The sequence below is a fragment of the Mustela putorius genome, unplaced genomic scaffold (genome assembly GCF_011764305.1).
Source record: "Mustela putorius furo isolate JIRA1106 unplaced genomic scaffold, ASM1176430v1.1 tig00003869_pilon_pilon_pilon, whole genome shotgun sequence".
Taxonomy (NCBI): Eukaryota; Metazoa; Chordata; class Mammalia; order Carnivora; family Mustelidae; genus Mustela; species Mustela putorius.
The window spans coordinates 53,616-125,704 of NW_025422021.1; the positions used below are offsets into that span (position 1 = coordinate 53,616).

Consider the following 72,089-nt stretch of genomic DNA (forward strand, 5'->3'; position numbering starts at 1 on the left):
CTATTTATGGGTTCAGTGTCAGAACTGTGAATTACAGACACTTGGGAGAGAGGAACCATCCCTTAGATTCCTTCTACATATGCTTCAGTGTCCAGCACAGTGGTATTTGCATAATTGATATGTTAATTCAATAAACATTTACCAAGACTTCTTTACATCTTCCATTTTGGAATTATTGTGGAAAGCCAATTTTGAGATTTCCAGGCAGTGAGAATTTAACATATGAAAGGCACGTGCCATTACTGATCGTATTTCAAAAAGGTGGTATTAAAGTTAGAAGTGGCAATTGTTCTGTAACTGCTCACATATGTGAAGTGGAATCCAAGGGTAATAGGACTTAAAGGATTCAACTGAAGCAAAAATGGAAGGTATGAATAGGATTAGACTAGAAAAAAATTTTTTTTGGTAGATATTGCAGTGATAAAATAATTATCTTCATGAGGAAATACTGAGAAGGAGATAAAGTGACATCAAATAAATCTTCCAATATAATAGAGCATAATTCTAGTAAGTTTTTGGGGAAACTTTTTTTTTTAATTTGCTGACCTCTTTCAAACAATTAGAGTTTTTAATGCACTCTGAACTGTAACTAAACAACTACACGTTACTGACATGTTTGTTAAGATGCAAGGAAAATTCCAGATTCTTTTAGTCTGAACAACCAAGAAATGAAAAGAGCCCAGCCTTAGATTTATATACTTTTCTTATAAAAATAAGTTGTTATGCCAATATTTATCTGAAAATGGCAGCATTCAACAGCAAACTAATAAATGGAATAACCGCAGTGTCATTATGAGCTACAGTGAAACAAAACCGTAAAGTTACTTTTCCTATTTGAATAATAAATCAGACGAGTGAAAAAAACCTCAACTGTGGGGGGAGGGGAAGAGGCAAATGTAAATACAGGATCTATATCAAAACAAAGTCCAGAAGACAAAAACCATAAATATTAGAACAATACTTCAAAAGTCAATTACTATCACAGGGTAAAACTTCTAAGAAAGCAATTCAGAAGATAAATAAACACATATGTTTAAAATCCAGAACTCTAAATACCTGATATACTTGATATACTTGGGCCCACTACACAGCCCACTTACCAGCTCCAAATATTGTTTTCCTCAGGTATTTCTAGAGGCTGTAGAAATCTACTGGGTTCATTTATTGTTACAAAAACTTTTCTCAATTGTGAAAAATTAAAATCAGTTCTTCAAACTTTAGAAAGAAAATGAAAAGTCGCTTCACTATAAAACACCATGAAAACAGTATGTTTGCCACAGTGGGAGTGTGTTTTTTTTTTTTTTTTTAAAAGGAAACAGAATCTGTTTCATCCCATTTCAGAACAGGTGACAAAAACTAAGTTACAGCTCTTCAGGCCAGCCACAAAACTTTAAGAAATAGAGACCAGTTTCGTACAACTTAGACACATATGTACATAACTCAACAGGCTCCTGTTTGTGCCAGCCAGTCTTAACATCATTTCCAGGGGTCAGTAATCTCTGGCCCATGAACTGAATGTGGTTTGTGGTCTGTTTGTGTATGGCCCTGAGCTAAGAATGGTTTTTGCATTCTTTTAAAGGGCTATAAACAAAACAAAAACAGTATGTGACAACTGTATTATGGTTTACAAAGCCTAAAATCTTTACAATCTGGCCTTTTATAGAAAAAGTTTGCAGACCCTTCATTTATACCAGTGTTGTACAGAATTCAGACAGTGCAATTACAAGTCCAAGATAATGTTCATTTATTCCCACCAAGTAGTAACATCCTAAAAAGATGTCTTCTGATGTCATTTGTTAGAATTCCTTCTCTTTTTTCTTCATCTTTAACATCATTAAAGTTCATCCTATAATAATGTAAAAGTGATTGAAAGAAAAAGTATGAATTTATATTAAAATATTGATTAGTTTATAGTATTCTACCTTTTAAAAAATAACTAATGGATCACTGTATGAAATACACCTTGCCTAATTGTCACAATGGAAAAGGATATCTCTTAGTTCTTACCTGTCCATGCAGATACTACTAATTACACTTAAGTAATAATATTGGTATGTTTTTAAACTTAATTTCATTTATGATATTCTGGTTTACGTCTAATAACATTTTCTATTTCAAAGGTTTAACTTGAGATAAGAGTCATACTTTAAAACCTCTCGAGGAAGCTGACCTGGTAAAAACATCGGAAAATATTTTTGTAAAGAAGATAAAGATTTATAACTCCCCAAACAGGATGTAAGCCCTCTGTGTTGGAGTCTGCAGTTCTAATATGGCTCTCCAAGGCCAGAGGTCTCTAGCCCTCTCCAGAATCTGGGTTGTTCTTCTTTGTCCTTCTTTCTCCTTATAGGGAAAGAATACAAAACAACCTCATACATGATTTTATTAAATTCCACTCAGAAAGCACTCCATCACTCTTTGGCCTGTTTTTAAGTATGTCCTAGGATGACAATGATTTTAAAAAGGGAAAAAAGAACAGTTCTTTCACAGAATAGCAAAGGGCTTGCACTGCCTCTTGAGTAAGAAAAATTCAAGAAGGGGCCAAGACGAATATGGTTCCAATATATCCTGACTCTACCAGAGTAGATATTTTGCCTTATAAAATATTTTATGAGGCTCCAGTATATTTATTCTCAACAAGTCAATGCTTTATTTATAATTGAACAAAATTTAAATAAAGTAGTGAACGATGGCCAAAACTTGAGTTAAATGGTTTTATGTATCTAAATTTCTATGCTTATTAGTGCCTACAAGCTACATTCTGATTATCGTATTTTCCAAATTAAGAAATTTCAACTTTACTATTTTTTGAAGCTTCTACTCTACCTGTTTATTGATATAATGTACAGTAAGAATAGATAATGTTTGCCAAAGTCAGCTCTAGATTTAGTCCTTACCTTATCTCTCTTTCCATGATTTTGGAGATTTTTCAATTTTTCATATATGAAGGTAGCAATCTCTTTTGCATCTCTGGAATCTATTTGCTCTCCCCAAATATTTCTCTAAAATTAAAAACACTCCTGTTATAATCTTTAAGGTATCTATTCAAAACATGACATTTCCATTTAAGAAATTTGATTAAATATTCCTTAAAAGTTCTAAATATTTGAAACTCAAATTTCTTCAAGGAAATAATGCTGCAAAAGCAGTTAACTCATAATTTACTTAAATACAATACTGTTAGGGGAACATGAAAATAATTCATTGGAAAAAATGATATTGCTAACTCCAATTGCCTTAAAATAACTAAACTGTAAAGAAAAGACAGCCCTCACAGGATTCAAATCATTCCAATCTAATACGAATCATAGGCACAGTTAAAACCTTGGTCAACAACACTGGAAAGTACTGTATGTCTCCTGGTTCTCATTTGCTCAGAGCAGGACAGTGGCTGAAAATCAGGGAAGGGGGCAGGTCAATATATCAGGCTTGCTTTTCTTGGATCTGGTGTTATTTATTTCCTTCTTGGTGGGAACTCCACACTGTATGTTAGGATTTTGGTTTTTTTTTTGTGTTCCTGCCCACCTGATTCGTACTGCTATTTACCACAATCATTATTCTGCTTTGATTTTCAAATCTGGCCTGGACTTCCACCTCTGTCTTTTGGTTTTGGACAGGGGTATTTGGGGTCCTAATGTCTTCTGGGCTTCTCCTGCCACATGGTAACATCTTTTCAAACAGCTCTTTCTATGGCCTGATTAATTCTGTGACTGCTCATTATACTGATACTTCCCTAACACCATCTGAGTGAAGACCCCTATCTATGTCATAAATTTCTCAGCTGTTCTGAGAATCAAAGTCGAGTCAATGATTCCAAAGAAATGAAGATTCAGGTACTAGTATAAGCTCCTTTACTCTCACTGAGTTCTGCTTACCCCAGGCTGTTCTTAAGACAGAATTAACCTCTTTGCCAAATCAAAATCCTTCACTGAAAAATTTAGATGACAACACTAGACTTCTGAAATTCATCATCCAATTTCATTATTTAACTCCAAAATATAATTTCTAATAAATAAACATGAAATCTTAAGCTGATGAGCTTTCTCAAAAAGTATAAAAATATTTGAAATGACTTACTCCAAATGTTTTACCAGAAAACATGAATACATAGCAAATCCTTATTTAATTACATTGTCAAAAATGTCATGCTTTTACCCAGAAAGATAGCAAAAGTCATGAATACTTTCAGTTAGCAATTACATTGGTTGAAAGGTATATGCATTTATATAAATGACCATAGGGGTTATCACCTGAATTTTAAGACCCATCAGTAGATGTCTAGTTTTCTTTTTGAAGGGGAAAAAAAAAAACACATAGTGGCCCACAGAAGGGAGTTATAACCAAACCAAGGAACCATAAGTTTTATTTTATAGTCTAAATCACTAATTTATATTTCTCAAGATAAATGTTCTGGTACTAGTCTATTTAAAAAATATTATGAATTATGATAGTATTCTTTTAATTTTTTTTGTTTCCTGGGAAAAATAATAATAAAGGTAATATTTTTCTAAAAGTAGGAAATACAGAACTTCACAGAAAATAATTACCTTAAATCTCCACTCAGAAAACTACTACTAATATTCTAGTATGTTTCTTCAGTAGTTTCTGTAATCTAGGAGTACAAAAATTTTAAGGCAGTGGGTCATCTGAACTTTGAGACAGAAAAACCTTTTAAAATCACGTGATGCATATTTTACCGAAGCTTCTTTTCACATATACAAATGAAACAAATGACAAAGGGAGAAAAAGCTAATAAAAACATTCAGACTAATAACAAACCTTTCCAACTTGGTCTGCTAAAGGAGAGGCACATATACGAAGGCCTTGTACGTACCTTTGTTCTTTCGTAGGGAAAAAATTTAACAGTTGGATAGGCTCTGATGCCAGCTTTCTGGCATGTTTGGGCATAAGCCTGACAGTCTACTTTTCCAGCTTTCACTTTTCCTTTAACCATCTGAAAAGAGAGAAATATGGTTTGTCATTCTCTGTGGCATAAACTATTTTGGCAACCACAAAGCAAAATAATACAAATATTTTCAAATCTTTATCACTGTCAAGGCTTAAGCTTTCATCCTTTCCATCCTGGTAAGACCCTTCCAACTTTTTACTGGCTCTTTAAACACCTGTTTACCCAGAAACACCTCTCCAAGAGCAAATAAACTCTTTATCTTATCAAGAAAAGCTCCTTCCTGGTACCCACACCCTGTCCATCACACCACAAACACCTCAGATTCTGTCCTCATCCACCTTCTTCCTTTCTCTGGTCTCACATGCTGAGGGAGCACTCTTCCTTTTGTGGAAGGCTCACAACTCTACCTAAGCCTCCAGTCCCTCTGTATCAGGCCTCTGACTTGCTCTTCAGGGTATGGTCTTTTTCATATTGAGTAACCTTCTGCTATATTCAAGATACTGTTGCATTACAAAATAAGCTAAATACAAAGGGAGTAAAACATTCTGTTGAATTATTAAAGAAAAAGGAAGCATAAAAAAAGAAAAAGATCTAGTAAGTGGAAAATAACCTCTTATTTGAAGGACAATCCAATAACTAAACTAATCTTTTATGACTCCTGGAAATCCCTTTGCTGAAGAAATTTCCATAGCTTGGGATTTTCAGCTTTTGTTTTAGGCTGGTGAAACTGGAGCTTTCTCATTCTAGTGAGTGTTTCACAGCCCATGGGCAAACCTCCCTGAAGTCAGGAAGCTAACAATCTGGATAGGCTAATGAGAAGGCTAACAGAAACAATAAACATTCAGACTGTATTCAGTTTATGCATTCAGTTAAGTTTTATGAGCATTTACTGAGTTAGACAAGACTAGTAAAACTAGCCCTCAAGAAGCTCAGTCTTATGGAGGAGACAGGTAACTAAGTATTTAACATTCATTATGTAAGTACACCAAAGGAGTACAAGATATTAAAGTGAACTGACTGAAATGGGGACAGTGAATACAGAAGTGCCAACTGAAGCTGGGTTTTGTAGGATAAGGAGGAAGAGATCCACATGACCAAGATAAGGAAAAGGCATTTTAGAGATAGGGAACAGCATGTACTTGTTCAACAAACTTGGAGTACCTCGTTGTGGCTGAACTGTAAGGTTTGGGGTAGGGACAGAGAGAAAGCCAAAGAGATAGAAAGGGTCCCATCAGAGACGTGATGGTGCAACCTAGGATGCCAGGTCAGAAAACTGGTTCACAGAAAGCCTGAGAAGGGAGTATTTCAGAAAGATGATCAGGGCAGAACTGAAGAAGGCAGACTGGCAACATGAGAGTAGCTGAAAGGTACACGAGATGTCTCGATGAGATGATGAGGGCTTGAACAGAGAGGCTAGCAGAAGAGATGGAGAGGAGATGTCAAATTTGAAAGGCATTTAAAAGACAGAACTGATAGGATCTCTGATGGCCTGCCAAGCAGCAGAGTAAAGGAAAGAAATAGGGAACAAGCAAAACTGAGGTATCTGGCTATTAGGTAGACGATGTCCTCAATCAAGACAGAGGTGTTAGCTAAAAGCGTTAATAAGGAAGAAATCTGCAAAGATTATAGTCATAGAAATGAAATGGAATTGAAAAAAAATTCACAGGAAACTTAAGAGAATTAATATTTAAAATACTTATAGCTAATCATTTAATATAGCTACTTTTAAAATAACTGTTATTTTATCTAATTATTAAAACATGTATGTGACTACAAGTTATTTAAGTAGAAAGACAAGACTTACCCTAGCTAAGAGCTCAAACTCTGGAGCAAAATTCTGGCAAGGTCCACACCAAGGAGCATAGAAATCAACCACCCAGTGATTTTTCCCTTGTGTAACTTTTTCATTGAAAGTCTGAGGCGTCAGATCTATGGATGCTTGAGGTAAGAATCTGTGGCAAGGGATCAAATTATTTTTCATTATATGAAACCAAAGGAAACATCTAAAATATAATACTGTAAAAGTTTCTAAGTAAAAAAGGCCTTCCAAGTTATCTTGGTAAATTATAATTCCTTACGAAGTAATTTAAATTGCCACAGCCTTAAGCAACTCACAATAAATGTAACTACAGACATAAGAGGAAGGTAAATAGTACTGAATCTATTTTATATGATGATGCATATTTTGATTACTCACCCTAGACCCCAAATTCTCAGGGAATAAGCATCTCTATTCCATCCATTGTAACTACTGAAAGAAGAAAATTGAAAAAAAAGTTTTAAATGCTATATTTTATTATTGGATATGCTCAGAGAACCATCTCTCTGCAGCAACTGAGCAGTTTAACTTATTGACTAGATACCATTTCCCTTCTCAGATACACCTACCTATAAATGCTGCTTACATGGCTTTCCAAATAAATTTTTCTCTAGTCTAGGTGTTTTTTTGGTGCTCCAGACAGCCCCGAAGTCTAACTGCCTGCTGGACAGCTCCTATAGATGCATGGGAATGGTAACACTCCAAATGTCTAAGACTTCAGTTTAGAACCTTTATTCTGGTCATTATGTCTGTCAAATTCCTACCCACTTTTTAAGACCCATGTCAAAAGCCACCTCTTAAATGCAGCCTTTCATGATTTCCTCTCATAGCTGTGATCCTTCCCTCCTTTGCAATCCATGGTTCAGTTTTACTTTTTACATAATGTTCTTTATATTCTGCCTTACATTTGAGTTTTCTACCCCAAATGCCATGTGGTGTTACAGAAACAGGATGGGCATTGACACAGACTGGGCTGAATCTTCAACTATAAACCTTAGCAGCTGTGTGACTTGACAAAATTATTTAAGGTGTGTTAATCAGTTTACTTATCTGTAATAGGAGGAAAGGCAAGAATTCTTATTTCTCAGGGTCTACGGGAGGACTAGTGGGAATAACATGAACAAAAGGATCTAGTATAACACCTGAAACCAAAAACTAACTTACTAAATGTTAGTACTTCCTCCGTTTATCTTTTTCTATAATGGCGTGCCAGCTTCGTAAACACTGAGATCATTCAATTCTTTTTTCATCTTCAGAGGTTCTCATTAGCACATCATCTTAAAACATGGGAGGCTCCCAAAAAATATTTGTTGGGTTAACGTCTATTTAATTAAGATAATTTTTTTTTAAAGAAGCTTATTTATTTAAGTAATCTCTATACCCAACATGCAGCTGGAATGCATGACCATAAGATCAAGAGTCACATGTTCTTCTGACTGAACCAGCCAGGCACCCCTAAGATAACTTTAAAATTTTAACTGTTTAAAAAAATGTTATAATAAATGTCTTTACATTTTAGGCAACACTTACTGATACTGATAAGCTTTATTTGATTTTTGGGGGAAAAATCTTATCTCAGGGTATCTCCGAACATTTTCTTGGGCACAAAAAGAATGATACTGTTGGCAGTCTATACTGCCCACATTGATCAGTCCAGTTAATGTCTATAAAAGAGAAAGAGAGAAGATAAACAGATCAAAGTGATTAGAATAAAATTAGAATTAGAATAAAATATAACTTTATGTTTATAATAGAGAAATTAGCACTGTGAGATGATTATTATTTTTCAGTGACTAGAACACTTACAGTAATGAACTGAGAATGTAATGCTGTAGTTAGGACCCTACTACAATTATTGCAGATTAAACAACAGATTTCATTCATGTTCTATGTGGGGGGAAATTAGGTATTTATAAAATTAAGTGTTAGAAACAAGGAACTAATGAAGTTCCTTGCAATGGTATTTCAGTTCTTTTTCAAATAGAGACTTGCATTGCAACACATTGAAATCATGCCCAAATTTTAAAATTTTACTGAAAATCTTAAATGTGAAGATACTAGAAATCACTTTTACCTGTTTGGTTTGTTCACTTTTTCTTAGAAATATAAAATAGAGATTTCATCTTCCATTCTCTTATTTAGTAACTTTCTTCCAATCCTTCATAACACTATGTCTATTTGTATGGAAAATAAAGGGATTTGGGGGTTGACTTTGGCAAAAATTTGGCCAGATAAGTACCAAACAAGTGACACAGAAAAAAAAAAAAGGTATCTATACCATTCACCCAACCAGACAGAAAGAGAGTTGAAATCTAACTGGTATAATCAGAACTGTTCTAAGTGATAATCTAGATAGAGGTGGGTTCATCTCAGTTTCAAAACAGTTTTGTTAAATACACATTCATGCTATATGTTAAGATTTTTTAAGAAACTACTATACCCGGGCCATTCTTTTCCATTCTGGCATTAGGACTTGACAGGGATGACACCAAGGAGAATAGAAATCAACCATCCAGACTTCGTCCTGTTTTCTCTGTTTAACTAGTTCGTTGAAAGTGGTGGGTGTCAGGGTGATCACTGAAGGATTCATAAGATCCTAAAGAGAATATAACTTTCATTATAACAATATAAAAAAGTGTTCACATATTCTTGGCAAATTGTTGTCACTTAGAAAAGTTCCTGTTTCTGAATAATAAAAAGATACTTATGGATGTTTAAAAGATAATCGACAGTGAATTATTTTAAAAAGGAAGGAATTATTCCCAGTTCAGTTTAGACTTTGCCCATTAGCCTTCTTAATTCAAGGTTTATTATAATTTTTTCTTACTTCTATGTATCATTAAAATCATCTTAGTAGAGAACAGAGGCAACTTTACTTAAGGTGACATTAGATGGGACAAAAAGTTCTAAGAGGTGCCCAGATAGCTACACAGGCCAAATAGTCTTGTTCCAGAACCAATGATTGGTTTGGAAACGATCCTTTAATCATTAATGAAAAGCCCATTACTCTATTTTCCTGACAGTCTGATTGGAGATACTGCTCAACCTCCCTAAACGCTCACTTGCTCCAAATGCTGTCTTAATACAGCTTCAGTCTACCATGATAGGGTAATACTAACAAAAATGTTAGCTTCACAGGGGAAATAATAAAAAACAAAACAGCAAAAAACCAAAAACCAGTTAAAAATAATTTACCTCAGTAAATTACAATACTATAAATTAAAATACCTCTATGAATTCCAAGATCTGTTCAGCAGAGTGATGTCCTTCATATTCATGAACATTGGACTGGTTGAAAACCACTGTTGTTGGATAAGCCTGAATGTTATACTGTTAGGAATAAGAATACAAACTAAAGATTTTATGCATTTTACCTCTTGGTTGCAAATTTATAACCAAATTGCTTTTAAGTAGCAACAGTAACATTTTAAAAACCCATTGCTAAACTGCTGGTGACTGAAAAATTTTAGCCTGGCCAAATTTGGCAAAGAAATGGATTCACAGTTGCACTGATAAATGACCCTTTTTTATAGGTAGTCCATTAGCCATAAAATCCATGGGCAATGAAACATTGAGAAGTGCGCAAAGCCATAATATGGCTGATTATGAGTGTGGGCCCTTTTGACTCTCTTGAAGAAAGATGGATAATACATTCTTGGGACATGAGTCATAATTCCTTAAGTTAAAATATGGTTGTGTATGCATTATTCTTTCTTTATCCTTGCTACTTCGTTTCCTTTATTTTCTTCTACTACTAGACAAATTGGAGCATTATTGTGGTTTCAAAGACTCAAGTCAGAGATTAGCCTTCTCTTTACAGCATTATCCATCTTGCTTCAAGAGAGTCAAAAGGGCCCATGCTCCTAATTAGCCATATTATGGCTATGCTGTGTGAATTCTCTGTAGCTGATCTTTGCATCCTTAAAGTTGACAAGCACTCAGCAGCAAACTGGAATGTTTGATTAGGATTCAAAAAACTCAGTAGGTATGACTGTTTAGCATATGCTGGACATCTTTTTAGCACTGAAATATGCAGTTTCTCTTCTTAAAAGCTTTTATTTATCTGAGAGAGAATCTGAAGCAGATTCCATGCCAAGCACAGAGCCTGACATGGGACTCAATCCCATGATCACGAGATCACAACTTGCGCAGAAACCAAAACTCTTGAGGCTTAATTGACTGGGTCACCCTGGTGCCCCTTAAATAAGTAGTTTCTAATCTATTCTGTATAACAACTCTATTCAGAAGCTAAAATTACCACATCAACTTTACAGACGAGAAAACGGAGGTATTGAGAGGCTATGTGACTTGGTCAAGCTCCACCAATTAGTGAGTAATGACTCCTGGCCTCTATTCCAGGTGAAGCTGACACCACAGTTAAAATCTTATGTTTTACTCAATTATCTCAAGGATATTTAATAGTTTTGATAAAAAGTAGAAAAACTAGAAGAATTCAAATTAAGGTAATCATTATTTATCACATGGTTTGTATCTTGCTTAAGAACTTTTCTTTTTTTTTTTTTTTTTAAATTTTTTATTTTTTATAAACATATATTTTTATCCCCAGGGGTACAGGTCTGTGAATCACCAGGTTTACACACTTCACAGCACTCACCAAATCACATACCCTCCCCAATGTCCATAATCCCACCCCCTTCTCCCAAACCCCCTCCCCCCGGCAACCCTCACTTTGTTTTGTGAGATTAAGAGTCACTTATGGTTTGTCTCCCTCCCAATCCCATCTTGTTTCATTTATTCTTCTTCTACCCACTTAAGCCTCCATGTTGCATCACCACTTCCTCATATCAGGGAGATCATATGATAGTTGTCTTTCTCTGCTTGACTTATTTCGCTAAGCATGATACGCTCTAGTTCCATCCATGTTGTTGCAAATGGCAAGATTTCATTTCTTTTGATGGCTGCATAGTATTCCATTGTGTATATATACCACATCTTCTTGATCCATTCATCTATTGATGGACATCTAGGTTCTTTCCATAGTTTGGCTATTGTGGACATTGCTGCTATAAACATTCGGGTGCATGTGTCCCTTTGGATCACTACATTTGTATCTTTAGGGTAAATACCCAATAGTGCAATTGCTGGGTCATAGGGCAGTTCTATTTTCAACATTTTGAGGAACCTCCATGCTGTTTTCCAGAGTGGCTGCACCAGCTTGCATTCCCACCAACAGTGTAGGAGGGTTCCCCTTTCTCCGCATCCTCGCCAGCATCTGTCATTTCCTGACTTGTTGATTTTAGCCATTCTGACTGGTGTGAGGTGATATCTCATTGTGGTTTTGATTTGTATTTCCCTGATGCCGAGTGATATGGAGCACTTGTTCATGTGTCTGTTGGCCATCTGGATGTCTTCTTTGCAGAAATGTCTGTTCATGTCTTCTGCCCATTTCTTGATTGGATTATTTGTTCTTTGGGTGTTGAGTTTGCTAAGTTCTTTATAGATTCTGGACACTAGTCCTTTATCTGATATGTCGTTTGCAAATATCTTCTCCCATTCTGTCAGTTGTCTTTTGATTTTGTTAACTGTTTCCTTTGCTGTGCAAAAGCTTTTGATCTTGATGAAATCCCAGTAGTTCATTTTTTCCCTTGCTTCCCTTGCCTTTTGCGTTGTTCCTAGGAAGATGTTGCTGCGGCAGAGGTCGAAGAGGTTGCTGCCCGTGTTCTCCTCAAGGATTTTGATGGATTCCTTTCGTACATTGAGGTCCTTCATCCATTTTGAGTCTATTTTTGTGTGTGGTGTAAGGAAATGGTCCAATTTCATTTTTCTGCATGTGGCTGTCCAATTTTCCCAGCACCATTTATTGAAAAGGCTGTCTTTTTTCCATTGGACATTCTTTCCTGCTTTGTCGAAGCAGTCTCAGCTTGCTACTTCTCCGCCATCTTGACTCCTCCTGGGAGGAGCTCTTGCTTAAGAACTTTTCAATGTCACATATAAGATGTTCAAAACCAAAGATCTTACATTAGTTTTTAGTTAAATGAAATTTCAAACAGAATGAAGAGGGAAATCACCTGACAAATACCCAGATATCCCTTCTCAATATTTAAATTTAACTTCTTTGTCACCCTGGCAGATTGCTTAAATTCTGTTTTTTGATCACATTTCCTTTCTTCCCTGAAAGTAAGAGCAATCAATATCCTCAAATAAGTATATATCCAATCCACAAATGTTTTGATACTTTTGTGACATGCGTAAGTATCCCTGGGTAATATAGTGAAATGCTGAAGCATTAAAAATTTTTCTGTAATTCTATCATACTCTGTAAGGTATTCTGCAGCTTGCTTTTGTCATCTTACAATGCATTTTTGAGACTTACCCATGCTGGTAAAGATAGATTTAGTTTTAAATGCTCTATGGTATTCATTACATGACTGGATCATTTATCAATATACTTGCTATTACCAGATTTCAAAATTTTTGTTAATTTGTTTATAGATTAATTTGATGGATTGTTGTAATTTGTACTTTCTTGATGGTCAGTGAAGTGCAAGATTTTTTATGTTTGTTGGATTTTTCTAAAAAGTCTCAACTTTCTCATCTACTTAAACTCACTTGTAGTCAAATATTTTGGCAGTAAGGTTTTCTGTCAGTTACATGTGCTATAGTTTTTGGCAATAGTTTTATCATTTAATGTAGTCAAAATCATTCACATTTTTACCTTGTGTGTGTGGACTGAGAAATTTTTCCTCACACAGATGCCATAAAGATTTCACTCTACATTTACTTGTTTTTAAAACCTATCATTTTATTTTCCTTCCTTCTCCTCCATTTTTCTTTTTCTTTTCCAAGTTGCCTTTTATAGAATATTTAAAATACACATGCAGGCAGACAGCAATACATTTGCATATACTCTTGTAGCTATAATAATCTTCCACGCATGCGCACACTTACTTCATTTATACTCCCTCCCAACTCTATTCCTATACCAATATTATTTTATTTTATTTCTTAAAGATTTCACTTGCTTATTTATTTGACAGAGAGAGAGAGTGACAGACAGACAGTGAGAGGGGGAACATAAGCAGGGGGTGAGAGATGGAGAAGCAGGCTTCCCGCCGAGCAGGGAGCCTCATGTCAGGCTTGATCCCAGGACCCTGGGATCAATGACCTGAGCCGAAGGCAGACGTTTAACAACTGAACCACCCCAGCACCCCCACTGATATTATTTTAAAGCAAATTCCAGATGATTTATAGTTTCATCCATATTTCAGTATATTTAAAATATAAGAACTTTCCTTCAAGTGTATATACACACTTACATAAAATATAAGGACTTTCCTCCAAGTGTAACTACACTGTCATTTTTAGACCTAAAAATGAACAATTCCTGTTAATTTTCAGATACCCTGTCAGTGCTCAAATTTCCCTAACTACCGGTTGCTCATTTTTTTGCAGTTGGTTTGGCATCCAAAGGAGACCAAAACATTGCATTTGAGTGATATGTCTTTTGAATTTCTTTCATCTCTTTTCCCACCTTTCAGTGTATCTGACCAATAAATTAGGTATTTGTCCTGTAAGATCCTCTACATGCTGGCACTTACAGATTTCATGCCCATGGTTTCATTTAATGTTCCTCTAACTGATTCCCTACACACGGAGAGATCTCAAAGTGTGATTTGATTTAGGTCTCAGAGACTTGTTCCAAGAATATTTTATACATGGCATATACTTTCATGACAAGATATATAGTTTCTAGGTATTCCTGGAACTGAAAAATGAACATTAATTAACCTAAGAAAATATTTTATTATAAACAAAGGTTCAAAAATCTTGTTCATTTTTAAAATTTCCATCTACTAAGAAAACAATTATGAGGAAAACCTGAGAATCAAACTACAGACTGCCAAAAGGCAATATTGCATCAAAAATTATAAAGATTTTAAATAATAGAAAAATCATATATTTTATCACATAAACTAAATATTTTCCTATGTTTGATAAATAAGACCATATCCACATTCAACTCTTTATGTTGTCTATTCATGTTTTAATCCAATCATAATTTTATATCATTTTTTGAAATATTTATTACTCCTCTAAATATAGATGCACATTTTAAGTTACACTGAAAAAGGTCTCTATTTCAAAACTATTTTACAATAGTGTTAATTAGAACAAGTATTTTATACGTACCATGTTACAGAGTCCCTCATGAACTGTACAATCTAGTGTACCAAACTTAAGCTGACCGTAAAGATGCTTTGATGCTTTTCGTAACTCTGGCAATAAAGCTCGACATGGTGGACACCACTATGAAAGAAAAAATATAAGCATAGAGTTACAGGGAACAAAAAAGCCACATTTCTGCAACAAGCAATATATACTAAGTAAGACAAACCATACTTAGTGGCAAACTTTTGTGTGCCTGCCTGTGTATTTAATTCTTGGAGGGGCAAGTGCATCCCTGCCCCCTTGGAAGCAGTATCTGATAGGAGCCAAAGTGAGTAACACAATTTTGGTATTCATGGCTCAAGACTATCTAGAAAAAGTCTTTTTGCTATGATAAGAGAAAATCTGACAACACTGAAACTGACAGATAAAAATTACTTACTGGGGCAAAAAAATCAACGAGCCACGGTTCCTTGTCATTGGCAGGAAAATTTTGAGGTCCAAGTGTGGTAACATGAGAATTAACACTTTCTTTGGCAAAGGCAAGTATATCATATAGAATCTTCTTTCCTTTGAAATTGAATAAAAGAAAAATTAAAATCCACATTCTTCCTTTCTACCCATATAAACATTTCAAAGTTTTTATACTTAATATATTAAAGAAATGAAGATAAACTTATTGAACCCACTGATTTTGGTGAGGGTCTAGTGTTCTTTATACTATACGTAAACAGGTTTGCTCTGCCAGGAGTACCTTTCTTATATGCTTCTGTTTCTTGGAGGACCTATCTTTTCAATATTTCTTTATCCTCAGAGGCAGAGTAACCACTTCTTGCAGTATTTGTGTTCTTTATGCTTACCTGAACTATTACTGTGGCCCAACTACTAAATCTGCTTCTTCAAACTCAACTTCCCTTATGAATTCAAAACCTGTATTACCAACTACCCAGTGAAAGTATTCACATGGATGTCATACAAACATTTCAAATATATTAAAACTGAAATTGAGTTATTTTCCCCAGGACTTGCTCCTTTTCTCACCTTCCCTATCTTGGCAATGACATAATTATCCACTAGGTGGATGAACAGAGTGAGAACTAAAAAAGAAATAAATAAAATATATAAAAAATGAGTCAGAGGCCAAAGAATACAGTAACTGACACTAAAAACACATGGGAGGGAATCAACAGATTAGAAACAGCATAATGGACCAGGAATCTGGAAGACAGAGTTGAGAAAATCCCCCAGGCTGAAAAGCAAAAAGAAAAGAATAAAAAACAAGTACAGGTTAGGTTAACGGACCTCTAGGACAGCATCAAGCATACTAATCTTGACATTATAGAGGTTTCAGAAAGAGAAGAAAGAGACTAAAAGGCAGAAAACTTACTTGAGGAAATCAGAGCTGGAAAACTTCCCTACCAGGGGAAGGAAGCAGATACACAGATTTAGGAAGCACAGAGAAAACCAAACAAGAAGAATTCAAGTAAATTCAAACCCAGACACATTTTTAAAATGTCAAAACTACAGAGAAACAGAAAATCTTAAAAGCAGCAAGAGCCATGCCAATAGTATATAGCAGAGTACCCCCATATGATTATAAGCTGATTTTTTCACCAAAAATATAGCAGGCCAGGGGTGCCTGGGTGGCTCAGAGGGTTGGGGCCTCTGCCTTCAGCTGAGGTCATGATCCCAACGTTCTGGGATCGAGCCCCACATCGGGCTCTCTGCTCAGCAGGGAGCCTGCTTCCTCCTCTCTCTCTCTGCCTGCCTCTCTGCCTACTTTATCTGTCAAATAAATAAATAAAATCTCTTAAAAAAAAAAAAATATAGCAGGCCAGAAGGGAGTGATATAATATATTCAAACTGTTGAAAGGAAAAACTCTACAACCAAGAACACCCCATCCAACAAAGTTATCATTCAGAATCAAAGGAGAGAGTTTCCCAGGCAAACAAAAGTTCAAGGAGTTCATCACCTACACCAGCCTTAAATGTTACAGAAACTTCTTTAAGTAGAAAAGAAATGGCCATAGTTAAAAGAATGTTATGAAAAAAAAAAATCACTGGTAATGGCAAACATTAGTAAACATGCAGAAAAGGCAGTGGATTGATCACTTTTAAGGCTAGTACCAAGGTTAAAGAGAAAAAGTAGTAAAACTTGTATCTACAATAATTAGTTATGGGATACACAAAAGATGTAAAATAGGATGCCAAATAAAAGTCAGCAGGGAGAGTAAAATGTAGTGCTTTTAAAATGCATTCAGGGGGCGCCTAGGTGGCTCAGTGGGTTAAAGCTTCTGCCTCTGGCTCAGGTCACGATCCCAGGGTCTTGGGATTGAGCCAAGCATCAGGCTCTCTGCTTGGCAGGGAGCCTGCCTCCCCCTCCCTCTGTGCCTGCCTCTCTGCCTACTTGTGATCGCTGTCAAATAAATAAAATCTTTAAAAAAATAAAATAAAATGCATTCAAACCTAAGTGACAATCAATTACTATACACATAGGTTGTTACATATGATCCTAATGGTAACCAAAAACCTAGAACAGATGCACAAAGAAAGTAAAAGAAATGCAAATATAACACTAAAGAAAGTCGTCAAATCACAAGAGAAGAAAGGAACAGAGAAGAACTACAAAACAGGCAGAAAATAATGAAGAAAATGTCAATACATACCAATGTAAATGGACCAAATGCTCCAAACAAAGGACACATGGTGGCTGAATGGATAACAAAAGCAAACAAAACAAACCCCCCTCTATAGGCTACTTATAAAAGCCTTACTTCGGATGTAAGGACATACAAAGACAAAGTGAAGGGATGAGAAAAGATATTCCATGCAAATGGAAACAGTAAGAAAAATAGACTAGCAGCACTTATAACAGACAAAATAGACTTTACAACAAAGACTGTAATAAGAGACAAAGAAGAACATTTCATAATGATAAAGAGATCAATTCAACAAGAGGAAATAATTATAAATATCTATAAACATCAACATAGGAATATCTAATATGTAGAACAAGTATTAACTGATATAATGGGAGAAAGTGACAGCAATACAGTAATAATAAAGGACTTTAACACATCACGTACATCAATGGATGACAAATCATGCAGACAGAAAATCAATAAGAAAACAGTAAACTTCAATGACATATTAGACCAGTTTGATATTACAGATATATACAGAACATTTCTTTCAAAAACAGAATACATGTTATTTTCAAGGGCACACGGAACACTCTCCAAGAGATTCATGTTAGGCCACAAAACAAGTCTCAATAAATTTAAGAAAAATGAAATCATACCAAGTATTTTTTCTGACCCAATGGTATAAAATTAGAAATTAAAACTAAACAAAACTGAAAAAAAAAAAAAAAACAACCCCCCACAAACACATATACGTAGAGGCTAAACATGTACCTAACAACCAACGAATCAAAGAAGAAATGAAAGAAGGAGACAAAAAAATACCTTATATGACAAATAAAAATAAAACACAATGTTCAAAAATCTTCGGGACCTACCAAAAGCAGTTTTAAGAGGCAAGTTTAGGAGCATCTGGGTGGCTCAGTGGGTTAAGTGTCTACCTTCAGCTCAGATCATCATCACAGGGTTGCTGGATTGAGCCCAGCATCTGGCTTCAGTTGTACTGAACAGGAAGTCTGCTTCTCCCTCTGCCCCCTCTCGTATTCTCTCTCTCCCTCCCTTACCCTCTCTCTCAAAAAAAAAAAAAAAAAAAGCAGCAGCAAGTTTATAGAGATACAGGCATAAGAAAACAAGAAAAATCTTCCTCAGAAAAAATTTCTTCAGGAAACAAGAAAAATCTCAATCTAACCTTACATATCCTTACATATTAAAGAACTAGAAAAAGAACAAATAAATGACTCTCTGCTCAAAAACTAATAGAACAAATCAACTCAGTAAAGTAAAAGGACACAAAATTAATATACAAAAATTTGTTTTTTTTTTCATTTCCTTTTTTTTTTTTGAGGGCAGGGAGGACATGGCTGCAAGACATGGCTGAAGAAACAGAAGAAGACAGAAATAAATACAGTCCTCATAGACTGGAAGGATTAATGTTATTAAAATGTTAAGCATCTGCGTTCGGCTCATGTCATGATCCCAGATCCTGGGATCAAGCCTAGCACTGGGTTCCCTGCTCAGCAGGAAGCCGGTTTCTCCCTCTCCCACTCCCTCTGTTTGTGTTCCCTCTCTTGCTGTGTCTCTCTGTCAAGTAAATAAACAAAATCTTAAAAAAAAAGTCTATACGATCTCTAAAAATCTACATGTTCAATTCAATCTCTATCAAAACATCAGTGGCATTTTTTTACAGAATTAGGACAAATTACCTTAAAATTTGTATGGAACCACAAAAGACCATGAAGAAATCAAAGCAATCATGAAAAAAGAGAACAAAGCCACAGGTATCGTGCTCTCTGATTTCAAGATATACTATTAAAGCTATAATAATCAAAACATTATGGTATTGGCACAAAAAAACAGACAGATATATCAATGGAACAGAACAGAGAGCCAGAATAAAGAGAAACAAATCCATACTTATACAGTCAATCTGTGACAAAGGAGATAAAAACATAAAATGGAGAAAGACTTCAATAAACGGTATTGGGAAAACTAGAGTTATATGCACAAGAATGAAACTGGACCACTTTCTTATACCATATGCAAAAATCAATTTAAAATATATTACAGACCTAAATATAAGACCTGAAGCCGTAAGACTCCTAAAACAAAACACAGGCAGAAGACTCTTGGACAACTGTCTTACCAATATCTAGAAAACAAAATGAATGAAGAAGCAAAACAAAATAGAAGAGACTCATGAGAATAAACTGGTGATTGCCAGAGGAGAGGGAGGTGGGAAGAGGGTGAAATAGTTAAAGGGGATTAAGAGGTACAAACTTCCAGTTACAAATAAACAAGTCACAGGGGTGTAAAGTATAGCACAGAGAACTAGTCAAAAATAATTTAACAACTTTATATGGTGACAGATATTAACTAAACATCATGGTGATTATTCTGCAATGTAAATATAAAAGGGAGTTACTATATAATACACCAGAAACTAAAACTGTATTCCAATTATACTTAATGAAAAAAACCTTAAAAATACTTAGAGAAATCAGCAAAGTCAAGGCAGAAAAATGACGTGAGACTGTCAATTTTACCAAAGGATCGTAAGAGAGTAAATGAAGGAGATGATGAACTGGAAATAAGGCAGCATACATGGGACTGAGAAGGAATTGGAATTATTTCAGAGATAAAGAAGAATAGAACTCCATTATTAAAATGTGGTCATTTTTAGCACTTTCAGGAGACAGTACAGTTTAGTGCTGCTATAATCCTAGGCTCTGGAGTAAGACATATTTGGGTACAAAATCTACCTTGACTAGTTACTAGTTGTTGATCATAGGCAAATAATTATCCCGAGCCACTGTTTTCTCCCTTGGTGGGCTGTTGTGAAGATAAAAATAGAAAGGGAAAAGTATGTGAAGCCTTTGGAAAAACATCTGACTTGTAAAAAGTACTAAATAAACAGGAGTTACTGTTAGGTTCATCTTGCCGAGACTTTGCTCACACAGCTCCTTCAGCTTAGCCTCACTTCTTGCTTTTCTGTATTTGCTTTGAGAAACTGAGCATTCAAATGTTATCTCAACTCAAATATCATCTCTAGATCTATACTAAACATAAGTCTTTTGATCTGATCTTATAATTTATACATACTGGCCATTACAATGTTTTTCCTACTTTTCTTACAATTTCCTGTCAACTACACCAGATGATATTTTAAATTTTTTTCTTTTAAACATTTTTTTAATTCATTCATGAGAGACAGAGAGGGGCAGAGGAAGAAGGAGACTCCCCGCTGAGCAGGGAGCCTGATGCAGGACTTGATCCCAGGACCCCAGGATCATGACCTGAGCTGAAGGCAGATACAACCAACTGAGCCACCCAGGAGCTCTGGTACTTCAAATTTCTTGAGAGAACTTTGCATTCCTAGCATATAACATCATTCAGTATCTGTTTTTCACTTAGCTGTGTTACAGTTAGTAGTATTTCTTTCTTTTGTACATTTGACCTTTTTCAGGACAGGGACTATGAGGTAGCCCAAATCCTCATAATTGCAACTGTACCTACATGAATGCAGAACTAAAGTCCCACACAAGCTGAAATGTAAAAATGTAATTATAAATTCAAGAGAGATAAAAGTAGCCATAGAAATATTTAACAGTCTAGCGGGAAGAAAAATCTGGAAAATGCCCATGGTTAAAATACCACTTCGGCACACTAGAAATGGAAACTATAGGTATTGCTTACTTTTGTTAATAAGACCCCTAAATTTTGAACTAATCTGACAATGTCACCAGCATTCTTGCTGAAACACTAGTCAAAATAGTGAGCAGAAAAAAAGTTAATTATTTTAAAAAGAGAGTAAAATAACTAAATATAATTCAAAAAATCTTTCTCCAAAAGAAACCTATTTACTAATAAAAGTAAAGTTATTTACAGTAAGTATATTCATATAAAATACGGTAAAAAGAACCACAGAAGATCCCAAGTAGCCAACATGATCTTGAAAAGGAAGAACAAATCTAGATATCATGGTCCCTGATTTCAAGATATAGGACAAAGCTATATAGTAAACATGAAAGTATGCAATGGCACAAAGACAGACACTTAGGTCAATGGGACAGAATAGAGACCGCCAAAATAAACCCATGCTTACACCGTCAGTTATCTTTGACAAAGGAGACAAGATTATACAATGGGGAAAAAGAGTGTCCTCAGTAAATGTTCCTAGGCAAACTGACCAGCTATATGCAAAAGAATGAAATTCAACCACTTTCTTACAACATACACAAAAATAAAACTCAAAAGGGAACAAAGACCTAAATGCGAAGCCTGAAACCAAAGAAATCCTGTAAGAAAACTTAGGCAGTACTCCCTGACATTGGCCTTAGTTACGATTTTTTATAACTGTCTCCTCAGACATGGGAAATAAAAGCAAAAATAAACTGTCAGGACTACACCAAAATGAAAAACTTTTGCACAGTAAAGGAAACAACAAAAAGAAAAGAAAACATACTGAGTGGGAAAAGATATTTTCAAATGATACAACTTTTTTTTTTTAAGTTTATATACAGGGATAGAGAACGTGCGAGTGAACTGGGGGGTGGGGGGCAGAACAACAAAGTTATCTTTTTTTTTTTTAGATTTTTTTATATCAAAGAGAGAGAAAGTGCCTGTGCACTGAGCAAGTGGGGGAAGGGGCCGAGGGAGAGAATCTTCAAGTAAATACAGAGAACTGGTGGTTACTTGAGGGGAGAGCAATGGCAGGATGGGCAAAATGGGTGAAATGGCATCGGAGTTACAGGCTTCCAGCTATGGAATGAGTAAGTCCTAGAGATGAAAGGTACAGTATAGGAATATAGTCAATGGTACTGTTAATAGCATCATATGGGGACCAAAGGTAACTACACCTGTAGTGAGTACAGCACAGCATACAGAGTTGTGCAATCACTGCTGTACATCTGAAACTAATGTAATTGTGTGTCAACTACATGTCAAGTAAATTAACTAAAAAACAAAATAAAAAGTATAATTAAAAATTAATATTTGAAAACGAATATAAATTTTTATCATTTTTTCCCCTTCTTACCATGATGAATTTCGTATTCCCTGGTTCCTTGTCCTTTAAATACTGCTAGACATGGCTGAAACACATACAGATTACTACAGATGTCTGGTGCAGAGGAACAGTCAAACTTGCCAACCTGAAGTAGAAGTTTAATTTGATGAAGACAAAATCACATGCATTCATTTTTAATATATTCATAAAGGAATGACATTGCTCTAACAATAGTTTCTAAACAGAAATTAACTGGCCATGAAAATAAAAGATGGAAATAAATAATTTACATTAACACTGAAACACAATTTCGTTAAGGGGGAAAAAAAAACACCTTCTAGAGAGTTCAAAAACCTGAGAGAAATTTTCCAGAAAATAGGAAGTTGTTTAAAAAATCCACTTTTTTGGGGCGCCTGGGTGGCTCAGTGGGTTAAAGCCTCTGCCTTTGGCTTAGGTCATGATCCCAGGGTCTTGGGACTGAGCCCCGCATCGGGCTCTCTGCTCAGCAGGGAGCCTGCTTCCTCCTCTCTCTCTGCCTATTTGTGATCTGTCTGTCAAATAAATAAATAAAATTAAAAAAAAAAAAAAGAAATCCACTTTTTTGGGCGCCTGAGTGGCTCAGTCGGTTAGGCGTCTGCCTTTGGCTCAGGTCATGATTCTGAGGTCTTGGGACAAAGCCTGCACGGGGCTCCCTCCTCCATAGGGGCCTGCATCTCCCTCTCCCTCTGCCTCTGCCTGCTGCTCCCCCTGCTGTGCTCTCTTTCAAATAAATAAATACAATCTTTAAAAAAAGTTTAAGAAATCCACTCTTCTAAAAATATAAAGGATATATTTATATAATTTGAAGTGGGGGGGAGAGAAAACTCTTTCAGACCTAGAAGCAGACATAATAAAGCAAAGTGACGATTTCATTCACTGTAAAGAAAAACAGCATAAAGAATACTAAGAGGGAAATGATAAACCAAGCAAAAAATATTTGAGTATTTCAGAGGATCCACTAAGAAAGAAAAGTAAACATCCTATTAGAAGAAAGAAAATGGGCCAAAGACAGAAAATAGAAAAAAATGGTAATTTGTCAATAATCACAAAAAACTTTTTCAACCCCACTAGGAACCAAATAAATGAAAATGAATATTATTAACATATCACTGTGGCTTATCAGAATGGTGATTAAAAATGTTAAAACCATGGTTGGCACAGGTATGGAGAAATGGTTACCAACATGTGGTAAGAATATAAAATGATACAAACATTCTGGAGGACATTGGTAATGAGGACAATTTAAAAAATATATAATCTTGGTTAAAAACATTCTCCATACTGCATTTTTACAGTATGTGTTTTTGATATAAAAAATAATGGAAACAATGTTAGTAAAGGAGGATTTGTTAAACAATTATGGTGTAACCATATAGTGAAATACTACCTAGACTTTAGGGAGGATGAAATCCCTAGGATGATATTTATATCATATGTTTAATAATGTACTTAATATATTTATCATCTCTAAAGAGGTATATATTTATCATCTCTAAAGACCAGGCAGTACTTTGTATACACATACGTACATATACATATAGACACATATACACATATTCACATATACACATACATACACACACCAGCATATAAAAAAATAAATGATATTGTCAAATGGAAAATTCTACAAGAGAATACAGCAATGGTTTGTCAATAATCATGGTTTGTCATAATAATGGTTTCACTTTCCATAATTTTGGTTCCCACTGGTTAAACTAAGTCCAGAAGTATGATTCTCTTTCTCAGGCATTTTCAGGTCAGTAGTAGCTTAACATGTCACAATGCCTGCGTCATTCACCTGAATTCATCTCATCATGTAGACATTTTACCATCTTGTATCAATTCACAAGGGTGAGTACAGTATAGTATAATAAGACACTAATACATAACTTTTATTATAGTATATTATTATAATTGTCCATTTTATTGTTATTGCTAATCTTTTACTGTGCCTAATTCATGAGTTAAACTCTATTAGGAAAAAAAAAAAAACCCAAAAAACTCTATTAGGGATATATGCATAGGGAAAAAAATAAGTACATATAGTGTTTGGTACTATCTGTGGTTTCAGGCATCCACTGGGGGCCTTAGACCATATCCCCTGTAGAAAAGAGGGACTACAGTATAGTGAATCCATTTTGGGGGGTTTTCTTTGTTTTTGCTTTTAAAGATTTATTTTAGAGGAAGAGAGACAGATAAAGAAAGCAAGAGTGGCAGGGGGAGGCAAAGGGAGAGGACATGAGCAACTCAAATAGACTCTACACTAAGTACAGAGCCAAACGTGGGGCTCCATCACATGACCCTGAGATCGAGCCCTGAGCCGAAACCAAGAGTCGGAGACTTAACCAACTGCACCACCCAGGTGCCCCTATACTCAATCCATTTTCATTAAAAAAGCTCATAAATAAAGTTACAGGTATGTCTATTACACTGGCTGTTACAATACGCATGATGTAAACACACATATCTATGCCCACATACTAAAACATATGCAGAAAAAGTCTGAAAAGTTACTCAGTAAATTTATAGTAGGGCTATTAACAGCAGTAAAAATATTAAATATTTTAATTCATTTTCGAGCTTATTTATATATCCTAATTTTTAAACTATGAGTACAAATTATTTATATAAACCAATAAGAATTTTAAAAAGGGAATGATATTCTTCTATGGTATGCATTCCAAAAAACTGTCTGATACAGATATATCACATGCTAGCTACTAAAGAGAAATGAAAGTTAACTGTTTTCAGACATCACTGTAGATTCTTAATAGAAAAACAAAATCACAGCAGAAGAACAAAAGCACTTAGGGCTTTCTAAACCTAGATTCCAATAAGCATTTTTTATGTTACTTAAAATATAATTTCATATATTAAATTAATAAGAAAACACGCTAGCATAAGGCTAGGCAGAATGCTTTTTTCTTACTTGAATATGTTCATTTTTAAGTAGAGTTTTTAGTTTCTTCAATTCAGGATCATTTGAATTTTCATGTTTTCCAAAATTAAAAAATATGAGCCACCGATGATGAGCCAACCGATCCTTTGAAGTGATAAAAAGGAAAAAAAAAAGTGATAAAATAATGTCAGAATCAAGAAATTCTAATGGCCCTATTGTTTATTTCTTTGATTTAAATTTTAGCTACCATACCCATTACTTCAAAATACTAAAATTCAGACTTATTCACACTTATATTCTGCATTTCTTTGGAATGTTATGTAAGTCGATCCTATATTAAAGGCTAAAAATCACCAAATTATATAATCTAAAAGCAGATACCTGTGCCAAAAATTATATAGTTTTAATGATATATAGCTAAAAAGTTGGGGGGTAGGGAAGGAAGCTTTTTCAGGTTTGGCAGAGTTTGGTAGGGATACAGACTTAGCTCTGGGATCACTGAGTAGAAAAAAAAATGATTTTACTACAAACTCAGTCTTTCTAAAGCTGCTTCTTAGTTCTCAGTGAACAATATAAACAGTTCTGTAAGCAAGAACATAAAATTCTAAATCAGATCCAAAGTTACTTTGTGATCAGAATCTTGGCTTTTCTGACACTCCCGCTGAGGCCCCATTCAGGACTGATTATGTTGTCTTGAACTCCAGACCCACCCTGAAGTTGCAACTCCAGCAATTAGAGTTTAACCTAGAATAACTAATATATACATATATGTTATATTTATATATGCAATCCTTTGAAACTGCTTTCTAATGATGAATAAAACAAATGCTGATTTTAAAATGTAAGACTTGAAATGTTACCAACATTTACTACCATTTATTACCATTAACAGAAATATTACCTCTAGTGTGTTTGCCGAAAGTAGTTCAAAATCTGGAAGATTATGCATTATTTCCAAATATATTTCTTTAGCATCCAATGAATTAAGGAACTAAAATAAGAGAATCATATTATAATCTTTTAAATCGACATCCATTTATTTTAGTGTCTTTTTTCCATATAATTCTTTTTTTTTTTTTTAAAGATTTTATTTATTTGTCAGAGAGAGAGAGGGAGAGAGAGGCAGACAGAATGGCAGGCAGAGGCAGAGGGAGAAGCAGGCTCCCCGCCGAGCAAGGAGCCCGATGTGGGACTCGATCCCAGGACGCTGGGATCATGACCTGAGCTGAAGGCAGCTGCTCAATCAACTAAGCCACTCAGGTGTCCCTAATATCAAGAGAGGACTGATTTAATTAACAATATAGACATTGCTCTAACAATAGTTTCTAAACAGAAATTAACTGGCCATGAAAATAAAAGATGGAAATAAATAATTTACATTAACACTGAAACACAATTTCGTTAAGGGGGAAAAAAAAAACACCTTCTAGAGAGTTCAAAAACCTGAGAAATTTTCTAGAAAATAGGAAGTTGTTTAAAAAATCCACTTAAAGTATGTCACATTTAGTGGATGGATTGTTACTTAGGGATTGTTGGTTTATCCATTTATGTGTTATTTATCTCTAGCACATAGTATATAATATACATAGGCACTATATATAGTGTCCACTTACATGCCAGATAATCTTCTAGGGAGTTGAGGTATAACAGTAAAAAAAAAAAAAAAAAATCAAACTTAAAAATGTACTGTGGGAGAAAAATAAAAATACAAAGATAATATATTAGTGTATACTATAAGGGGATAAATGCTCTAGTAGCAGTGGAAGTGGATTTTAAAACGATTTTAATGACAGAGTCACAAATTCTCCTGATATGACTATGAGAAAAAGAAGAGTTAAGAATGACTGCAAGGTATTTGACCTGAATGATAAAAGGATGGATTTTTTTTTATCAACTGAGATAGAGAAAACTGTGGGTAGAGCAGATTTATGGGAGGATATTGGCAGTATAGGTACAGATATCTAAGTTTGAAAAAAAATCAGTTCATATTCCAGGGGAGATGTCAAATAGGCAGTGGAATATGTATGTAGGTCTGGAGTGGAGGTCAGAGGTTTGGGCCACAGATAAAAGTGGAAAGTTATCAGCATGAAGTCCTAAGTGCACATATATGTATGTAGAGATCTGGAAGAGTATTTGTCAAGATTTGATGGTGCTTATCTACGGGTGGTTTGGTTTTAGAAGAATTTTGATCTATCTATATACATTTCTATACCCACACATGAACTTCTGTAGTGAATATGTGTTACCTTTGTTGACATCAAGAAAGCAGAATTAAAATACAGAAATAAAACTATTGACACTTTGTCTTAATTTATTATTGTCTTTTGAAGTTCCCTAGGGACCTATCTAATATCCCATTATTTATCTTAGCTCCTTGATAACTAGCTTGAGCCTCAGTCTCCTCATTCATAAAATTAGGGAGGTGAACTGTAAAGTAGATTGCCAAACTGAGTTTATACCAGAATCTAACAGAGTGGTTTAAAAAAACAAACACGAGTTCCAAACATACGAATGATCTATATTTTAACATTAGAAAATACACATATAGGGGCACCTGGGTGGCTCAGTGGGTTAAGCCTCTGCCTTCGGCTCAGGTCATGATCCCAGGGTCCTGGGATCGAGCCCCACATCGGGCTTTCTGCTCTGCAGGTAGCCTGCTTCCTCCTCTCTCTCTGCCTGCCTCTCTGCCTACTTGTGATCTCTGTCAGATAAATAAAGAAAAAATCTTTAAAAAAAAAAAAAAAAGAAAATACACATATAAATGGAAACCAATGAAAATTCATATAATCTAAGAATGTTTTCCATACTTCTGGGTTGTAAAGTGCAATGGTTTCTACCACTGTAAAATAATCCTTATAGCAGACCTTACCATTCAATAGAATCCCAGAAATTAAATACTTATTCTAAATATCAAATGTTTATTATAAGTGGATTCATTTCCTTGTTACTGTTTACAAAATGATTTATAATGTTTGAATATATGTGTTCACATATATATAAAGAAATTAGTAACTCATACCAAAACACTGCTTTTCTCTTTGTTACTTAAAGTGGCTCCAGGAGGAAAATAGGCAGTAGTACTTGTTGTAATATCCAAACTTTTACAAAGGTTGTCCTGGGTGGCACAGTCCATCCACCCTACATTAACAAGACCATCCTACAGTGCAAAGAAACAACAACAACAAAAACCCAAAACAGGTCACGTGTTAAGTAAAAGAGAAAGTTAAAGGAATTTAGTTTTATTTAGAAAACCCCAACTTTTCTACTGTAAATTTAAATTTTTTTTAAAAAGTTTAAACAATAAATGACCAGATTTGAATTTCATGATTAATAAAGTTGGTCTAATAGATATAAAAATTCTACCAAACATATATAGAAAACATATTTTTGAGCACACATAGATTCTTCACAATTTTCCTAACTGATAAACTTCCAGGCAGCCAAGGGAGCTCCTACAGTGTTAAAGTATCAACAACATACAGATTACATTCCCAACCATAATGTGATGAGAGCTAAAAATACAACAAAATAACAATATTGCAAAAATAGTAAGAAATAAAGTTTGGAGGGACACACACACTTATAAATACCTCTTTGATTAAAGAAAAATTCAGTTAGGTTAGATATTTAGAAGTGAATGACAATGAAAGTACCACATGTCAAAATTCTAATTAGGAAGAAAAGTTTTATAGCTATGAATACACTTATCAAAAAACAAAATTTACAAATAAGTGTTTAAAGAACTACGAAAAAATATTTAGAATCAATTCTCAAGTATCTTTCTTAATACGGTCATAGTTTTACAAAATAATTGATGCTTACCAACATGCCACTGAGCCTGAGTTGCGTCTGTGAAGTCAAACAATCTAGCGAGGAAAAAAATTGTAACACAATTTTAGCTTTATTAAGTCTGTACTTTATTTTGCCTTTCACCCCAAACTAACACAGTGATTCTAAGGCAACTGACTGGACTCCACTGGTAAATGTCCATACATGCTGACACACATGCACACGCGTGCACATTCTCTCCCTAGTTTCCCAGGATTTCTAGCTAAAGGTAATCTCTTTACAATGATCCTCTTAAATCTCTGCTCCTATCAATAATCCCCTTGATCTAAGAAATCTCATGATTTTGGAGAAATGAAATGTAATGGCTCTATTTGATAAAAATATATAAAGAACATTTAAATTTAAAATACAACAGTCTTTTATTTAATTTTAATTCCAGTAGTTAACATGCAGTGTTTCAGGTGTACAACAAAGGGATTCAACAATTCTATACATTACAGTGCTCTTCATGGCAAGTGTATTCTTTAATCTCCATGACTTTATTCACCCATCCCCCCACCCACCTTCCCTCTGATAACCACTAGTTTGTTCTCTATACTTCAAAGTCTATTTCTTGGTTTGTCTCTTTTTCCCTCTTTCTTAAATTCCATGTGTGAAATCATATGGTATTTATCTTTTTTTCACTGACTTATTTCACTTAGGATTATAGTCTCTAAATCCATCCATGCTGTTGCCAATGACAAGATTTCATTATTTTTTTTTAGGCTGAATATTCCACTATATACCATAATGCCACTTCTTTATTCATTCATCTATTGGTGGACACTTGGGCTGCTTCCATAATTTGGATATTATAATTAATGCTGCAATCAACACAGGGAGCTATGTATCTTTTTCAACTAGTTTTCATATTCTTTGGGTAATTACTGGATCATATGATAGCTCTATTTTCAACTTTTTGAGGAACCTCCATATTGCCACAGTGGCTGCATCAGTTTGCATTCCCACCAAAAAGTGCACAATGGTTCCTTTTTCACCACATCCTCATCCATACTTGTTTCCTGTTTTTGATTTTAGTCATTCTGATAGGTGTGAGGTGTGAGATGCTCAACATAATCATGATCTTTTTGTGTGTGTTGGTCATCTGTGTGTCTTCTTTGGTGAAATGTCTATTCATGTCTCCTCCCCATTTGCAAACTGGATTATTTGTGTGTGTGTTGAGCTACATATGTTCTTTAATATTTTCTTCTCCCATTCTATATATTGTCTTTTAGTTTTGTTGTTTCCTTTGCTGGGCAGGTTTTTATTTTGATGTAATCCCAATAGTTTACTTTTGCTTTTGTTTTTCTTGCCTTAGGAGGCATGTCTGGAAAAATGTTGTGGCTGATAGAGAAATTACTGCCTGTGTACTCTTCTAGAATTTTTATGGTTTCAGGTCTTACTTTTTAGGGCCTTACTTCATTTTATTTTTGTTAATGGTGTAAGAAAGTGGTCCAATTTTCCCAACAGTATTTGTTGAAGGGACTTTTCCCCCCACTACATATTCTCCCTCCTTTGTAGATTAATTAACCACAAAAGCACGGCTTTATTTTTTGGGCTCTATACGCTTTCTCTTGATCTGTGTCTATTTTTGTGCTAGTAGCATACTGTTTTAATTACTATAGGTTTGTAGGAAATCTTGCAATTTGAGATTGTTATACCTCCAGTTTTGTTCTTTTTCAAGGTTGCTTTGCTATATGGGATTTTTGCAGTTCTATACACATTTTAGGATTATTTGTTCTATTTCTATAAAAAATGCTGTTGGTATTTTGATAGAGTTTGTAGTAAATCTACAGATTGGATTTGGATAGCATGGACATTTTTAACAATTTTGTTCTTCCAATCCTTAAGCATGGAATGGTATCTTTCCATTTGTTTGTATTGTCTTCAGTTTCTTTCATCATGTTCTATAGTTCCATAGTATACATCTTTTACCTTTTTGGTTAAGTTTATTCTTAAGTATTTCACTACTCTTGGTGCAATTCTAAATAGGATGATTTTCTTAATTTTTCTTTCTGCTGCTTTATTATTAGGGTATAGAAATGCAACAGGTTTCTGTATATTGATTTTGCACCCTGCAACTTTACTGAATTCATTTATCAGTGCTAATAGTTTTCAGTGGAGTCTTTAGGGTTTCCTATATTCAGTGGAGTCTTTAGGGTTTCCTATATGTTACTTGCAAATAGTGATTATTTACTGATTACTATTACTATTTACCATTTACTGATCTAGATGCCTTTTCTTTTTCTTGTCTGACTACTGTGGCTAGGACTTCCAGTACTACACTGAATAAAGTGGTCAGAGGGGACATTCTTGTCTTGGCCCTGATCTTAGGAGAAAAACTTTCAGTTTGTCACCACTGAGTATCATGTTAGCTGTAGATTAGTATACAGCCTTTATTATGTTGAGGTATGTTCTTTCTAAACCTACTTTGTTCATAAATGAATGCTGTACGTTGTCAAATGCTTTTTCTGCATCTACTGAAATGATCGTATGCTTTTTTTTTTTTTTTTTAAAGATTTTGTTTATTTATTTGACGGACAGAGATCACAGGTAGGAAGAGAGGCAGGCAGAGAGAGGAGGAGGAGGCAGGCTCCCTGCTGAGCAGAGCCCAATGCGGGGCTCGATCCCAGGACCCCGGTATCATGACCTGAGCGGAAGGCAGAGGCTTTAACCCACTGAGTCACCCAGGCGCCCCCATCATATGGTTTTTATCTTTTCTTTTGTTGATATCACATTGTTGATATCACATCGATTGATTTGATAATGTTGAACCACCCTTGTATCCCAGAATTCAATCCCACTTCATTATGGTAAATGAATTTTTTAATGTATTGTTAGAGATTTTTGTATCTATGTATCTATGTTCATCAGAGATATTAGAGTATAGTTTTTTTGTTTTTTTGTTTTTTTTTTTTGTAGCATCTTCTGGTTTTGGTATCAGGGTAATGCTGGCCTCCTAGAATGAATACGGAAGCTTTGCTTCATAAAATACAATATAGTTTTAAAAAAACTCATCATTTTCATGAAAATGCTAGGATACAATGAGACATATTTAGAAGTAAGGGAGCTGTAGCACCATACAGCTTTTAAAGATATGTAACAACAATCTACCTGGGGTGAAAAGTAAAAGAATGTCAGAAAGTTTAAGTTTTCTTAATGTGTGGAAAAAACCAGAAATCTATGCATTAGACCAAAATGAAACAAAATCCCTCAATGATAGCCTAATTTAAGGGTTATTTTTGCTTGAAGGCAATATCTTCCTAAGATGGGCCTTACAGGATAGGGGTGAGTGGCTGATTTTAGCTGAGGGCAATTTGTTCTCAATACAGTAGCATGAAGCTGACAGGTAAAGTCTGGGTTAAAGACCCATGTTGGAATTAAACATATGAAAATGTATTAATGAATTGGGGTATTCTGTAATAATGGGGCTGATTTTTAACCGATCTCATTGTTTGAATAGAGTTTAATAGTTTGTGGTTTGGTACCTAGAGTACTGAATTTTCTAACTAATTTACTGGTAAAAAGTTTCCTAGAAATGGAAAGTTGTCATCTTCAAATATTTTATAAGGCAACATGCATACATTTTTGATATGTTAAGTATGAGACAAAGTCCATAATACCAAAAAATTATTATTTTGGGAGGGTTACAATCTGTCAACAACTAATTATTTTTGCAAACTGCCAAATATATCTGTGGTTATCCGAATGTACTATTTATAATGAGAATAATTAAGTTGAAAAACTGGACCACCAAACAAAATCATAAATGAAATAAATGAAATCTCAACAAATTAGTAATCTATAACTTATGTGTAAATTAATAAATAATTTAAGTATTTGTTAAATGAAAAATTGTAACTGGATATGAACTGTAGTTTGAAGTACTGAAATCAATTACAGTAGAATACTTAAGACTGACAGCTAGTCAAAAGGTACAAACTCCTTGTTAGAAGATTAACAGGTTCTGGGAATGTGATGTACAGCATGGTGATAATAACCGATATTACTGTATCATACACTTGAAAACTGCTAAGAGTAGATTTTAAATATTCTTACCATGAAAAAGAAATGGTATTTATGGGACAGAAATGCAGTGTTAGCTAATGCTATGGTGGTAATCATTTTGCAATATGTAAGTGTATTGACAGGTTGTATACCATGAAGGTACATTATTTATATGACAACTTTATCTCAATTAAAAAAATAAAAATTAAGTATCTTGATTTTTTCATCATTACAAAATAAAAAAATTACCTCCTCCTTTGGAACAAAAAGTGATCAGCCAGCCAACACCCGCAGCAAAAGCAGTTTGTATGGCGTTAACAAAATTCCCTTGAAAGAAAATTAAGCAAATTTCTGATTATCTATTACTGCAATTCAGGAATTCATAAAAATCCTCTTGAAGCATATCAAATTCCTACATTGACTTTCCATTGTTTTCATCATCTAAAATCTTAATTCATTATTTCATTAAGAAATTGGTAACTAAAACTGGTAACCAAGGCCCCTGTGATCTGAGCTTTGTCCACCCATTCAGCTAGCTGTGTTTTTCCTCATACTATTCCACCTGCTGCCCATCTTTCTGTTAGATTTATGGCAAAGTAATGGCAGTTTATAACGTTCACAGTGCTCTTTGAAGGCTTCCTCTTCATTTTCATGACAGATTGGGTCTGACTTCATTCAAGAAATATCTTCTAATCCTTCCAGTTTTCCTCATTTGAGTTCTTTTATATCCTTCATGTTTCCCTAAGACTGCCTCTACCATAATAGTTATTACACTGCGTTAATGGTTTACTAATGCCTTCCTTGCTAAAACAATGAGAATTACATATTACTGCAGCCCTAATATTTAACACAGTTCCAGAGACATTACTTGTATTCAGAGAATGGTGTGAACATCTTACTAGATATGAATACTATCATTTCATGGGTATCACAGAGTATAACCCACCTAAAGTCACTTGATGAATTAAAAGTCTAAGATTAGAGGAAAGAGTTTTTAAACTTTAAAATTACACTGGATCAGGAATTGACTGCTTGATACAGTACACTTATGAAAGCAATAAAATGCTTGGTTAACTAAACATTGTATTCTGAAAGCTGCCATTACACCTAGCATCACACCATATTCATTTCCCATATCTTAACTGCTTTAATTTCTATACAAATCTGATTCACTTGTTAAATACCAACTATTTAGCAGAGGTCAGAAAAGTAACAAAATTCCCTTCTTTTTAAAAAGCATGGATAAGATAGCTTAAAAATTTCAATATTATGACCAACGTGTTAACACTATTACTGAAAAAAATTAAAATACCAAAATCAAAGTATCCTTGAAAATCAAAGAAATGAAAATAAAATTACCTGTCCATAATTCTGTCACGGTGCTTCTAACATGCTGCATGGCAAAACGCACCAAACTTTCCTTTGATCTGTCACCATGATATTTCACTGCAGCCTTTTTTTTTTTTTATAAAAAGAAAAACATCTTTTATTGTTTCTTTTAAAAACTCAGTAGGAATAATACCAAATGCTTTCAACTTTACCTTATTTTGAATACAATAAGATTTATTTCTCAATACTATTTCCAAACGATATACTGCAGATCTTGATTGTATAGATTCCACAAAAGACATTTCAACAACACTATTTATAATAGTTTTCTAGTTTGTTTTTTCATTAGAAAAAGAAGGAGATATCAGAACTTTATATTCAATGAGACAATACAGGTAAAATATTTTGTGAACTATGAAGTACAATATGCATAATGGTTCAGTTAAGACAGAAACCAATGGTAAACATTTAATTTTGAAATAAAGAAAGGTCAAAGTAATGGCATTTAAATTATAATCCAAAATGTTTATTATGACTAGACTCTAGTTAGATGGCACCTAAAATCATATTTAAAAATCAAAACATTCTACAAAATCATGTATTGTGTTCTCACTAGTATTTTCCTTGTCATAAAGTTCCAAATTTAAAAAATGCCAACTTTACCCCTTACCATTCCAGACCTAAAAATGAAGAGGCTGGGATAACTGTTGACTCCCTTCATTCGGCAAAGCATTCTATCATCACCACAGTTAACGGCACCAATTCGAAGTAATCCATCCACTTCTTTAGCAAAGTCTCTCCACTAGTAAGAAAAAAGAGTAAGTATTGCCCTGATAAGGTAATTTTTCTTTCCTTGAACACTCTTCAAGCTACGCATTCTTAAAGAAGAGTATTTTTATCAAATAAAACCATACATATATGAAAGTATTTGATAATTGATAGTTATCATTACTAATAATAGAACAAAGTCCTAATATATTAAAAAAACACTCGGCAGATCAGAATAAAATTTTAACAATCAAGATGTAAAAAAATACATACTGTGGGAGCTAAATCATGGCAGTGTGAACATCCTGGGGAGTAAAAGTTCACAAACCAAAGTTCTCCAGAATTAACAGCAGCATCTAAAGCATATAAAACCAAAACAACTTAGAATTATTTGCTGAAGGTTTGTGCATATTTTAGTTAAAATTTTGTTTTAGTCATACATCTTCCATACTACCTTTGTTATTTTCTGTGCAAGTTTTTCTTTCTTTCTTTCTTTCTTTCTTTTTTTTTTAAAGATTTTATTTATTTATTTGACAGAAAGAAAGATCACAGGTAGGCAGAGAGGCAGGCAGAGAGAGAGGGGGAAGTAGGCTCCCCGCAGAGCAGAGAGCCCGATGCAGGGCTTGATCCCAGGACCCTGGGATCATGACCTGAGCCGAAAGCAGAGGCTCAACCCACTGAGCCACCCAGGCGCCCCTGTGCAAGTTTTTCTATAAAAAGAGAACATGTTACAGTTGACCCTTGAACAATATGGGCTTGGATTTTTTTCTGATACAGTAATGTACCTGTATTTTCTCTTCCTTATGATTTTAATAATTTTTCCTCTAGTTTACTATTAAGAATAACAGTATATAACATATATACAAAACGTGTTAATCTACCGTTATGTTACTACAAGGCTTCTAGTCAACAGAAGGCTATTAGTAGTTATGTTTGGGAAAGTCAACTGGGTGGGAGGCCAGTGCCCCAACCCCTGCACTGTTCAACGGTCAACTGTGTATCAACTGTCAAACTAACAATATTGCAAAAAACCTCCTTTGGGCACATACTTGACTAAAGCAAGACACACTTGTCATCATGAAGCTCTGAAGAGATGTGGCATAAGGAATCAGCAGCCAAACCTCATACACAAGTTTGTGTGGATAAGAGAAATAAATGAAGAGGAGAAACAGTGAGAAGAGCTGGAAATTTAAGTTCATCTACTAACTGCAGAACAGGTTACATACCTGGGTAAATCAGTTCTGACAGCTACTTCAAATTTTCAAAGAATGAAATAAGACAACTACACAAGACAGTAAGGACTGTGGAGACTAAATTTAATCTTTGTCCTTAAGTCATTTACCTAAACTCTTTTATTAGAAAAACATTAGATCATGGTTTTTAACAGTTTAAAACACAAATACATATTTGCTAATATAATGGATCTGAATATCACATGATATCTAGCCAATAATCTATTATGCGTTATAATCTATAAAATGACCAGATGTAAACTCTTAAGAAGAGAACATAGACAGTAAATTTCTTTGACCCCAGCAGTAACAACATTGTTTTAGAAATGTCTCCTAAAGCAAGGGAAACAAAAGCAAAAATAAACTATTACATCAGAATAAAAAGCTTTTGCACAGCAAAGAAAACCATCACCAAAAAAAAGGAACCTCCGAAATCAGAGAAGATAAATACATAAGAAGTTTATAAAATCCAATACCAAAAACCCCACATAATCTGATTAAAACTGTGCAGGGGATCTGTATATTTTTCCAAAGAAGATATACAGATGTATGTAAAAGATGCTTAACATCACTAAACATCAGAGAAAAGCAAATCATAACCACTATGAGATATCACTTTACATCTGTCAGAATAGCTAGAATCAAGACGAAATAACAAGTACGGCAAGGATGTACAGAGAATGGGACACTTGTGCATTGTGGATGAGTGTAAATTGTTATAGGGAGGTTCCTCAAAAAACTAAATATAGAACTAACATATGATCCAATAATTTCACTGGGTATTTACCTAGAAAAAACAAAAAACTAATTTGAAAGATAACATGCACCTTTGTGTTTACTGCAGCATTATTTATAATAGCCAAGATACGGAAGCAGCCCAAGTGTCCACTGACAGATTAACAGATTAAAAATGTGGTATATATACAATGGAATATTAGCCATAAAAAGGATGAGATCCTGCCATTTGTGACAATAAAGATGGACCTACAAGGTTATTATGCTAAGTGAAATAAGTCAAAGAAAAACAAACACCGTATGATTTCACTTATATGTGAAACCTAAAAAACAGAACAGATGAATAAGTAAACAAAAAGTACAATCAGACATGTAAGTACAAACTGATGGTTCCCAGTGGGGAGGAATGTGTGGGGAAAGAGCAAAATGGTAAAGGAAGTGGGAGTTACCAGCTCCCAGTTATGGAATAAATAAGTCATGGGAATAAAAGATACAGAGAATACAGTCTGTGGTATTGTAACAGCATTGCACAGTGACAGATGGCAGCTATACTGGTGAAGAACACAGCACACCTACAGAGCTGTTGAGTCACTATGTTGTACACCTGAAACTAATGTAACATAGTGTGTCAACTCTACTCAAAAAACAACTCAATGTTTACTTTCAATTTCAAGACACATGGATCTGTAGAGAAAAGTTAATTTGTACATTACTGGTAAAGCATATAATTTATCATTTTATTAGCTATTCCCTGGCAATGTTTAGAAAGTCTGACCAACAGATCATTCTATCTAAGTGGCTAAAATAATTGCCATATAAACTTGGACCACCAACTGGTAATAACTTAGGTAAAACTTTTATAAACTCAGTGAAGACTCTAACAGAAATAGGGTTGTTTCATTAGCTTATTTATAAATAAGAAATGAGATGGGTATTTATATATAAAAAGATAAAGAAATTATTAGACAAAATAGGACTGATCATAAGTCTTTTGTTTTTTTAAAAAATTTTATTTATTTATTTGACAGAGAGAGATCACAAGTAGGCAGAGAGGCAGGCAGAGAGAGAGGAAGGGAAGCAGGCCCCCTGCTGAGCAGAGAGCCCATGCAGGACTCGATCCCAGGACCCTGAGATCATGATCCAAGCCGAAGGCTTAACCCACTGAGCCACCCAGGCGCCCTGATCATAAGTCTTAAATAAAAGTATAACATATGACAAATCTGAATGGCATTTAAGAAACAAAACTGTTCACAGTGAAAAAATGTCCTTTTGGTACTTTTGTTTTCACAGAACACTTTTAACGTATTTATACAGTTCCCACTGCTGCTGAGTAAAATTAAAAAAAAATATTCTTAATGCTGTGTTATTAAGAATAAAACAAGTATATTTCAGAATGCAACTTTCAGCTTCTAAATTCTACAATTACAGTAGTGTCCACTTATATCCACACAACGACAGCTAACAACTTGTTAGCTTAGAAAAATGTAACAATAGGATGAGGTCATAAACACGTGAGGTAACAGAGATCAAAGAGTTAAGAGCATAAATTACTGAGTAAGAGAAAACTAAATGTACAAGTGGTAACAGAGATCGAAGAGTTAAGAGCATAAATTACTAAGTAAGACAAAACTAAATGTGGGCGCCTGGGTGGCTCAGTGGGTTAAGCCACTGCCTTCGGCTCAGGTCATGATCTCAGAGTCCTGGGATCGAGTCCTGCGTCGGGCTCTCTGCTCAGCAGGGAGCCTGCTTCCTCCTCTCTCTCTCTGCCTGCCTCTCTGCCTACTTGTGATCTCTCTCTGTCAAACAAATAAATAAAATCTTTAAAAAAAAAAAAAAACTAAATGTAAAAGTATAGGGAATACAGTCAATAAGACAACTGATGAGTAACTCTAATGCTAACAGGTTCACTTCATTTAAGAAAAAAAGAGCAGCACAAGCATAGGCTTTAAGATGAACCAGAGCTGAGTGTATGCCCTATCTCTGGTACTGTGTCAGTCAGGAAAGATTATGCTATAGTACACAAGTGATTCCAATGGGCTGACAATAAAGGTTTATTTCTACCATTTATTACATGTCTATACTGAGTTGGCTGCAACTCTCCGTGACCCCTGGCCGGTGAAGCAGGCTCTATTTTCAACAACACTATTTCTCCTGACAGAGCAAAATGGTGAACTACATGTTGGCTCTTAAAAGCTTCTGCCCAGAAGTGACACACATTACTTCTGTTCACATTTCACTGGCCAAAGCAAGTCATGTGGTCATACCCAAATTCTACAGAGTCGGATGTATAATTCTCCATCACAGAGAAAGAGAAACAATCAACATGGATGAATATAGGAAAATATACCACAATTACCTAATAGCTGAACTTAGGTATGTAATTGGTTTTTTCCCCTCAAATGCAGTTTGTAATTTCTGGGGAAAAAACCCTAGTATCAATATTGATGTTTGTTGTGAAGATTAGGTATGTTAAATATTAATTGCCTGGAATAGGAACTGATGCTCACAAATTAAAGCAATGTTTTATTATTCTCTTCCACTTACCTACAAAACATTCTTATAATATGACCACTTATTATTTGGAAGAACTTTGTCGTAATAACTCACTAAGAGGCAGCACAGGACTTGCTGGCAGACAGCACAGTTGTGAAATCAACAGCTCCATGAAACTGCACATTAAAAAATTTTTGCTATGATTTTTGTCCCTCAGAATGAAGCCTTTTAAGAGGATGTTTATTTATTCATTGATTCACTTTAGTTATTGAGAAATAATTCACTCCCTGATGTGACTATTATGGAAAAAAATTAGAAAATTTAGGGTATTAAAGGAAGTTTGTGTTATTATTTCCAATGGTAGAATTTCATCTTTCTTGTCCCAAGGAAAAGGGTTTCAAAAAAAAGTCTTATCAATGAGAAGCAATCCAGTATAGCCCCTATTCCTGAGATTCCCCCAAACCTTACTAATAAGGATCCAGTTATGCATACATTCCTGCAAACATGGTCCAGAATGTTGAGAAGTTCACCCTATGCAGGCTGTGCTTTGTATCATTTCAACACTGAATGGGTTTTGTTAGATGCCTTTACATCTTGTATTAACTAGATATGTCTGCTTCATAACTACAAGAATTACAATTCATAATCGTTAATTGAAATTAACAATAACTACTCTTCAAAAGAAGAGTTTTCTGACAAATAATTGAACAAAATCCTAGATTTCACCTTGTTAGATGATGGGGATTTAAGAAAAAAGAAAAGAAAAAAAAAAGGCAGAGGTGCTGTGAGCTCCTTTGCAATTTCTTGAGTTTGTCTTCAAAAGGATGCCTGTATTATGTAAGTACTATTCAAAATGACTAGTAAAATTGAGATGTCCTCTGCTTTTACAGATACTGTCTAGAATTTGCTTATAATGACTAAAAATCTACTTTTCTGTAACACATAAAAAGACAGTGCTACTGTCCTACTACATGCTCAGTAGAAAGGATGAGAACCTTAAGTAGAGTTTACTAATCAGATTTTCTCTTCTGTACTATAAACACTCTAGAGTTCAGTACTGATAAAAGTGAACTATGTAATTAGCACTAACTCTCCCACAACAACTGCAAAATTGGACAAAATATAAGACTTCTGCTGAAAGCATCAGACATTTACCAATATAGTAAAGAACTAGAGGGCCAAAGCATGGAAGGAGGTGAAAATCACAACGCCGGCATTTTCAAGAAAAGGTAGTTGACTGGCAATAAAGTGAGCAGAACTTTCAATACATTCATGAGGCTAGAGGGACAAAAATGGAGTACAGGGCAAATCTAAGAAAGGGTCCTCTAAATAAAGATGAACTGGAAAGTGACCAGTCCTCTCAAAATCCAAAGCTCGGCTTTTGAAACATTTCAGTCTCTGGATAAAACTGATCTGAGGTTGTTAGTGACCTCAGCCAGAAGAAAGCGTAACTCCTCTCTGGGAAAAGAGAACAACATAATTTTAAAATATCTTTGCAATTATATGCATAGTTATACAACAACAGAACTAAGTAACACAAACCAACAGAAATAACCAGTAATAGAAAGAAATACACAACCAAGTAGGTCAATGTCATATTTACACAAGTACAAATTGATACTATCTTGCTTCAGCTTCTTCAATTAAAACATCTGGAGCAGCTTGCTTCAGCCCAGTTACAGAGTACCTTCAGAGATCAGATGCCATGGTGGCAACTATGCACTGAACCTATCAGTATTAGCTTATTATTTCCGAAAAATGATGTCTAAGGTTTTGTGGCTGCATTTTTAACTACTCTTTGGGGGTTGTACATGAATTATTAGCAGTTTTTAATAACTGTTCCATAGTGACACACCTGAAAATGTTTGAACCCATATGCAATATAACCATCAGGAAAATCTCTCATTCTGGGTTACCCCATTTAATTGGTCAGTTTTCAAGTTCTGTTCAGTTCTTCCAATTCTATCTCTAATTCCAGTTTTCTGCCCTACTGGTCCCCAAACACCCACTGGCAAACTAGCTGATGAGAGGTAATAAGAGCCATAGAGGAAAGCTATAGGTTCATATAACTACATTCAGTGGAGTTATGATTCTCTAGCTTGTGATATGAGTACCATTTCTGTCTACCAAAAATAAAAAAAAAAATCAAATTTTTCCAATTTTCTTTGTATAGAAGACACACCTTTTTATTTTAAGAACTTGTTCAAGTGCTCATGTATAGGACTATTGACAAAATGCACTGAATATCTTTGTAGGCCTAGGCTCACCAACAGGATAGAGAAAATAAGTGCAGTTCTTGGTCAGAAGAAACTGTTCAAAATCAAGCGACTATTAGACATCTTTGATAATGATGATGTGTGAGAAACACTATATGCATTATTTTTTGCAGCTAGTATGCTATTTTTATTTTCTAAATCAAATGAGATAATAGAACAAAATAAAATTGAAATTTGAAGTAAAATATTTATTTGAAATAGAAAGACTAAACCTATTTTATACATCTGCACAGCCTTTGAAAGTAAGAATCTAATCCAATAGTTTAGAGTTTATAAAATGCAATGGAAGATTTTAATAGAACTGTTATTTTTACATCCATTTTCACAAAAATGAAAGTCAAAGTAAATCTGTTTCCAAAATAACCACAGTTAACCAAAACTCTGAAATCCAAAAGCTCCAAAACTGGGAATTTATACGTAAGTTTGCAGCAAGCTCTCATGGCATCCAAACTTGTCCTGAACTGTTCTGGGGCCACTTATCATTCATTCTTTTTCTTTCTTGTGTACATACTGACACATTTACTCTGCAGAAAATATTAATGTTTTAGAAAAAAGTATACTGCCCAACATTCTGCAAAGAACATTATTTAATCCACAGTGTATTGATGAAAAGTAATAAAATGAAACTTCACTAGAGTTGGAGGCTGGAATGAGAAGCCATACCTCTCAGCATCAATTACAGTAAGAACTGTCAATTATAAACCCCGACAGAATCATTATTAACAGAAAAGAATGATCAATTATAGTCTGTAGATCTGCCAATTAAACTGTTGTCACTGTGAACTCTTGCTTTCCTTCAATGGATTTTCATTCAGAACAACCCTTCCCAATTTCCTCCTTTTTCCCCATAAAGTAACATTTCTCTCTGCTGTTTGTTAGACTTGCCTATGTTTTTGCCCTACCTTGCATGTCCCAAACCGTAATTCCCTGCTATTCTTGAATAAACCCTTTCTTTTTCTGGTAAAATATCCTGTTTTCAGGTTGACATTATTTGGCGATCAGACATGGGCTCCAGGCAGGACCCCAACAACTATGAGACAGGTGAGCAGCAGATGCTGGCACCCACAGAGTCAACTGAGCTAACTCCTTCCTTACAACTCTGTAATCTGAGGTTAGGTTTTTTTCCTGGATTTTGAGTTCTGTTCTCTGCATTTTGAGCTCTCCAGGATTTATTCAGGATCTGTTTTAAGGCTTTGTTGTTCTTGAGAGTACTCGTTGGGCCTTTGGTCCAAATCTTCTTTGGAACCAGACTGTTTCTGTGGGAACTGCACTGGCCTTTGGTTCAACTCCTTTTTTGGGACCAGACCTTTTCTATAGGGACTATTCTTGTTGGGACTGTACTGGCTTTTAGACTGATTCCTTCTGGAACCAGACTATTCCTACTGGAACTGTGCTGTTTAGGAATTTTTCTTTTTGCTTTAGGAAAAAAAACTCTAAGAAATGGGGTACTAGTCATCAAAATGCTTTGAGGGTGTCTGTACTTCTAGGACTTCAGCTGGTTTTATGTTTAAAAACTATGGTCCTTCCTTATGCATATTTCTAAGTAAATGGACCCACTTAACTAAATTTAATTTTAGAACTTCAGTGACCATTATGGTGAACTATGGATCTCCCCAAACTTACTTTCCTCAAAACTGAACTGGATAGCCATGGCTCTACAGTTGTCAAAACTGAATGGGATGCCTGTATTCCCTGGAATTTTGAAGCATCTTACCAGGAACCTAAAATTGCCTCTGCAAAATACAATTTTTATACTAAATGAGGTGAACAATTAAAAAAAAAGGCTAAAAGGCTTCCTAGGGCTCCTTCCCCCTCCCCGATCTCGCCTCAGAATGTGTACAGCCCCCCACGCTCAGGCCCCACCTCCACTGTCATCATCCTCCCTCCCTACTACACACCTCTACCTCCACCTCCTCCAGGCCCTTGGGTTCCTCATTTGAATTTTCTAACTGCACTTCTCTGAGTTATTTGGAACCTCTCCCTGCTCCCATCTCTCCTGAACCTACTAAACCTGCCCCATTAGAGACTTCTGAGAATCCAAATAAACCCCCAAATTTCTTAGGTTCCCTGGACTAAAGCTGAATTACAAGCCATAGTTAGTTTCCTAAAGTGAGTGATGATCCCCATAGGTCTGCTGAAGATTTTCGCATAGTTATTCAAACTTACCAACCTGGTCTCTCAGATATTTTTCAGTTAGTCTACATGCTTGTTCATGAGGGCCAGGCCAAACGCTGGATGAAATCAGCCCAGGGAGAACATCCTGAAAGGGATTCTGAGAAACAGACCCTGAACTTTTGGCAAGATGTTAGAACACTCGGCTATAAACCTCCACTGAGCAATTATAGCAGCCTTTCCTAAGCCTGTTGCCTGGAACAAAATTCAGGCTTGCGCACAAAAAGCCTGATGAGCCTGTTCATGATTACTACAATGAACTTCAAATTATCTTTAAAGAAAATTCTTTTCTTACTGTGCATGCTGAATCCACACAGGTAGCATTTAACTTTATGTTTATTAGCAAGCTGAACCCAGGTCTCTTTTAGTTAAAAGAACCAAGACAAAATGGGAAACTATGTCCACTACAGATTAAATTTTGCAAACCAGCCTGCTCACAGCCTAAATGAGTCACCTGAAAGACGAACCACTAAAATTCTTAATTTTCAACCCCAGCAAATGAAAGCCGCTAAGCAAAACCAAAACCTCCTAGTGTCTGCTGTTGTTGAGAAGAGCCAGGACATTGGATAAAAGACTGTTACCCTCTTAAGTGCTTCAGATGTCTTTAGTCCTCTAGACACCTTTCCAATGCCTTCCTAATTCCCACTGATAGGGATCCAAGGAACTACCAGGCATCTTCCCAAGCTTCCCACTTAATTAGCTTGGAAAAACTACTTGTTTTTCCCTGTCCCTAACACCAAAGCTATAGTCTTTCTGCTCTACCTCACTGCTATATAAAATCAACTTGCCCCAGAGTACTGAAATAGTTCAAATAGTGCGGGTCTTTAATCAACCTCAAAAGCTTCCTAGCTCTGAACCTATTCCCTTTTGTCTTGGGTCTTTAAGAAATATCCACCTTTATCTCCTTAGTTCTGCCACTCTATTCATTTACCAGGTTGACATTTCTTAGAAAAATATTATGCCAGAGCAAGGGCTACATTTTGAATTCAGGTAGGCTTCAGTGGATCCCGAACTTCCCCCCCAACTCGGAAGCTAATCTCTAATTGCAAGGTTTTCTTGGACCGACTGGACACTGCTGAAAGTGGATTCCTCTGGCTCAACTTCTATATGCTTTTAAAAAAAAAAAAGGACACACCTGACCCTGCTATTTGGAAAGAGTGGATAGACACAGCTTTTGGGACTTTAAAGAAAAACCTAGTAAAGCCCCTAATAAATGCTTTTAGACATCCAACTTCCCTTTTTCCTCTTTGTATGTGAGAGAGAAGGGAAGGCTTTGTTTGCATTTTCCAAACCTCTACAACAGGGGGAAACCTCTTTTTTTGATCAGCTTTTTGGAAATAGCCTGATCCTGTGATCATGGATCATGATCCATGATCATTAATTTGATCATGATCCTGTGATCAAATTAATCCTTTACTTGGTTTTTTTCTGAAGGGTTAGAAGGTTGAAAATTCACAAGTCCTTCTTTCATCTGATGTGTTATCTGACTCTGGAACTCTTATCCAAATTCATGGTCTCTGAATTTGCAACCTTACAGGTTGTATGGTTAGATAACATTTGTTCTAAAAGTTCTTTTGAGATAGCAATATTGTTTTAATACATCTTTGAGGTTTTGTTATTTTCTGCAACAAATTCATTAGCTATTGCTTCACGTATACTTGCATTGTACTATCCCAAATGCACTTTGTAAATTCGGTGTGCTCTTGCAATACTCACTGATTGGCTTTCATAGCCACCTAAGTGGGGACTTCCAAGAGGCATCCATAACTCTGGGTTTGTTTCTGTTGGGAGAACCTTTCTCCCCTTTGTTGGAGGAAGTGCCAATAAATATTTTCAGTTAGTTACTTTTTCTTTTTTTTTTTTAAAGATTTTATTTACTTGACAGAGAGAGATCACGAGTAGGCAGAGTGGCAGGCAGGCATAGAGGAGGAAGCAGGTTCCCTGCTGAGCCGAGAGCCCGATGAGGGGCTCGATCCCAACACCCTGAGATCATGACCTGAGCCAAAGGCAGAGGCTTTAACCCACTGAGCCACCCAGGTGTCCCAGTTAGTTACTTTCTGATCTAGGGTCTTGGTTTAGAACCCTCATAAAATCTGACTTAGGTTATTTCTTCTGTTTTGCACGATATATTTTAAGCTTTGTATTTTGTTGCCTGGCAAACTTTTGTAAAAATCACATACCCAGTAAGGAGATGATCTCCAATGCTTACAATCTTGATAAATAGGAACTATACATGAGAAATGCCTAACCTTCCTTGTTATTCAAATGTGATCATAAATGGTTTCTAACTACTACGTACTTTCCTTGAAGTAGGATGTGTGGATAAGAAAAGGTCCTTTCTGGCACTGAGGAACAAAACCATTAAATATGGAAATCCTGGCTCTTGATCAGAGATGCTTTTGGATAAAGATCTTGACCAAAAAGGGAGAAATGTGGGACAACCTCATTAAAGTAGACTGGGAAAGTTGAAAAGGGGAGGCACACCACTCAAAGTCAATTACAGGAAGAACTGTCAAATGAAGATCCTAACAAAAGAATCATCAAGAGTTAAAAACGATCAATTACAGGCCACAATAGGAAAAGATGGACATTGATGGACCCCTGCAAATCAGCTAAAGAAACTGTTATCACTTTGAATTCTTGCTTTTCTCTAATGGACTCTCATTCAGAAAAACCTCTCCCAACTTCCTTCTCCATAAGATAAAAGTTCCTTTTATTTATTTATTCTCTAATGGACTCTCATTAGACATGCTTGCATGTCCTGAGTAACAATTTTCTGCTATTCCTGAATAAACCTATTTTTGCTGGTAAAATAACTATTTTATTTTAAAAGTTAAAAATACTGATTATCATGTTAAAACAACAATAACAACAAAAATTCTAAATTTCAAATATATCTGTCCTCAAGAGTTTTAGGTAAAAGATGGTCTTGGACTAGTTTTAGAAAACCATATGATCATGAACTTACCAAACTCTCTTCTATCCAGTGTTATGATTTCAGGATCATCATCATAAATACCTAATTTAAAAGTTAAAATTATAAATTAATAGTTCATCATAAAAATAAATTACCACAGAAAAACAGGTTACTTACTCTTGTTTATTCATCAAAAATCAGATTACTATACTAAATCTCAAAGTTGAAGAATGTGCAACAAACGAACAAAAATGGAGAGTAAATAATACCACTCGTGATGCCTCTGAAGAGTTATAAAAAACAAAAAAAATCCATTTCCTGATGGGGACTCTTATAGTTGTGCATAGGAGTTCCTAATATTCCCATGATTTCATCTCCACAGAAAATTTCTATTATTATTTTTTAATTGTTTATTTTGTAATAATTAGAGACTCAAAGGAAGTTGTAAAAATAGCAGACCTCTATGTACCCTTCCCTTAGCTTCCCCTAATGGTGACTTATGTAGTTTTAATAAAATATCAAAACTAGGAAACTGACACTATCTGTTACTCTTAACTCGACTACAGACCTTACTTCCTTCTCAGATTACATGTTTTTTTTAAATAAATGGTATCACTAAAATATTTTTTAATAGTCTTAGGATTTTTATAGTAGAGATCAACTTATTTAGTAAATATAAATTGTCATAATTAAAATCAATGTGAGAAAATTTCTTACTATGTGAAATATAAAAATAATACTAGTGATGGATAAAGACCAGGTGTTAGCAAACTTTTTCTGCAGAGGCCAGTTAAATAGGCTTTGTGGAATGTATAGTATCTATCATAGCTATTCAACTCTGCCCCCAATTTGAAAGAAGCCAAAGATAATATGTAAATAAATGAGCCTGATTTTACTCTCATAATTATCATAGTCTCATAATTCTATGATTAATAAAGCTCTATTTATAAAAGGAGGTGGCAGGCCATATTTAGCCTGTGAAACATAGATTGCTGACATCTGATACACCCTACTGCACTGCAGTGATTATAAATGAAAATACTATTTTGGAAAAAAAAAAAGTCAGTCTAGAGAAAAAAATACTCCAATATGAATTTAAAGTATTTATGTGGTCTACTACAAAAGAATATCTCAGTTCTTAGCCTGCATTTCAGGATAATGAAAAATGAAGAGAAATGCTGGGTAAGTGAATGCTCTCTCTTGCCTTGATACCTGTGTTTATTTTACTTCCCCTCCCCTCCTTTGGAATTCTGCTCCAATGTTATATTAAAAAAGTGACACATATTAACTACATAAGCTTAGTAGTAAAACAAAATTAGTTTTCAAAATTTACTCAAATAAAAACGATATTTCATACAGAGTATCATATCATCTTACCAAAATCATAACGATAATAATTCCAGCTTTCATACTGGCCTCCTTCTTGATTATCTGCAAGTCCCTTTTCTCCGTATTTGTCATACTTTTTCCGCAGATCTTCATCTTTGAGTACTTCATATGCTCTATTTATTTTTAAAAAATCACTATGTGCGTTTGGGTTATTCTATTAAAAATATTAGATATAACATTTGTTTTAGGTATGTGATCAAGTCTCTTCAAAGCCTATATGAAGATTTAATTTAATCTTAAAGATTTCTGGGAGAAAAAGTAAGGAGGAGATGACATGAAATGTGTTATCACAGGTTAAAATAAGAAAGTATTTCTAAAAAACTACAATCTTCCAAAGAAAAAAAAGAATAAGGAAAGTAACAGAGAAATGAGAATTGATGCCTCCAAAGGCTGACAGATACGGTTTTACAGTATATCATTCCTTCTAAGAAATGCAACTAAGACTAAACCTTAGAAACATTCAAATTTGTAAATTTTATGCTACCTCTAAAACAATTACAAAGAAATTTGTTGGTTATTTTTCCATTTGAGGCAACAGCAACTTAATATTAACTAAAAACCACCGCAAACAAAAAACAAAAGGTATGTGCCCCAATCCACCAGATAATTAAATGGGACTGGTGTCAGAGTAAAACTCAAAACTGGATTAGAAATGTTCCTCATTTGTTACTGTTGCACAGAAATGATTTCTAAGGAATGCTTTCATCTAAATAATAATTAGCTATAAAATAATTAGCTATAAAGACTACCATCTTTCATACAGAAACTTTAAAAATCATGTTCTGTAATTTTAAAAGAAAAATAAGAAAAATAAAAATTCTAAATAGAGTGCAGATCTCAGGAAAGATAACCAACTAACAAGAGTTCTACTGCTAAGCTGTATGCAATGAAAATAAAATAACTCTATTTAAAACTTCTACAGAGGAAACAAAATTATAAACCATGCCTTTCTTCTTGATAAGCCGAATCTCATTAAAAAGTTACAGAAATTACTAAAAATATTCTAAGTATTAAAACATTTTATTTTGAAAAAATGACATTATTGAATACATAATCAAATATTTATGATGGGAATTAACTGGCTTTGGCTGTTATTAAGTTTTAATTTGTAGTAATTTCTGATTCTAGTCTGGAATTTGTATGTGGGAGAAAACAGTGAAAGATGAAGCCTGGTTCTTACTAGCTCCTACTGCCATTTTTAGCAAGAACCTTTCCAGTTCTAAGGAAATAATTTTTCTGTTACTTTTTTTTTTTTTTTTTAAGATTTTATGTATTTGTTAGAGAGAGAACATGCACAAGCAGGGAGAGTAGCAGGCAGAGGGAGAAGTAGGATCCCTATTAAACAAGAAGCCAGATGTGGGACTCAATTCCAGGACCCTGGGATCTTGATCTGAGCCAAAGGCAGAAGTTTAACCAACTGATCCCACCCAGGTGTCCCTTACCTAACTTACTTTATTAAAAAAACTACTTAAACTACTCCACAACATTTTTGTTGGCTTTGGAATTAACACCTGTAATGGACCTGTTGTAAATTAGTTTTCAAATTAAGAGGGAATTAAATTTTTGGTATCAACATTCCTTCACATTGTTCTCAACTAGAGTATTTCGCTGCTTCTTAGTACAAAAACTGAACTGTGATTTTTGACATGATTTTTCTTAACCATGTGAGCACTTATTTAAAATTTAAATATGTATCAAAACTTTACTAAAATACATTAATTAGAGATATTTAAAAAGAAAATTTTACCTACCGGGTTTTTATCAGGATGTAGCTTCAATGCCAATTTCTTGAAAGCTTGTCTTATTTCTCTACTGCTTGCAGTTTTGGATACTCCAAGTAAACTGTAAAAATCCTGATCTGTGCCCACTAAAACGGCCATATATACTATTAGAAAACAAAGAATGATCCTTTTCAAGTCTCTGACATAGTCATTTTTATTTAACCAGACTTCCATTCTTTTTCTTATACAAGTTCTGATTTAAGTGAACATTAAAATACACCGCTGGTTCCAGCTGATATAATATGCAAGTTGGAGAAGTTCTGTTCACATTACTCCAAGAGTGCATCAAGCATCATCAAATTGTCAATCTAAAGAGAGGAAACCAGGTAGTTAAAAATACATTTTAAAAAATAGTACTAACACTATTAAATAACATGACCAGTAATAGTCTCCATTCAGTGGCAAATCACCGTTGAGGACCCAGACTCTATCCTCTGGGGGCCCCTTCACTGCTTCCCTCTCCAATTTGTGAAACTACTCAAGAAAGGAGATAAAAGGTAAACGGTAGTATGTAGTTGTAGCTAGCTAGAACACTTTAAAAACAAACAAATTCAACTATTTGCTCTGATCAGCACCAGAACACAAGCTTGGGAAAAAGCGGTTTCCTTCCCTTTGCTATCTAGCTTAAGAACTGCTCTTTTGTAATATCATTTCCTTTTTAACTACTTTTTTTTTTTTTTGCCACTTAAGCCTACATCGGTTTCATTTTAATCAGATTTCACTTATAGGAAATATCCTTTGGAGGGGCTAGAAGGAAATACAGGGTCTTTTTTCATATAATTCTCCCAAGAATGGCATTAATTTATATTGTTTTAAGAGACAATATATTTGGTATGGCCGTTTTATCCTGAGTTTTCTCAAAAAGTGCTTACACTATACATAGAGACTACTTTATACAAATAGCAGAATAACTACTAGAAGTGTAATTTTATTGCAATGTTTCCGTTTGAGATAAATAAAAATAGAAAAAAAAAACAGAAAAGAAGGAATCACTTATTTTGACATGCTCACCTGTAAAGGGTAAATAAGTTCCACTTCATCAGATCACAAAAGATCTCAAACTGCTTTGAAAAAAACTAACTTTAGCATTCTCAGTTTTTCCTTTCTTCATTTAATTCTAAAGGTCTATTTCTAAACTTTCTTACCTGCAAATGGTCTTTGGCTCATTCCTAACTCCTCCTTTTCATGCAACCAAAACATACCTTTGTAAAGTATGGTGATGGAGAGTAACAAATGCCCAGACTAGAAAGCAAGACTGGAGAGCAGGAGAGAACATATTCCTAAACACCCCTTTGGGATAAGTGGTGTTCCCTGCCTAGCGGTCGTTCTCAGCGTGGGTGTGGCTTACTCGATCAGTGCCAAGCTTCGGGGACAGGTGGAAGCTGCAGGTATAATGCAATACGAAGGCTTTCTAGCTGCCATCACTCCAGAATGGGATGCGGGAGAGGGGAAAGATGGGACGCATTGCGTGAAAGAAACTATTAAGTGTTGCTGGTGTATGAAGTCTCCGGCCGGACATGGGAGAGAGGAGCTTGAGTAGCTGAGGTTTAAGTGAGAAACTGGAGTTAAAAGCAGGGAACCGAGGTCGGAAGGAGGGTGACGATGTAGGTAATCGGGTAAAGATGGGGAGCGAGAACACAATAAGCCGGCCGCAGGGGCGGAGGAGAGGGAAAGGGAGATTGAGGTGCACAGGCATTTCTCTCGCCCTTCCTGGAGAGCCCAGGCCGCCGCCAGCTCCGGCTGAGCCCCGGGCCCCGGCCCATGCCCACCTCGGTGTAGCGGGGTCGCTTCCTGCAGCTACTCCCCCATCCTCAAGTCCCGGCGGCGGACCCCACCCGACCGAGCGCAAGCTGTGCGCGCGCGAACGAAGCACGCCCTCTCGGACCGCCGGGCCGCCGCGCTCGGGACGGGGGAGGACAAGCCGCACCGGCAGCAACGAGCGCGGCAGCTCCAGTCGGCTCCTCGCGCCCCGGTCCCCACGGCGAGCCGGGGCGGGGCCTGGCGCGGGGCACTGTGGGAAAGGCGTGGAGGACGCGGCCTGGGAGGACCTGCGGCAGGCTCTGCGGGTGCGACGGCAGCAGGGTGGGAAGGGCGGTGTAGGTTTAGGTTGACGTGGCCGCCTGCGCGGAATCCGGCTCCGGCTCCGGCTCCGGCTCCGGCTCCGGCTCCAACCCCGACCTAAGAAACCCGCTCAACCCTAGAACGCCGCCCCCCCTCCCCCCGCACCAAAGCGGCTGGCGCACGCGTGAGCCGGACGTAGGACGACGGAACCCGCCCCTTCCTGCTCCAGTTGCTACGGCGACGGAGAAACCCAGAGGGCACGAGTAGGCGTTCAACTTCCTTGTAGCTCTGTTCTTAAAGGGAAGGCAGCGTCGTGAAGCATTTTTCTGGTTGGTGGGTGGGTGTGGCAGAGAAGGAAAATTTTGTGAGAGAAGGGTAGGTTGGCCAAAGTGATACTAATTACAGTGGCAGGATGAAAAGGAAACTTGGGAGAAACAAGAATGTGTGTGTGTGTGTGTGTGTGTGTGAACAAACATTTGAAGATTCTACAGTATTGTCTGGTTTCCTAGTCATCCAACCTAGAAACTAGGGAGTTAGCCATATTTCTCTCTCTCACTTTTACATTTAAATGATATGGTACAAAAACCGCATTTTTGATCTCCGGCAACATAGAACAGTTGAAGTAGCTACATTTGCCATCATCAAAAGAAAAAAAAAAAAAACATTATGAGGATACCTGCTTAGAGCATTAACCCTAACATGAAATAAGTCATAATTGGTATGAATTTCTTGGGTAGTAAATCAAATGTAAGCTTATAAAAAACTGATGACTGTATGGAATCCATAGCTGAACTTATTATATACTGCAAGAAGGAGGAGGAAGTAGGTTAACAAAAGCAGAAATATTAGAAGAGTCTAATATAATAGTAAATATGTGCCAGGAACTGGTCTAAGCACACATGTATTAATTCAGTCCTCCAAATAATCTCATAATGACTATTCCTCAACTGCAAAATGGGTATAATGAGGTAAATATGTGATAGACCTGGGAATCACACTTAAGTAGCCTGGCTTCAAAGACTGTAATATTAATCATTATGCCACACTGTGTGAACCAACAAAATCTTTAAGCTGGAAAGAAAAACAGAACACTGGAAGATCAAGCAGGGATCAGATCACAGTGAGTTTTACACTATGATGAAAACATAGGCTTCATCTTTTTGGTGATGAAAAAACTACTTAAAGCTTTTAAGTAAGGGACTGAGATTGTATTTGAAGCTGTTGGAAAGTGAATCCAAAGGGAACCAGATCAGAAATGAAGAGCAGTTAGGGGAATGCTAGATAAAGTAAATTTGTCAGGAGATGGTGACTGGTTGGATATTAGAAAGAAAGAGGAAGGATCTAAGGTTACTTCTGGTTTAGGTAACTGAGCACATCCCCTGAAATGAGAAACTCAGGGAAAAAAGAAAGTGTTCTTATTTGGATATACCTATTTCAAAGTTCTTGCATTATGTCCAAATAAATATATCCAGCCTAAAACTCATGGGAAGTGTCTAGATTGAAGAAAAAAAAAAGGGATATTATCAACTAATCTGTGGTAGTTGGAGTCATAAGTATTAACTAAGATTACCAAGAGAACGTATGCAAAATAAAAGCTGTGAGCCAAGGATAAAATCTTGGGGAATTCTAATATTATGACTGCTGCACAACAAAGGAAACCATCGACAAAATGAAAAGACACCCTGTGGAATTGAAGAAAATATTTGTAAATCATATATCTAATAAAGGGTTAATATCCAAAATATGTAATGAACTTGTACAATTCAACAGCAAAAAACCCCCAAACATCAATTAAAAAATAGGCAGAAGATCTGAATACACTTTTTTTCAGAGAAGACATACATGTGGCCAACAAGCATATTAAAACGTGCTCAGTGTCAATCATCAAGGAAATGCAAATCAAAACCACAATGGGATATCCCCTCATACCAGTCAGAATGAGTAACATCAAAAAGACAGAAAAATAAGTGTTGGCAAGGATGTGGGGAAAAGGGAACCCTTATAGGGTTGTTGGGAATGCAAACTGGTGCAGCCACTATGGGAAACAGTATGAAAGTTCCTCAAAAAATTAAAAATAGAACTACCATATGATCCAGCAATTCTTCTTCTGGGTGTTTATCCTAAGAAAGTGAAAACAGTAATTAGAAAAGATATACACACCCTTATATCATAGCAGCATTATTAACAATAGCCAAGATATGGAAACAACGATTGGCAGATGCGTAGATGAAGAAAATGTTGTATATATGTAAGATAGAATATTTTGCAGCCATAAGAAAGAATGAAATCTTGTCACTTGTGACAACAAGAGTGGATTTCAAGTGCATTATGCTGAGTGAAAAAGGATGTACAGAAAAAGATAAATACTGCATGATCTTATATGTGGAAACTAACCCCCCCCACACACACATACACACACACCATGAAACTTATAGATACAGAGGACAGACTGTTGGTTGCCAGAGACTGGGAGTGGGAGGTGGGTGAGATGGGTGGAGAAAGCAAAAATGTATAATTTTCCAGTTATAAAATACATGAGTTCTAGGGATGAAATGTACAGCATGGTGACTATAGTTAATAATACTGTAATGCATATTTGAAAGTTACTAAGAGAGTAGATGCTAAAAATTCTCATCACAAGAAAAAAAAATCTATGGGCATGTATGGGACAGATGTTAATTAGATTTACTGTGGTGATCATTTTACAATATATATAAAAATAACAAATCATCATGTTGTATATCAGAAACTAATATAACGTCAATTATACCTTAATTAAAAATTCACAAATTAAGAAAAAAAGAACGTTAGCTCATGAAGACAGGAATTTTTGTTTGTTTGAATTACTATTGCATCCCTAGTTGCTCTTGGCACGTGATGGGTACTAAATACATATTTCTTATATGAAACAAATTAATTTGAGACCTGGGCTGAAGAAGAGCTCATAAAGGAGTCAAAAAAGAGATGATCAGAGATGTACAAAAACAGCTGAATATCAAGGAAGTTATTAAGAGTGATCAGGCGAGACACTGACTATAAATTGATAACTGGGCCTGGCAGTTAGGTTATACCTACCACAGCAAGCACATATTTGGTGGATGGTATGAGTGGAAGCCAAGTTGCAGTGGACTAAAGATTGGATAGAAACTGGGGAGATGGAAAGAGCAAGTGTATAGGACTCTTGAAAGTTTGGATGAGAAGAGAAGTAGGGAAATTGTGCTACAACTTGAGGAGGATATGGTTTCAAAAGATGAAATGCTTTAGGCCTGGAAAAGCTTGAATATGTTTCAAGGCTGATTAGAAGCCAAAGGAGAGGGAAAGAGAGATGGAGGAGGAAGAGAAGGAGAGAGGGAGGGCAGGAGAGAAAGGCTGCTGATGTAGAAGAGAGGACAGAATCAGGGACAGAGATGGATGAATTAAGCATTTCATTTATTCAACAAATTGTTTATTGTCCACTGGGCTAGATCCCTGGGGTATTATGGTCAGCAAAGACATAGCTCCATCCTGAAGAAGCAGTGTAATGGGGGGGGGCACATCAATCAATTATAAAAACAAATCTATAATTATGAAGGAAAAATACGTAGTGCTGTGAGAATGAATAATGGGGAATTGATCTAATCCTGGGTGCAAAGATTTTGAAAAGGTATTGCCAAAATATATAAAATAAAAAGAAAAAAAATTTAGTGAATATGGGCAAGGAATTAGGGAATGAATGGTTTAGGCAGAAGTAATAGGGAATACATCGGCTTCATACTTCTAAAGCATATGGATTGTTCAAGGAACAAAAAGAACATCAGAATGCAGTAATCCCAAGGGCACCTGAGTGGCTCAGTTGGTTAAGCGTCTGATTTCCCCTGAGGTCACGATCCCAGGATCTTGGGATTGAGCCCTACATTGAGCCCCACATCAGGCTCCTTGCTCAATTTCCCTCTGCCTGCTGCTTCCCCTGCTTGTGCTTTCTCTCTGTTAAATAAATAAAACTTAAAAAAAAAAAAATTCAGTAAGCCCCAAGGAAAGATTCAACAAGTTGAGACTGGAAAAGTAGACAGGGACAAGATCATGTTAAGTTTCATTTTAAGGATTTTGGTTTTTTCTCTAAGAGCAGTGAGAAGTCATGGACAAATTTTAAACAGTGGAATGCCATTATTATTATTGTTATACATTAAAAAAAAATCTGTGAACAAAGTAACAAAAAAGTTCAAAGTATAATTTTAATAACTTTGTTTCCCTCAGCCTTTTTTTTTTAAGATTTTATTTATTTATTTGACAGGCAGAGATCACAAGTAGTCAGAGAGGCTGGCAGAGAGAGAGAGAGAGAGGAGGAAGCAGGTTCCCTGCTGAGCAGAGAGCCCAACTCGGGGCTCAATCCCAGGACCCTGAGATTATGACCTGAGCTGAAGGCAGAGGCTTTAACCCACTGAGCCACCCAGGCGCCCCTCCTTTAGCCTTTTGAGAGTAAATTGCTGACATGTTTTCCCATTACCCCCTAAAATTGTGGTGTGTATTTTTTTCAAACAAGGACATTCTTTTGTAATCCACAACACGATCATCAAAAATCAGAAAATTAACAATGATACATTAATACCATCTAATCGTCATATCTCCTTCAGGCTTTGCCATTTGTCCCAATAATGTCAGTAGGATTCAGGGTGTAATGACATGTTTCATTAGCTGTCATAGCTCCTTAAGCTCCTTCAGTCAGAAACAGTTTTACAGTTTTACCTTGACTTTCAAGACCTTGATACTTGTGAAGAATACAGGCCCACTATTCTGTAGATGTCTCCCTCTTTTGGTTTGTCTGATGTTTTGTCATGATTAGATTTAGGTTATATATCTTTGTCAGAAATACATTTAATAGAAATGACACTATGTTATTTTCACTGAATCTTAATCAGATGGCCCCAAAGTTTGTTTTGTTTTATTATTGTGGTGTAAACTTAGATCGCTTGAAGAGTATGTGAAGCCCTTCTACTCTAAAGTTACTTTTTTTTTTTCTTGGTAATTAAGAAATGCTTTGTGAAAGGTACTTCCTAATTCTGTGAATAATCTATTCCCCATCAGACTTTGAATTTATTCATTATGCTATTATGGATTCATGGATTCTTATTTTAAGAGGTTAAGATCCATTACTATCATTTTTTTTGGATGCATAAGTTGTTCTAGATTTGCCCTTTTTTAAAATTTAATTCAATTAGCCAACATATAGTACAAAATTAGTTTTTGATATAATGCTCAATGATTCATTAGTTGTGTGTAACACCCAGTGCTCATCAGATCTTGTGCTCTCCCTAATGCCCATCACCCAGTTACCCCATCCCCCAATTTGTATTTCTTTCACACTGGCTTCTGTGTTCTTTTGATAGTCCCCATCACTTTTTGATTGTGCTTATTTTACTGCACAATAAGATGTTCCAGACTCATTCTGGACTTTTCCTGACTCAATCCTGATATCAGCCATTTCTATGGTTCTGTTTCTTTTTTGAAAAGATTTTATTTATTTATTTGATGGATAGAGATCACAAGTAGGCAGAGAGGCAGCCAAAGAGAGAGAGGGGGAAGCAGGTTCCCTGCTGAGCAGAGAGCCTGATGTGGGCTGCTCAGTCCCAGGACCCTGAGATCATGACCTGAGCCAAAGGCAGAGGCTTAACCCACTGAGCCACCCAGGTGCCCCTATGATTCTGTTTCTTCTGAAGAATGATATTTAGATAGCAAGATTTAGGTGCTAGATATGTTCCAAGCTTTTGGGATGCTGTTACTCCCAGGCCTTCTTAGTGGACAGAAGTAAAAAATATATATGTACATACTCACACACATGCTCATATTTACATATTCATATTACATATATATGATATATATATATATGACTTTTAGTTCAGACTAATATCTCCAATGCGTATACAATGCTACAGGAGTCATTCCATTTGTTCTAGTTTTCTCTTTTTCCTGAGAGTAACTCTATTCCCTGAAAATGAGAAACATGGTTCCCATTATCCTTGATATACATATACCTAATATTCAATTCTCCTGTATGTTACCAATCTCCCGTTTCTGACACTGGCCCTTCTCCTGTGCATTTGCTGTCTTCATCCCACTTGGGTTCCCACACAGTATACTGGGCCACTCTAGGTGCCCTGCTTACTTCACTTCACACTTATAAGTTTCCAACTTATGCCAGCTGCCCTCCCAACAGGACACCCTGAAAGAGCTCCATTATGCAATAAGTCATTACCATTCCCATCTCTCCATCTCTACCCTATATGGACATTCTTCTCACCTTGATTTGGCTCTGACATTGTGCCTGTCCTATCTGATGGCTTTTGGTTTGGATTCAGAATGGGAAAGGGCCATGATTATTTTTAGTAATCATTTTAGCTATAGGTTGAAGAATATATTATAGAAGGGCAATAGTAAGTATAGGAAAGCTGGCTAGGAGACCTTGTAGTGGCCCCGGTGATAGATAATGATGTCCTGGACTACGGTGGAATTAGTGCAGATATAGAGGAGTGAATAGATTGAAGAAAAAGGTAAGAGGTAATATATAGAGAGAATTTGGTGATGAACTGGTCATGGTGGGGAAAAGAAAGGTATTTGGAGACACATTTCTATGTCAGGTAATTGACATCATGATGTGCACCTGCTTCAGGGAAACCAAACCCTTACCAGCCTCAGTATAATAAATCAAAACTTGATACAATAGTTCTATCATGCATGAAATATGTTATAGCAAGGACTGTTTTGTTTTTATTCTATTTAGGGCATTGTTACTCATCCAAGATCAGTTCATGTTTCTTCTGGAAAATAATTTTCTGTAAGCCATTCAAGCATATTTGAGCATTTCATCCTTTCCTATGGCATTTGTTACACCATATTGTAATTAAGTTTCATTGTTCAGTCTACTATAATGAATTCTTTGAGATCAGTAATCAGAATTTATTTACTTTTTTCCTCAGTGTCTAGCTAGAACAGTGCTTGGCACCTATTCAGTGCATGCATATTGATGGAATGAAGAATCAATATTTATCATGTGCAAAGAGGAAAGAATGGCCCTTTGTTCCTAAAGTCATTATTACCTGGCCTGGGGAGGAACATGACGAACAGGTATTCACACGTAGAAGCATAATAAAATAAATGTCAAATGAGTGGTAAAACAATATGTTCCATAAGGAATCAATTTGGGGCTCAAGTGCTCAGAATGGAATCAGAGTGCAGTAAGGGTGTTTCCTAATTTTAAAAAAATGCCTAATAAATTTGGAATTCCAGAGCCAGGTAAAATCTTTCAGGTCATGGAGTTCATTCTTTAAATTTGCAGAGGAGGAAACTGAGGCCCAAGAAACTTAATGAGTGACTTGCTTAAAGATACTGAAATGCAAATGGATGAAATGAGAATATAACCCATGTCTCCTATTTTCCTAGTTGGTGTGAAACGGTAATCGTAACTAAAATTTAGATGTGCTTTATATGTCCCAGGCACTCTACCAAGCACTTTACTTGTATTAACACATTTAATTGTCATAACCACTCTGTGAGGCAAGTGCAATTATTATATTAATTTTACAGATGGAAAAACTGAGGCTAAATAACCAATGTTACACAGTTAGGAGGCAGTAGAATTTGGATGCCAGCCTGGGCAGTCTAGATCTGGAATCTATAAGGAATACCACAGTCAATTAATTGAAGTATTCCTGATAGCGTGAAATTGCAGAAATCAGCATTTCTGATTTCAACTAAATAAGGTGTTATTTTCATATAATTTTTCATAACAACATAATAACCTGTCACAAGTGTTTGATCTTGGGGGTAAATTGTAATAGCTAATTAGATCAGATCAAGTTTGTAAGGACAAAATAGCTGATGTCTTAAAATCACTTAAAGCATATACTAATGGAATTGGTATTTGATAAATGTGTTGAATTTAGTTGAATTTGTGGTTGCTTATATCTGTGATAATTATAATTTCTTATTCATCTCCAATAAACAAGTCAACCTTCAGCTGTAGCTGACCTATCTTTCATGCTTACTTCCCTACTTTCCAACTATTTCGACACTATAGTTTGTAGTGTTAAATAACTTATGTGTTAAGCGGCGCCTGGGTGGTGCAGTTGGTTAAGCATCTAACTCTTGATTTTGGCTCAGATTGTGATCTCACTATGGTGGGATTGAGCCCCTCATTGAGCTCTGCTCTCAGTGCGAAGTCTGCTGGAGTTTCTCTCTCCTTCCTCTGTCACTCTCCCTGTAATCTCTCCCTCTCTCCCAAACAAATAATCTTTAAAAGGAAAAAAAAATGTGGTAATTAAACACTTAAGTTAATAAAAGTCAAAATAAAGCAAACATACGAATGTATACACATATATACATATGTATAGACACACATATATGTACATATATTTTGTAAATATTGGTTTTACTTGGCACTATTTCCTACATAAATACTTACTAAGTTGAACTGAAAGCAAATAAAAAGCAAATATGGATTGACAGTCCTAGTGAACTTATTTTTTTATTTTACTTGATAAACAATAGGGGACCAAGAGATCAGATTATAAACTGGTAAAATGTGCCTGCCAGCCTATTACATCCCAAATCTTTGGAAATGATAGAGAAGTTCATTAAAACAAACAAACCCCACCTTATCATTGCAAAACAAGTACCCTTCTCCATGGACCAGAAAGTCTGAGGAATCCCTAAAACGTCAAAGGCAAAAGATGTTAAGTGGACAGAAGAAATCACTGAGCAAAGCATAAAGATAAATGCTGTAAAATGTGAGATGGCTTCGGATGTTTGTAAGTAAAGAAGAAAATAACATGACAATGAGGGAACTTGTAGCTGGTGGTTGAAGGACTGTATTTAAGGGAAGCTATGCAGGCTGGCCCCTGTGTTGGATGTCCCCAAGACTCACCCCAGGTTTGATGATTCACTAGAATGATCCATTGAAATAAGAATATAATTGTACTAATGGCTAAGATTTACTACAGGGAAAGGGAACAAAGCAGAATCAGTAAAGAGAGAAGGTGTATGGGCAGAGTCTGGAGGAAACCAGTTGGAGTTACACAGGTCCTCTCCCAGTGGAGTCACACAGGACACACAACTCCAGCAATGAGTTGTGGCAACATGTGCAAAATGTTGTGACCATATGTAACAAGGGAACCTCAGTAGTGACTAGGTGACCAACATTTTTACTGGGAGCTGAAAGTGTAGGCATCCCTTGTTTAGCATGCACCAAAATTCTCGACCGTGGAAGGAAAATAGATGTTCAACACAAAACATAATGTTTTTAGAGTTCAGACACAGGGAGACATGCTTGCTATTTAAGGAAAGATTTTTTTTAACAGGAAGTTGTTTATCAGCCAAGTTCCCAGACACCGGGCAAGGACCAAACTTCCAAGCAGAACTTTCCAAGAATAGGAGTCTTAGGGTTGCTCTGTTAACTTTTTGGAAGATGTCATATTCAGAAAATTAATGATTGTTACAATTCTCCCAGCCACACATTTTCTCTTCCTTTGTGAACATAAAGGAGTTTGTATAGTGCACAGAAGTAGCAAGAGAAGTTAAGGAGTATACACAAAGTGGGCTGTGTGCATCTCAGATGGTACACAGTTGATTGTCTAGGGGTGGGAGCAGGGACAATTTTTTTTAACATTTTATTTTTAATAAAAAATAATTTGAAAAATTTAACTTGTATTACTAGAATGCCAGCTACTTGGAGTCAGGGATCCAGAACACTGATCATGCTAGAAAGGGGCTAGTGTTTTCCCAGTCAAAATCCCCACAGCACTAAGACCAGGATGCTTTTTTCTGAATCTGATATCTGGCCTTCTAAATGCCTGTGTCCTAGCCCATAATGTGATAAGCAATAGAAGACCTGGACAACAACTATTTCTTTCTCAGAATTTTTATCACAGGCCTGGTGTGTTCAATGTCTCTTCATTTGACATTGTTTGCTCAACAATTGGCACGAAAAATTAGGGCATCTGAGCCAGCATTCCAAGGTCTGCAGATCAAAGACCTATTCTGGAAATTAGAAAAGCCCAAATAGGGCAGTATAACTAGCTTCGAGGATTGGGAAGGATAATTACTAATGTTACAAGAACTAGTCCTTTGAAGTCCCAAGTTTCTTGAACAGTAAATTTGCTGAGAATGTCAAGACCGGGGGAGCTAGATTGCCAATATTTCATGGCTGTTATTAGGGCCTTCGAGGGAGTTGCAAAAGACATGAAACAGAAGGATAAAGGTGAACTGAAACTGCAGGTGAAAGTACTAGCTGAATATTCTGGTGGGTGCAATATGCAAAGAATTTTTAGATAAAAGGAGACCAAGTAAATGGATCATTTCCCTAACTCGTGTTCTATAACTAGAGCAATGTAGGTTGTCACGTAAACAGGGTATACACTATGCAGTAAGAGACAGAGCATGTTATTAGGGTACTATGTAGAGTAAGAAGAGGGGGAAGCATACAGTATGTGGTTCTCATTATTATCCCTTCTGCTTCCTGCTTCCACGAAAGTGATAACCTTGAAGGAGACCAAGTAAACTAACAGAATTGCTAGGCAGGCCTTCACAATGAGATGACCTCTTTCAGAAAGCTATGTATTTATGGCATTTAAATAAAGGGGCCAAATGGTAGCTGTTACCCAATCCCACCAACCATGACCCCAGGTCATCTGATGATTCATACATTAAAGCAGAGGCATTGGCTGTCCAACTGCAGATGCCCAGATACACAGTTAAAGCCTTGAGAGTATGGTACTGTTTACTTTGAGGCCATCCAGAGACACTCCAATCAGACATGGGTTATACTTTATGGCCCAGAGAAGAGTAAGCTGATCTGTCTAGCATAGGATCATATGACTATTCCATGGACGTAGTACCTGCAGAGTGTGTGGCTATGAAGTGCTGGGATAGGTGCCCCAAATAGATAAATTTCAATTGTCTGCTGGTCAGCATGCCATTGTACACCAGCTGGACCTCCTGCCTAATGCTTTATCTGCCCTGGGTACACCTTCTCAAAGGTTTATTTGTTCTTAGCCATCTTTTAGCAATCCAGAAAACGGGGTACATGAAAATGTCCTGAGCAGAACAAATACAGCTCAGGACCCAAGCCCAGATGACTTCCCACAATCTTTCCTTTTCTTTCCTACCCTCACTTAATCAATGAGTTAGGAAGCCCAATCTGCATCCTGTGCCAGTGGTGAGTGGACACTAACCTAGACCCACTGCTCTCTCCTGACTCAGTGGTGGCCACCCTCTCTACCTCATCCCTTATAACAGTGCACTTCTAGGTGCAGACACTGCACTTACGCACTTATACACTCTATTTTGGACACAGCATTTATCATACTTATGAAACGTGCACTCATTCTTATCTCTATGAAAGGTGGAAGAGTGTGGTGGTAACAGGGGAAGTCCTAAATTCCAGAGAAGCTGGTATCTGGTTTGATGGATTAGATAACACTTTATCATTCAGTACAAATTGCACAATCACTTGGTAGCCCGTGGTGAGACATTATTATCTGCCAGGGTCTAGCAGAAAGTCAAGAACTACTTTCATGTTGATCATAATTGTTACAAAAGGATACCATTGCCATAAAACAAAACTCTAAAGACCTAGGCTGTGATTTTCTTAGTGGGGCATATTAGTAGTACCTTATAGTATTTCAGTCTGCCAAAGGCACTTTTAGTATCATTGGATGTGTTGGTGCTAAGGTCCAAGAGATGGGACCATTACATCACAGCTTAGATCTACTTATTTCAGACTCTTTCACAATTCAAGTCCCTTTAAAACTGGCCAGTCTCATGAATTACTTGGTATATGAGTTGGAGTAATACATCTATATATTGTAGATACACTCTCCAAAATTTAAGAAGCCACCAAATGTTGAACCTCTTTCTTTATGATCAATGCAGCAACTCATCCCATTATGCCATTGGTGTCATTTATATCATCATAACTTGTATCAATTCATATCATTAGACCACTTTAAAAGAGATACTCCAACGTGTCCTGGACCACTGGACCTCTAGCAACTTTATCAACATGGTGAAGTCCTGAAGTTTATCTCCTATTTCTGGCATATGTATGCCTTAGTAAGCCTTGGTACATTCTGTTTATCTGTTCCAAGTCAATATAGTGGATCAGTATGATGGTCTTTAGGATATCAGAATGATCAAAATTCCTCCAAACCAAATTATGACAGTAAGAGGTTTGACATAGTCCTGGAATAAAGATGTGCTGTACCTGGAGGTGCCAGGTACATGAAAATTGCTTCTGTTTTTTCTTATATAAGTAAAAGCCTAGCATTTAACAGAAGTTAGCATTTACTAATGGTGTATCAGGGGCCAAAGATTGTGCTTGATTTTTTTCAGCTAAGAAAATATATTTGAAAATGTAACTTTCTTTAGCATTATCACTTTATTCTCTAAGAATCTATGATTTTTGTCTTAGCTAAAAAGGCAGTTAAATGAGTATATGTGAAGAATCACCAGCCCTGCATGTCTCAAGCCTTTAACGGTGGAATTATGTCTGACACTCACCCAGAAATGTAAATTTTTCCTTTGGTTTACTTTTTTTGTGTCTGTGGGAACAGTTTCAGATGCTTCCATTTGACCCTTTCTAGCATAAAAGCCCTATCTCCCCTCAAGGAACCAAATCTGGGATTCTGCCAGTTACTGAGCATATCTGTTTAAAGCATACATTCTAAGGCAGGGAAAATAACTATAGAATGGGTTCTCATTCTCTGGACCTACTTACTATTAGACTCAGGCTACGCTCTCTGAGCTGTATTTTGCTTAGTAGATTATGGTGGCATTTTGGGTTTCTAGGGATCAACACAAACTCAGAATTACTGTCTAAAAGTTTCCATAAAGTCTGATTCTTTTTCTTTCCCAAGGACAGTGTCAGTCTGGACAAGGGCCCTGGTCCCCCTGAGGCAGGCGATGGGGGAAAACTCATAGTATATTCCTGATCTCATGTTACAAATCTCTCTCTCACTTGAGTTCTGGGGGTTGGTTCTATCAGGGAGCTAAGTAAGTCTGCCAATCTCCACTGTGGTAATTTATTTTTCTGTCCAGGATACCTAGAAGTTTTCCTTCTGTATATGCCAAACAGTACCTTAATAGCAGACTGTCATTTATATTTCTTGGGACCTATAGTCAACTAGCCATTGCTACAGATTACTGCAGGTCGAAATACTTGATTTTCATTCCATTTCTGTAATAATTGCACCCTCCTATACCTGCTAGTTAATCCTACCTTCTGGCCTCTACAATTTGGGAATTTTATTGTAGAGTCTTATCTCAGTGAGATCAGCAACTCATTTCTATCGTAATATTCTCCATATAGCATTTGTGGCCATTAGGGCTCTTCAAAGATGCTGCTGCCCCTCTCCCAATGTGTTTATTAATACTTGGGTGAAGTTAGTGTTCTTTTGTTCCTCCTGAAGGGATGGTTTGGGAGAGGGAGAGCAGGTTGAAGATCATTGATCTGTTCCAGCTTATCCTTTCTCCTGAGCCTTTAGACTTCTTCCTCTATAGTATTCGAGGGAAATTCTGACATTTTGACCTCATTAACCACAAGCCATCATTTAATCTAGTCTTCATTTAGCTGACCTAACAGATTATTAGTAGGTGCTAATGCCAAAACATTAAACATGATATCCTTAACTTACGTCCATGAATTTGGCCCTACTAAGTTGAATATTCTAGATCTCTTGGTCTAAATATTTATAGAACTCCTCCATCTACATGCTTCCCAGGCCTTGGTTATTATGTATTGGAAGTTCTACTATTTTTTAAATTTTTACATTTTTCTTTAAAATTAAAATAATTGAATAATTTTGATTTATAGAAAGGTATAAAGATAGTACAGAGAGTTCTTGTATATTCTTCAACTAGTTTTCCTAAATATTTATACCCTATATAGTCATGGGACATTTGTGAAACTAATATTTTAACATTGGTACTATACCCTTAACTCTACTACAGGCCTATTTGGATTCTGCCAGTTTTTTCCTGCTAATAATTGGCAATTCTTCTACTTCATATTGTGTGCACACTATTTCTTGGGGAAGCAGGTCTGGTACTGCTCAATCTGGACTTTCTTGGGCCTTGAATGTATAAAGCCCAGAGTGTTACAGGCCTAGAATGAATGAGAAGTAGTAGGATAAGTTCTGGGAGTATCATCTGGAGGAACCGAAAGCATCTAATATACAAGGGTGGAAAAAAGATAGCTTCAATAAAAATTCACATTTGAAAAAATGTATAATGGGAAATGTAAGTCGACAAACACATACATCGAAATTCTGAGCACATATCATACCCTGTTGGATGTGAAAAGCAAAGCAGAAAAAGTCAGTCCTATGGTTAGCCAGTGTGACAGCTTTCTGAGGTTATCGCCTTTTTACCTTATTCTCCCTGGTTTCTCTACTTTCTAGGCAATGCTCCTTTCCTATTATCCTCTATAGTCACATCTGAGGAACCACTGGGAAGGAAAGGTAGAAAGAATGAATTTATTAAGGTAAAAGAACGAGTTTATAAAGTGAGGAAAAAAAAAACAAATTGAAAACCAGGAAATAGCTAACACAGATGAGAGAATAACTACAGTCCAGGCTCTGTTCTAAGTACTTTTCACCCTGTCATCCATTTAAATTTTATTAAGTCTTCTGAGGTAGATATGATTGTTCCAGTGTCACAGAGGGAAAGTGAGGCACTGAGAAGTTGCCCAGGGCTGGACAACTAGTGGGAACAGACCTGGAATTTGAACCTGGGTATCCTGTTTCTAGAGTCGGCACTTTTGACATAGGAGTAATGCTGGCCTTGTATGCACCTTTTAAGAACTGCTTCTTCGGGGTCACCCGAGTGGTTCAGCGGGTTAAGCATCTGCTGTTAGCTCAGATCATGATCCCAGGGTCCTTGGATGGAGCCCAGAGCCCCACACTGGGCTCACTGCTCAGCGGGGAGTTTGCTTCTCCCTCTCCCTCCACGGCTCCCCCTCCTTGTGCTCTCCCTTTTTTTCTTCTCTCTCTGTCAAATAAAAAAACTGCTTCTTTGTTTGCCTTAGTTCCATCAATCTTATGGATATGTGCCCTGCTGGCCCTCAAGAGTCAGGGGTCTTGGGGTCCTATCCCTTGGATGGGAGTCTTAAAGTTGGGGTGCTGGATACATGACCCAAACTCCTCACTTCTCAGGGAGAAGCTGGAAGCTGGGTGTTCCCTCTTGATTGTATGGTGCCTGTGCTAGGGTGATGTTTGTGGCAAGAATGTGTCTCAGCTTTTCTTACCCATCTTGATGTTCGTACTCTCTCATTTGCCAATGTGCAGGAGTCAATCAGTAGTTTCTGGATATCTTTCAGAGGGGATTTCTCTGAGTGTAGCTGTACATTTGGTGTATTTGTGGGAGGAGGAAATTTCAGGAGCCTCTTATGTTGCCATCTTGGTCTTTCCATCTTTTTCAGTTTCTTTCTAAGTGCTATTTTAATCACATAAATCTTGATACCTTGTGTTTTTATTCTTATTCAGTTCAAAACATTTTCTATGCCTCTTGTGATTCTTCTTTGACCTGTGGGTCATTTAGATGTAACGAGGAGAATAAACTAGTGCTTACGGCAAAGAATTGTTGTGAAGCAGTAAAAGGACCATGGTAGAAGTGATGTGTTTAGGGGCAGTGCCTGACATCTAAAAATTGTTATGAGTCAGATATTGTTTTCAACTCCAAATTTATCTTTGAGGTTCTTTACTCTGCTTTAAGGGGAAATCTAAATTGTCTCTTATCTTTGCTACTATAAACCTTGCTTATTCTTTCACACTCCTTGTTACTACCAATGTGAAATAGGAATGCTTTGAGAACCCAGGCTTTCTTATATTGATGACATGTAATTGGTCTCTTTAATTAACCACACTCTGTGGATAAGAGGAACCACTACCTAGTTTTTGTTACTTTTGTCTGCTTAGCAGCCATGTGCCCATTAAAATTCTGTGGCCAGAACAGAACAAGAAAAGAACACAAATGTGTGTGTGTGTGTCTGTAATCCATTTAAATTTTATGAAATGTGTGTGTCTGTGTGTGTGCGCGCGCCTGCGTGTGTGTGTTTTGTTGTTGTTGTTTGTTTGTTTTTTTAACCTTATTGCTCTTCTGATTGTCTTTTTCTTTTTTTTTAATTTTTTATTTTTTATAGACATATATTTTTATCCCCAGGGGTACAGGTCTGTGAATCACCAGGTTTACACACTTCACAGCACTCACCAAAGCACATACCCTCCCCAATGTTCATAATCCCACCCCCTTCTCCCAAACCCCCTCCCCCCAGCAACCCTCAGTTTGTTTTGTGAGATTAAGAGTCACTTATGGTTTGTCTCCCTCCCAATCCCATCTTGTTTCATTGATTCTTCTCCTACCCACTTAAGCCCCCATGTTGCATCACCACTTCCTCACATGCACCCGAATGTTTATAGCAGTAATGTCCACAATAGCCAAACTATGCAAAGAACCTAGATGTCCATCAACAGAGGAATGGATCAAGAAGATGTGGTATATATACACAATGGAATACTATGCAGCCATCAAAAGAAATGAAATCTTGCCATTTGCGACAACATGCTTACTGATTGTCTTTTTCAAACAGAAAAGTTTACTTTAGCCACCTTGGAATACATTAGTCATAACCAGTTTCAAGTTAAATGGCTCTCTTCTTCTCAATGAATTTATTTTATACCTAAAAGAATTTTTTTTAACTAAATGCTGTTTCCAGGGGTTATTCCTTTTATCTCAACATTTTAAAACATCAAACAGAACTGAATGTTCCTCTTGCCCAAATTAATAGAGTCCAAGCTCAGATTACATAAAAATGTTAAAACCTCATCTGCACACTAATATGCAAAAAACCATCTTCATGTTGAATAAAGATGTTAAAGAAATAGCACAGATTTCTCTATCTCTAAATGAGGGAATAGGGTTTCAGGGAATGAAGTGGACACTGAAAGGCTTCTTTCAGATTTTCAAACTGTTCCTGTTCGTCTAGATACAAGCACCTGACCAGGTAATGACATCTTTTGGACTTTTCATACCTAACAGCCAGCCTCTCACATTTTGATATAGGTTTCTACTCTGTTCCCCAAGGAAAACTTTTAATTTCTAGAATAGACTCTTCAACAAGAGCTTAGTATTAGATTGAACAATTCTGTTGGCATAATTGAGCACAAAAACCTGGTATGTTCCTTCTCAATAGCAGTGGATACTTTAATGCAGTTTATTCCATTTATAAAAAAGTTTTATAGCATAATGATGAAATCAGCAATAAATCTGTGGTTAAGTAAAACTGTTTAATTCTACTGTCATTTTTTTCCCTTTGAAGACTTAATCCTCATCAAGATTAATTTATATCCAAAGACCTAATCTACTTCTTGTAAAAATGTCCTCTTTGATGCCTTTTTAAAAAATTAATTAACAATGTTAATTAGTGGAATAACTTTTTTTTTTTAATTTACAAAGCTAAGGGGCAGATTGTCACCAAGGCGTTGGCAGCAAACATACTCTCACTATGCCTATCCTCCTGTCTCTATTATTGTTGTTTATTTCAATTTGTAAAAATGTGACTGAGCCAGGAAAAATGCCACCCACTAATAATTAGGCAAAATGGGCTGCCAAAGTGTACTGGGAAAGAAAAGTATCTTCCCAGTGAGAAAGACTTTACTTCATATAATTTTATTTGAAAAATTATTATACATGATATTTTCTTCTGAAGATAACTGGAGATTTTGAAATTTCTCCTGTATTCTTAAATGTAAACACTAAAACTTTTATTTTATTTTATTTCTGCTTCAACAATTTGACAGTTGCAAAAGCAAGAAAACTATAGACTGTAGTTTGCCACGTTCTCTAGGATATATCGAAGAAAAAAATCTTTAAATACTTCAATTAATCATCAGAACATGAAATCGCTCTAAGAACTCTTGGGAACCCCAAACTGTTTCTAGGTATCCTAGAGGTCAAAACCATTTCCATCATAACAATGACATGTTAATTATTTATAAACTGTTTCCATAATAATGGTAAGATATAAATTGCCTATAAATGATTTTCATAATAGTGAGATATTAATTTGCTTTGCTTACTCTCATTCTGTTACAAGTAAAGTTTTTCAGAAGCTACATGATTTATCATATCACAGTAGACTGGATGTAGAAGCAGGTGTGAAAATCTAGCCATCATTTATAAGGGCCAGATATTAGAGACTTATAGAAATGTAAAGTATTATCATTTTCCTAGTTAATTTTTTAGGGAAAAATTTCATAAACAAGTTAATATGTAATAAGTTATTATTTTTAAAATGAATTAATACATATTTTTAAATTTTCAACTAGTTTCTAGTGTGGTAAATACCAGTAGACATGATGGACTAAAAAATTTTTTTGAAGTCCGCAGTAATTTTAAGCATATAAAAAGACCTTGACAAAAGCGTTTGAGAACCCCTAATTAATCCAATTGCCAAGACTTCCTACTTTTATTGCTCTATCCTGAGAACTGTGCACTTGAATTTTTACCTAACATGCTTACTCATTTTAATGACCTCAACTCCATTTCTAGACTTCCTACTTTTATTGCTCTATCCTGAGAACTGTGCACTTGAATTTTTACCTAACATGCTTACTCATTTTAATGACCTTAACTCCATATCTTCCTGCTGCCCCCTCCCCCATACAGATCTAGATTCACTGCTAAATCAATTACCTTGGATCCTGAATTTTAGAGTCCTGAATACCTGCAGCAATTTGGTGACTTGAGAGACAAAATCCCTTGGTGAGGTATGGAGAGATAAGTGTCCAAAGAGTGATCTTCAAAGAACTGAGGTTTTGTAATTGGTAACATTTCTCCTATACCTCCTATGTTCATGTAAACAAGTCAGCAAGAACTGACCAGAGGTAGGACCTTACCATCTATGGATGGTCTATAATACATTATACTTTGTCTTTTGCTTTTAATCCTTACAATTTGGAGCTATATAGAATTGACTCATCTCAGTAGTGAGGACACTTAGGTTTGGAAATGATTTGTTCAAGACAATGCAGCTAATCTGTAGGGTTAGGATTTTCAGCCCAGCTTCATTAGCACACGGCCAGGTGAGCAAAAGGTGCCTTTCAATTCTTTTTGTGATACTTCTTCATTAGATTTTACATTGAGGGAGGTCTGGACCATAAAAGACATTTAATGAATACATTTTTGTATGGAGGCATAAATTTGACCCACCCTAAAGAGTTAAGTTCTGTTTAGTAGGTTTAGGATTCTTTCTCTTTTCTCTCAGATCATTTCAGCTCTCTGATCAGAATCAGAAATTCTAACTGTTCCTCTGCTTATACAAGCATTGTAATCAGAGATCTTTTAGCATGGAGATTCACTGACTTTTCAAGTGCTGAAAACATTAATGAGTAAAGACACGCTTGTCTCTTCCAGAATGTAAATTGGAGTTAGTCTAAGAGGAACTTAAAAATAAATTGCCACAGGAGTCTGAAGAGCTATTAGAAATAAAGACTAATCCCAAGTAGGATTTTTTGTATAACATCAAATATATGTCTTGAAATATTTCCCCACACCCTCTCCTGCAAAGAAATTCTATCTTACTTTCATTGTCTATTTAGAACAATTTGGTTGGTTAAGTTCTGCTTTAACATTTGGCCTA

General features: G+C 35.9%; 1 protein-coding gene and 1 long non-coding RNA gene across 3 annotated transcripts in view; one reads left to right on the plus strand and one right to left on the minus strand.

The window, feature by feature from the left end:
• Nucleotides 1-1,727: 1,727 nt before the first annotated feature.
• DNAJC10 (DnaJ heat shock protein family (Hsp40) member C10) lies at nucleotides 1,728-52,589 on the minus strand. 2 transcript variants are annotated; one of them, XM_004768942.3, is made up of 23 exons: nucleotides 52,135-52,589; nucleotides 50,336-50,673; nucleotides 48,573-48,738; nucleotides 47,247-47,297; nucleotides 35,644-35,726; nucleotides 35,273-35,404; nucleotides 34,633-34,726; nucleotides 33,523-33,600; nucleotides 29,260-29,303; nucleotides 28,457-28,594; nucleotides 26,339-26,428; nucleotides 25,468-25,581; nucleotides 22,530-22,644; nucleotides 15,295-15,422; nucleotides 14,877-14,993; nucleotides 9,954-10,055; nucleotides 9,166-9,321; nucleotides 8,256-8,389; nucleotides 7,104-7,157; nucleotides 6,711-6,858; nucleotides 4,832-4,951; nucleotides 2,895-2,999; nucleotides 1,728-1,846 (listed from the first exon to the last, which is right to left on the minus strand). In XM_004768942.3, the coding sequence occupies exons 2-23, from the start codon at nucleotides 50,537-50,539 to the stop codon at nucleotides 1,835-1,837; spliced, it is 2,385 nt and encodes a 794-aa protein (XP_004768999.1). In that variant the 5' UTR covers nucleotides 50,540-50,673; nucleotides 52,135-52,589; the 3' UTR covers nucleotides 1,728-1,834. The 2 variants fall into 2 exon arrangements, with proteins under 2 accessions (XP_004768999.1, XP_012920263.1); XM_013064809.2 differs by lacking the exon at nucleotides 52,135-52,589 and adding an exon at nucleotides 51,377-51,405.
• Nucleotides 52,590-59,384: 6,795 nt separating this feature from the next.
• The window catches only part of LOC101679629, a 17,044-nt gene continuing 4,339 nt past the window's right edge, over nucleotides 59,385-72,089 (plus strand). Inside the window, exon 1 of the long non-coding RNA XR_200667.1 lies at nucleotides 59,385-59,524. This is a non-coding gene — a long non-coding RNA (uncharacterized LOC101679629). The remainder of the gene's footprint in view (nucleotides 59,525-72,089) is intronic.

Coding starts and splice junctions, on each gene's coding strand:
- DNAJC10 (XM_004768942.3), bottom strand. CDS start 50,539: ATGGAAGTCTGGTTAAATAAAAATGACTATGTCAGAGACTTGAAAAGG. Junction 33,601..34,632: donor CGTGACAGAATTATGGACAG/GTAATTTTATTT, acceptor TTTTCTTTCAAG/GGAATTTTGTTAACGCCATA. Junction 9,322..9,953: donor AGATCTTGGAATTCATAGAG/GTATTTTAATTT, acceptor TATTCTCTTTAG/GATCTTATGAATCCTTCAGT.